The sequence below is a fragment of the Telopea speciosissima genome, chromosome 4 (genome assembly GCF_018873765.1).
Source record: "Telopea speciosissima isolate NSW1024214 ecotype Mountain lineage chromosome 4, Tspe_v1, whole genome shotgun sequence".
Lineage (NCBI taxonomy): Eukaryota > Viridiplantae > Streptophyta > Magnoliopsida > Proteales > Proteaceae > Telopea > Telopea speciosissima.
The window spans coordinates 67,440,712-67,512,800 of record NC_057919.1 but is presented as its reverse complement, the minus strand read 5'-3'; the positions used below and the strand labels follow the sequence as shown (position 1 = coordinate 67,512,800).

The 72,089-nt window shown below is 38.2% G+C and overlaps 1 protein-coding gene and 1 pseudogene across 1 annotated transcript; both read left to right on the top strand.

Moving 5' to 3' along the window:
* The first annotated feature begins 46,717 nt into the window (after positions 1 to 46,717).
* Positions 46,718 to 69,680, top strand: LOC122657735 (probable anion transporter 1, chloroplastic). The gene is made up of 5 exons (XM_043852528.1): positions 46,718 to 46,775; positions 49,621 to 49,686; positions 61,431 to 61,515; positions 61,612 to 61,807; positions 69,551 to 69,680. The coding sequence occupies exons 1-4, from the start codon at positions 46,761 to 46,763 to the stop codon at positions 61,707 to 61,709; spliced, it is 264 nt and encodes an 87-aa protein (XP_043708463.1). The 5' UTR covers positions 46,718 to 46,760; the 3' UTR covers positions 61,710 to 61,807; positions 69,551 to 69,680.
* A 1,014-nt stretch (positions 69,681 to 70,694) lies between these two features.
* On the top strand, positions 70,695 to 71,778 carry LOC122659573 (annotated as a pseudogene).
* The last annotated feature ends 311 nt before the right edge of the window (positions 71,779 to 72,089 follow it).

Genomic DNA, 72,089 nt, shown 5'->3' with positions numbered 1-72,089 from the left:
AAGGGGAAAAATGAGAGATCTAAGTCGGTTTAGTGAGGGCAACTGCAAAAGTCACCGAATGGGTCAGTCTTTCCCTACAGTTTATCCCATATTTAAAAAAAAAAAAAAGGGCCTGGCCTAAGTTGTTTTTAGCGAGGCTGGATAGAGTCTTCATTAATCATGAATGGGCTTTCTCATTTGGCAAACCAGATAATATTCACTTGAACAAAATGTTTTCGTAGCGCTCCCCTCTTTTGATTGAACATAATTCTGATCATTTTCATTTTTCAAGATTGTTCAAGTTTCAGAAAATGTGGCTGCTGGAGGAGTCTTTTCTTGACTGCATTCGCTCTTCTTGGGATGCTATGCAAGGCTCTCTTACTAAAATTTTCTATTGGAAGTGTTGAAGTGACACTTCAAACATTGGAAAGAATGAGATATGTAATCAAAATTAATGATAAGGATGCATTCCAGATCATAATGAGACACTCCTCCGGTTTCATTCAGAAAGGTAGAGGATAGGACCAAAAAGAAAAAAAATTGATCGTTCTTTGAAAGTCTATTTTTCACATGAGACAAATATTTTGCAACTCCAAGCTATATTAGGCAAGTTATAAGCAATTTAACGATAGGATGTTAGTCAGTGATGACATTTCTATTTTACAATGTTCAACCAAATTAGAAATTTTATTTAGAGTCTATTTTTTAAAATGATATCTTCATTTATTTGGAGAAGGTGTTAACCCTTATTGAGTTGTTAATGTAGCCTAGGTGGATTAAATCTCAATTAGGACCAGGTTCTGTATTAGGGTTGGCCGAATGGGGCAGATTAGGGTGATTAGGGCAAAATTAGGGTTAGAAGTTGGAGTTTGAAACTTTGAATTAGGGTTTTATGGGGTAATAGTATGCAAATTTTTAGAAGTCTATTGGTATAGGTTTTAATTAGGTTTGAATAAGAAATAAAATTTCAGAATTATTAGGGTTAAAACTAGGGTTTGGGTTTTCAATTTTAGAATCTAGGCTAAAACTAGGGTTTTAAGCTGGAAGTTTGGGATCAGGTTCTGGTCGAGTTTTCCAATGAGGGGGAAGAACATTCGATCAGCATATGGAGGGGAATTGAAGGGCAGAAGTGGTAGATCTAGGAATCCTAGGGTTTGGGGGTTTTAGAGGGATGAAGGGATTAGGGTTTAGAGTTGTAAGTTGGGGCTGAGATAGCAGTCGAGTGGAGGGACTGCTGTGATGGTTCTGTGGTTAGATTCTGAGTGTAAAATGATGAGGGAATAGGGCTGTAATGATTATGGAAGAAGCTAGGGTTTGGGGAAATCGATTGGGAATGTAGGGCTGGGTTAGGAGATAAAAAGAAAAAGGTTATTTGCAGAATTCTGTAATACTTACTTGTAATAGCAGAACTTCAATGGCAGCAACTGGAAGAGCTTAATTGAAGAAGAAGAAGGAAACTCTCGATCTGCGAGATGCAAGGAGTCGCCGGAGTCCACCAGCCCTAGCCCTTAATGTGACTCACAAGGAGTCTTGATATGACACACAAGACAGGGAAGCAGCAGTAGTCATGGCAACAGCAGCAAGGAGAAACTAAATTTTCAAACATAATAGGTGGAGCCTTCCCACGATTCTTATTTAAATAAAGAGGCCAAAGGCCTAATTCCTATGCCTATTACAATTTAAATTCTCCCACTTAAATCATAGAGAGAGGACCAAATTTAAAACAATTTAAAAACTTAAAAGAAAAAGACTCTTCTACCCCTAATGACTTAAAAACAACTTAAATTACTTAAATAAAAAAAGATTCCCTAATAGCCAATAAAAAAAGATCCTCTTAGCCAATAGGATCACTTCACTTAAATTAAACCAATTGAACCAATTGGATGCAACCAATTTAACCCGGTTCAATTAAAAAACACAAAATAAAACTAAGTATGGAAACAAACAAACTAAACTAAACTAAACTAAACTAAACTAAGGCTCCCACTAAAACCTTAGGTCTAGGGTGGCTTCTTCAATTCGAGGAGGCTTGGGTACGTCTGCATCAGTTGTAGAATTGGTTTTTTTTTTTTTTTTTTAATGAAGAATTTAAATAAAGGGACTTAAACATCAGAGAAATGAGACTTTGGAATTATATTTTGGATACTTGAAATTACAATTGAGTTTAGTTGAGTCAAGGCATAACCTATAGCTAAGTGCTAGTGTTTTGTGTATCCTCATTTCTACAATGGTTAAATATTGCTGCCATTTCTAATGCTGTTTACTCTCTATTCCAATCAACTCTTAGTGGGGTCTTTTCTTGACTGCATTCGCTCTTCTTGGGATGCTCCTATGCAAGGCTCTCTTACTAAAATTTTCTATTGGAAGTGTTGAAGTGGCACTTTAAAGATCGGAAAGAATAAAATATGTAATCAAAATTAAGGACAAGGATGCAATCTAGAACATAACGAAACACTTCTTTGGTTTCATTCAGAAAGGTAGAGGATAGGACCAAAAAGAAAAAAAGAATTGATTGTTCTTTGAAAGTCTATTTTTCACAAGAGACAAATATTTTGTAACTCCAAGCTATATTAGTCAAGTTATAAGCAATTTAACGATAGGATGTCAGTCAGTGATGACATTTCTATTTTACAATGTTCAACCAAATTAGAAATTTTATTTAGACTCTATTTCTTAAATTGATATCTTCATTTATTTGGAGAAGGGGTTTAACCCTTGTTGAGTTTAGAAGTGTTTTTTTTCTTTTTTTAACAAAGAACACTTAAGTAAAGGGACTTAAACATCGTAGAAATGAGACTTTGAAATTTTATTTTGGATACTTGAATTTACAATTGAGTTTAGTTGAGTCAAGGCATAACCTTTAGCTAAAGTGCTAGTGTTTAGCGTATCCTCATTTCTACAATGGTTATATATTGCTGCCATTTCAAATGCTGTTTACTCTCTATTCTAATCAACTCTTAGTGGCCGGGGGGTCTGTTATATCTGGGGTAATAGCATTATGCCCCCCTCCCCCAAAGAAAAAATAAGTCTGGCATTACAGAATTCATAAAATGATAGCATATTGAAATAAATATTTTAAGAATAAGAAAGGCAGGGTTACCATTTCGACATATCTGCACAAGATACCAAAATTACATACTACCCACACAAGTAATGAAAGTAAATCTGACCTCTAAAATTTCAAGCTCCTCAGAAGCTTGCTTTAGAGAATCCAGCACAACCTCAGGATCTTCAGAAACTGCACAACAAATAGAAAGAAGATAATATAAAAAAGCATGGGATGCATGGAGACAATAACTGAAGTTCTGAAAAATCTGTAAAAAACGTAAAACAAAATCACAATGATTCATCATCATCATCATCACCATCATCCAACACCATGTCCCCCCCCCCCCCCCCCCCCATCTATTAAGGGATAACAATAGGATACCTGTTCAAAGTTCCATTGCATCATGAAACATAAAATGCCAGTTTTTCAGTTTTATTCAAAATGAGAGATTTTTTAGGCTTCAAATATCCAATAAATCAAACTATACTTACTTTCTACCAAGTCATCTGATGCTAGAAACAATCACTCTTGCCCAGAAAAATGACTTGTAATTGCAAGAAACCTAAGAAAATATACCTATACCTACCAAAGTTGGGAGAGAGTGAGATTTCTCTCACAAAATATGATGTCTGAGAGAACTAAAGCTCTTTTTTTCTTTATTTTCCTTTCATGTTCTCAAGGGAAACAGTATATTTAACAAAAAGCAAGTGTGATACAATCATAGCTATCAAGGCGTTGCCTAAGCGTCCAGGTTCCTTGGTCGCCTTGATTTTGGACCCTCTCCAACGTCTTGGTTGCCTTGATAACTATGGATACAATCGGTTGTGTCTTAGTATTTAAATCAGCAATCTGAAAACAGAAACCAGACTAAACTTTTAGTAGAATCGAATGGCAACACCCAAACGAGGGTGGGGTTGTATTGGCTGACAAACTTTTCCTGACTTTTAGGATAATAAAACACAAGCTAATAAAAAGCAAGTGCAAGGGAAGAGAGAGGAGGTAACATGTTATAGTGGTTCAGGCCAACTGTCCTACGTCCAATAACTTGATCATGGATCAAGGAGTTCTCCACTATCCAATTCTTTTCCCAAGTAAGAATCAAGCCCTTATACAAACTTAACCACTCTTTCAGATTGAGCACCTGGGCCACCCTGGTCAAGGATTTCCACCCAGACAAGGATTTTCTTCAAGCTACACAGGCTTACCTTTATAGCAAAAATGGTTTCTTCTTAAGCCTGAAACTGTAAACCTTTAAAGCACGCTGTGATCAATACAAGATGATTTTTTTTCTTTGAACTATACATCAATGAATTCAAATATCGATCTTTCTATGAAATTTGAAATTAAGTCAAATTTTATCCAATAGAATGTAGTCCACATGTAAAACTAAGATATGTCTATATAAAAGAGAAAAATATATGTAATATGTTTACTTCCTTCTACTTTCTTTTACCTCTCTTATCTCTTTTACTATCTTAGCCTCTATCGGATCCATGTACAAAGGACAGAGAGAGAGAGAGGAGAGAGAGAGAGTTGGGGCGTTGTTCTTTGAAGATTGGTAGTGGTTGGTGGAGAGAGAGAGAGGGTTTGGTAGAAAAAGAGTTTATTCGTCAGGAGAGGAAGAGGGTTCGTGAGAAAGAGAGCCTATTTTAGAATTAAAAAATAGGTCAAAGAGTAAGGGTACCAAGATAAGGTTAAAATAAGAAAACAAGAGTTAAGAGATAATGAAGAATAGTGGTATTTGAATAAAAAGATATGGATAATCGAGTAAACAAGTAGCCATGAATTCATGCTCTATAGCTATTAAACTCACATGTGCAAATGCATGATGGGCCTAATTTTACAATTTTATATAAACATTTCCATAAATTTTTTGCGCAGAATCCAAATCGAAAAGGAGAGTTGAGAGCCATGGTGGAGATGTTGATTAAATTGTAGGAAGTTAATGATAATTCAATAAGCACCTGTTACCCCACTTGGAATGGAGTTTTAGAATCACACACTGCTCTACCAAACTAATGTTTCAATGCTTCATGTCTGGTTTCAAATAATTCAGCCATTTAAGTCTGTAAATTTTGCCAACTATTTCAATCCTATGAAGACGAAAGAGATAAAAATACACCTACCAAAAAGAGAGTAAAGACTTGGTCATTCATACAAAAGGAAAACTGTCGTTAGTATCCTCTTACTACCCTCACCCCCACCTAAAGATAAAAGGAAATTGGGAATAGGTAAATCTAAAACCAGAATTTGAGACTAATTTGGATAAAAAAAACATAGGTAAATCCAAATAGGTCCAAATCTTTGTTTGGATTATAGCTTCTTGTACAAAGTCAAATTCAAGATCAGTTATTAAATCAGGAATCCCGGGCATGGACAAATGAATTCCATAAAACCCAATAAAATTCAATTGGTTTTGGATCCGAATTGAAACAAAAAGAATCTACCATGACAAAATGGTTCTTGAGTCATTCCAGACATAGTTCTATAAGTCCAGTGAGTAATGTCTATGCCTTGAACAACCTAAATCCTAAAATCAAAATTGGATTCAATTAGAAGATTAATTGCAATATGATAATAATCAACCCAAGCAAATTATACCAGAATCAGAGTCGGATCTTGAATTAACCTGAATTTGATAAGGGTTTTATACATAATCATCTACAACAAACCTCATAACTAACTGATTGGCTGAACCTTGATCAAAGAACGCAGTTGCTGCCCAAACTCCAGTGTCTATATTACAATTAAAAAAACAAGAATACCACCATTCACACATCAAAATCCAAAACGGGGAAGAACGAAGGATCATAGCATCAAGCCCAGTTGAAACAATCGTAAAATCGCCTAGAACAACATAAATAATAAAATTCAACAAAAAAAATGAAAGGAATAACACCATTAACATATTAGAAGCCATAACAGGAAGCAAGGAGGATAATAGTATCAAGCCCAAATGAAACAGAGCGTCAAAAAATTAATACCTCAGAATCCAAAACAGGGAAGAACGGAGGATAATAGCATCAAGCCCAGATGAAACACAACATCAAAAATTAAATCAAGAAGAGATTTGAGAACTACCTGAGCGATATTAGGAGTTCCACATATTTGTCCTCCCTCTTGCTGTCTCTCCACAAAGTCAGCCCTGCGTGTAATTTCGATTACGTTAACGTGGTTTACAGAAAACAAAATCCTTCTATCTCCTACATAGTGGCATTCCGGATTGAGTAGGGCTTTGAGAATGTAACCGGAAGGCTAGGAAGGCTAGGAATAAGACCGACCCACCCATTGTAGTTTTGATTTCCTTGTAGGATGTCTCAAGTTGTATTCACAATTCTATAGGTAGGTCACACGTCATTTTAGTTCCACATCTTAAGAAAATCGACCACCAGTCCAAGTTTTCCTCCTTGTTTTCTCAACCTTTTATGTTCTTCAAATGGAATTTACTTTTTTCTGTTATTTTATATAAGTATAATTTTAGCACATGTAAGTATCAGGTTGAACTGTACACAAGAATGAAGAAATGAGATTTGAGTTGCAGATTAGGCATGATAGCGGTGTATGATAAAAGTAAAAGAAAATTGAACCGAAGGCCCAGATTCTGAATTTTATTAGAAAGAATTGAACTGAGTTTTATTAGGAATTGAAGTGTGCCAGAAGTGAATAATAAAGAGATATTAGAAAAACATATTGATGTGTAAGGAGCAAGGTTTCAAAAAGCAGTGAATCGGATCGGAATTGGCTGGGACCGATTCCGATTTCTGCCGTTACAAATCAAAATATTCTTGCCAAGATTCCCCCTGAATCAGTGAGTACAAAATATAGTTTTTTCTTCATTTTGCTCCCAAGATCATAATATCAGGAATGCATCTTAAGGATGGCTCTCCAACACCCCCTCATTTAATATAGATATAAGGGTGAACAGAGCAGGAGAAAATAGTGAAGAGCGTAAGAGACCTATCCTACTTAATGGTGACTTTGGAACTACTAAATGATCCATTTGGTTTTGTCACATAATACAGCCAGAAATAGATTCCAGTAGAATATCCTTTCCAATAGGTATAGCTATTCTGGTTTTGTGACCCACAAATTGTGAAGTGATGATCGATCCACAAAGAAGAAGAAAGCATGATTTTCTTCAGACAGAAGCATTAGATCTCTCAAATATGACAAAGCATTCGTTATAGCATTACATCTAATAGCTAAAAGCTAAATTTAAAGGGTACACAACAAACTGTAATTGAATTGATGCTTTAGATTACCCATGAGAGTTGAGGAGTTCAATTTGTTTGAAAATTAATTGAACACCTTTCTTGTGAACCCATTTTAGTCATGACAGCGTGGGCTAGGTTAGACCGTAATCTAAACTTAATTAGTTGATACCCTTCAAGCACCATTTTACGATCGGTTGGAAGTCACCTGCCACATGCGTGGAACCAAAACGACCAAAGATTAGTCAGGATTACAGAACCATCATCATCAACTCCCTCAATCATGAACGACGACGAGCAACTGCCCAACAACTGTGACCAACTTTGGTCTAACATATCCGATTTAAAGTAAACAATTGAAGAATTAAGTCTTGTTATTAGGAACCTAATACCACCAGCGGTTCCACATCAATCTTCGTCCTTGGTTTTTGGAAGATGTGAATCAACCATAAGAACCACCAACCATGAACTAGTCGTCAATTCAAGTCCTTCACCTAGTGTTGAAACTCTAGAAAAGTTCATTCGTGAGAAGGTTAACAAACTTGCGCAAACTCTCAGGAATGTCAAATAAGTAGATAAGCAAATTCTAGATGTAAAGAGATATGTTTCTTCCCTAATGTTCGTATTCCTTTCAAATTCAAATGGAAAAAAGAAATCCTAAGGCTCACCTTCCATCTTTCATACTATGATGACAAATATCATGGTGGGAAAATTCACACGTCTTCCACCTCATTTTTCTTTGGGGAAGAAAAAGAGGTGAAATGAATATAGCACAACCTAGGTTATTAAGGTCTAGCACCTTTAACGTAAATTTACACTTGCGCGATACCCATCGGGGACTGATCAGTCCATTGGTATGGATACAGCTCAAATTGCAGGAGGATTTCACCCAGTGCTGCCAGATGCTGCCGACACCTATATAAATATCTACAATATACTGGCAAATACTATCAAATCTGCCCATATGCCTAACTAACGATGTCAAACGCTGCCTAAACTAAAATTGAATTACCATTGTCATTGCCTAAGTTATCACAACACTCATACATAATCCGAACATCTCCACACAAGTTACCAACAGTGACAACTCTAGATTCAATTGCCCAACAAACGGCATAAATTTTTGTCTATAATTTAGTGTTAAAGAATATAACAGTAAATTAAAGATTGGTTATAAAGCAAAAAATGGTTTAGTCGAGGCACCCACACCCACAAAGGTTTGTAAGTTAAAACCATACGAATCAAATCTGATCTGATCAAGAAGCCCGTGTTGAAGGGGAAACATCTTTCCTTTTTGCACATCCTACTCCATAAGTTAATAGCAATAAAATCACAAAGTAGAAGCAATTTATATTCATTACATGGGCATATTGAGAAATTGAAAATGCCATCGGATCCCAAGCCTAAATCATATTTTTGCATATTTCGCAGAGACAAGGGGGAATCTGGCGTATTGATTCTTCCAAGTCTGCTAGAGACATATCCAATTTTTCATAATACAAGATATTGGATTTCTGTAGAAAAATAATTCCAATTGAAAATTGAGTCATTAAAAGGTCACCAAAAAATGGAAGGACATGAAAACCCAAACAAAAAGAATCAGTTTCCAGGTTGATGACCACCGACCTTATTGTCGCATTTTAGCATGTCTGATACTTTCTCCACCTCATCTACCCAAAATGGTCTGGAAATTGGCACCTTAACTAAAGATTCATCGCGTCTAAGACCAATTTTGGATGGATCATCCACGCCAAGTTCTTCAGCAACTTTTTTAACAACATCATCATATGTGTCATCATATGACCTACCAATTTCACAACGAGAAAAGGGAACGAATGAGATAATTTTTTATACTGAAACAGCAAGTTCTCTAACAGTTAAAAATAACAATAAAAGCAAAAGAAATATTCACTGATACTTACAGCAGCAGAAAAAAACCATCCTCATTTGGTTCAGCTATAGATAGGAAATGAACAACCTTTATATCATCAAATTATGTCAAGTCAAGACTTCAGATATTCAGAATGAAGTAACGAATTATAACAAGTAATACGCAATTAAATAGAAAAAACAAAGGATTATAGAGTAAACTTTGCCATAAATAAATAGCAAACGATTTTGATATTCTCTAAAGACCACCACACTTTCAAGCCTTTCCAACACCCCCCCCCCAAAAAAAAAGAAGGAATAACAGATTTTAAAGAGGTGAAAGAGGAAAGCTGTACAACCATAAAGTAAAACAACAAGAAAAAGAACGATGACCACTCCTCAAGAAGAGATTACAATCATGGGAACTCTTCAGAACACCATACAATTTTCCTGTGTTGGCTTACACATCTGCCAAAAGACGAAACATTCCCACCCATATTAGTCAGACTTAACTCTAAACTGAGATGCAATGATCTCCAAGGATCACTCTTATGCAGTTCAGCCATTTATGACTAGGCGAACTGCCATCAGGAAGAATAGAATCACACAGAAGTCTCTGAACCATCATTGCCACCTTCAGCTATGTTGTGATAGTAAATATTCCCATCTTGGTTAGTAGACCATGCCTTCCCCTGCCGGCCCAGGGTTGCCAAAGACGCACCATCTATGTTTAGGTCGAAAGCATTGGGAGGGGGAGAAACCCAACATCAGGATCAGAGCAAGAGCACCCATAGAGGTTGAAACAGATACTTATTAGCACAAGTAGTAATTGATGGGAATCCCATGAATGTCCTCCAGGAGAGACAAAATCTGGCTGTTCTCATAACAGTAGTAAGCTACATCCCAACAAGATCCGTTCCATCCTCTGAACATCCTTTTGTTCCTTCCTTCCTAAATAATCCAAATACCAACTAGGGACAGAGAGCCAAAGCAGCTTTCCTCTCATCCTAGAGAGGACTAATAGCCAAAATACCACATTTTACCCCAAAGAATTTTGTCATACACTAGATTCTTAAAGTTGATCCCATACACATACAGACACGACACAAAAGTGTAAGAGGTGCCGCAGACATGAGAAACTCAAATCCATCAAGTTATTTTTCAACACAATGATGTTATCTTGGCTACATAACGATGCGTTCGAAGAACCACCCAATAGTTCAAATTTGGCAACTACAAAACATAGTACAGGAAGTCATAATCATATAAAACCTGCTTGCACATAACAATTAACAACTTCCACTATTTAACCTCATGAACTGAAGAATGTTGACTAATGATAAAATATACTACAAAATTAGTTATTATTGTCTAATCTAATCTCACTGTAGAATGTCATTTATGATATAATTTACAATCAGAGTTCACCAATGCTTCTTCCTCTTACAAACAATAACAGCCAATGCTACTACTAACACAACTATTATTACCAATAGTACATAATTTTCTGCCAAATGTTGTTTTTTACCAATATGACAAGTAAATGCTTGTAAATAGTCCATACAGACTTGCACTTATTCAGATTGCAGAAAAGGCATACCTGCCGATCATGTACATATTTAAAAAATGATGGAACATCAGGATATTTGTATGGTCCATCACTATCAGAAGGAGAAGACTTCTGAAAACAAATAATGTTCCCATTTTGACTCTGTAAACAAAGGAAACAAATTATAGTAATCAGCACAGAAAATGCAAGCAACAAAAAACAAAAAAAAAATACAATCACTCCTACATAGTAAATACCTTTCTAGATTCAAAAGTGACTTCCTTGTCAATGCTTTCACAAATGACACTAGAGTTAACCTCAATTTCCTGATCAGCACAAAAGCATGGGCACGAAACTTATATAAATAAAAAAATCCTGATGTCTGGTATAATCAAAGTAGAGTTCGCAAAAACACACACACTCACAATAAATAAACAAAAAAAACAAAAAAGCCACAATTCCGTAACAGATTAGATAGAAATTTTTTTCCTTCCTGGTGCGACAGAAAAGAAAGAAAATTGCAGTGATGGACAAGAGATGAACCTCATAAAGATCTAAGTCTTCATTAGGGTTAAAGCCAGCCATTTGATTTAGTTCTGTTAGGATATCCACAGGCTTTTGAATACCCTTAACAAAAAGCCTTCCAACATACCTGACAAAAATAAAAACTAAATTATAAATTAAAATTAAAATCAATCATGTTATTTGATCTACCCAAAAAACTGTCTTGAGAAGAAACAGTAGGAGGAAAGAAACACTAAGCACCGGATCTCTTCTTTCTCCGGGTCATATAGCTTGAAAAAAAGCAAAATATCGTTTGTTGTCTTCTCCGGTGGAAGAATAGGATGCACACCCTATATGACATTAGGAAAAAGCATTAAGGGTGCAAGAATAAATGATTCAAGCAAGCTTGATCATGTATTAAATTAAATTAAAGAAAAGTTACCGGCCCAGACTTCACCACTTTCAAGAATAAATCAAGTTCTCCATAACCCTCTTTATTTGAAACCCTAGTTAGTCGTCCAATCTACAAGGAAGATTGCAAAAATTATACAATGCGTGTTTTCCATGTTCTAGGCAGCAACAACATTAGAGAACCAATCACCCTATCGATATAAACGCCTAAACAAGAACCAGGAGCATAAATCATAAAGAAAACTAATGGGGTTGCAAAGATACTTTTGGCGGGGAAATTGGGGTTTTGACAATAATTTCAACCCTTCAATAAAGTTTATTTATCATAACTACTGGCAGAGCCTAAGCAAACAGTTTGAATTCAAACTTAGAACAGAAAGAATTTAATTCAATGTCCATAATTTAGCACCCTTAAGTTCCACTACAGCCCAGATTGAATGGAATCCCAATATCCTACGTAGCTATACTTTCAAAAATAAGAAGATTGCATATCATCCTAATTAAGATATATATCTAATTATCCTACTAGACCCAAATTCCAATTCGGCCCCAGTTCTCGATCGGCGTGGTTCAACGAAGTGCTCCTACATCACCCCAACATTGAAAGGAAAAACATCCAAGAAAGCTTTGCATTGTCTAAGGACAATGCGTTCCAAAACAGAAGCGCAGCATCTAGATAAACAACAATTAAGTGCCTTTCTACTTAATGACATCACGAAGGGCATATTGACTATTGATTGTGGATTTTCATATTGCATACTTCAGCAGGCAAAACATTTTTACTCTGCTGAAGGGAATGGCTCCCTTCACCAAATGAAACAAGGGATTAAAATAATTACTATACCAGCTCAGAAGTTGGAACACGATAAGTGGAGAAAAACACTAGCTTTCTCATCAATGCTTTAGTCTATACTCAAAACCCTTTTCTGGAATTTGCATTCTCCTCTTCCAGTTGAGAGCACTAAGAAGTAAAGCAATGCATCTATAGACGGATTCATGATAACTTATTTTTGGAGGAAAAAAGCAGCAACGAATAAAGCAATACATGTAGTGCGAGATTCACGACAACTTCTGAATATATGTGCTGAAAACTAATAAAAACAAATAAGATATGACAGTGGAAGTACTTACAGGAAGCTGCTCTTCCAAAAAAGTCAATGGCCTTTCTGGACGATAGGTATTGTTAGGACGCTTGGCCCACAGCCAAAAGCGCTGGAGCTGCTCTGGAATGCCAAACTCTTGAGCACACCTTTCCTGTAAACCATTTCAATAGTTAGATAAACAGAACTCAAAAGGAAAAAATAAGAACTTGATTATTGCAAGATCTCTGCATGCATGAAACAGACCCCAGCACCACAGATCACAAAGGCTCTCTATGGTTGGATTTCTATTTCTATTTCTATTTCAGATTGGTTTATTACAATAAGTCCAAAAGTATGTTTTTGGTCTAGAAATTGAAACTGTATGGTTGCATCATTTGAAAATAATTGAAGAACAAGAATTGAACCGAAGATAGCCTTGTTAAAATGAACATTTTTCTTATGAACCAAGTCGACAAAAAAAGCAAAGAGGATCGACATAACAAGATAAATAAATAAATGAAACCACTAATTCCCTAACAGCAACAAAATAAATGATTCATATGAAGAGTGGACCCCTTTGCTAAAGTGTACAAGTAATACCAATTGCAAAGATTGACAGCGAAATTGCACCCAATGAAAACCAGTTCTCCACCCTCACATGCTAGGAACTCTAAATAATAAACCTTGAGGAAAAAATTCTACCGTAAGGCATTTTGGAGGGAAAAAATTCCTCCTCGGGAATTCTCTGTCACTTCAAAAATGTAAACCATGTTGAGAAAATTAAGGAATACGTTAATCCTTCAATCTAAAAGTAGAATGCAATTATGGAAAAGCATTTAACACCATTTTGTACCACGTGGAAAAATAGTGTGACAATTCAAGAACTTGCATATAAAACACATTGTAGGATACGCCACATGTCAAATTTCAGAATTTAATGTAATCAAACACTCTCCTTAATAATTCCGTGTTTGTACATGCACGCCTACGCTACTCTGATCACTAATATTAACTCTTCCATTGTACTAAATTTTAAAGCTCTATTTTGACACTTCACAAGCTCCAATTGGGCTGAAACATGACATGTGAGATGGGGCCCCAATGGTTTTCTTCCTCCAACAATATTGAGCTCCTTCTAATCTGCCACGTGGGAGATTTCTAGTGCCATTTTAATGAGGCTTCCAAAGTGAACTTTCTAGGACACCTTTACCCTATTAATATTTAGGGAAATCTTCTTGTACCCCCTCTGGTACTTGCGCGAATATCATGTCACCCCCATGATTTTTTAAAACTACAACTGCAACCCCACTTTCATGCAATAATATCATGGAGGTCCACTCCGTTAGTTAATTCCTGTTAAGTGATGATGTCATCAGGTAAGATTTTAATAAATGGCCAAACTACCCTTGAAGAAGGGCAAACTTACCATTTTACCTTTTATGCAAAAACCCCAAATCGCAACTGAGACAATTTAGGGTTAAGGTTTATTCTCAGCAAACCCTTTCCTCTCCGTCGAAGCAATCTTCCTGAGGCCATTAATCTCCGACAAAGTCATACCAGAAACGGAGGAGTCTCTCCGACAGTGGTCAAGATTTCTCCTCCAATACTGGCCTTATTGTTAGAAGTCATGTAGCAGGGATAGTTTAGGAACTAGTCTCATTACTAGTTGCCTTATTATGTAATTCTGCTTTTCTTCTTTATTTCTCTTGTACCTCCCTAGGGAGGTGGATGTAATTCTCTCCTTATTATGTTTGAATTAATATAGGTGTATGGAGAAGTCTCTCCAACACAATCGACTACAACCAAAACTATTCTCTTCTTTTCTTCTCTCTTCTCTTGCCGCCTCCTTCCTCTAACTTCTTCCTCCTCTTCTACTTACTTCCTTAACCTAAAATCTTACTTGGTATCAAAGCCTTAGGGTTTGAGAGTCTAATCCAGCTTCTTGTTTCCATTTTTTCCTTCTCTTTGAAATCCTAGGGCATAAAGGGTTTCAAGGAGAAACCTCCTATGTAAAGAATCTGTGAGAGCACTATGAAATAGGTTCAGAATAACCTATTCTAGTTATTACTGTTGCTGTTTGAGCCTTGATGCAGCTCATTTGATGATTTGAAGTTCTGCTAGCCTGTGCTAAACTTACCGCCAGCCTTCCATTACAGTCCCTGTATCTACTTCTCCTAGCATGGGTTTGAGGATTGGAATGGCTCACTAGAATCGCCCAAGAGTGATGTTTAAGGGCCTTGTGCTTCCTCTTGCTGCTTGAAGACTCAATCTGGGCACAACTCCTTTTCGTGGGAACAAGTTTCTGCCCAGATTTCTACTGTTGTAGGTTGCAGTCCTTGGTTCCTTCTTATTTCGGAATGGATTTGGCTGTTGGAGTGGCTCATTAGGATCGTAAAAGGATCCTCCCTCTACCGCTGGTGTCCTCTATTGATGGATGAACCTCTTTTTTTAGCACAACTCAGTTTTGTGGTGTTCCTTTTTCTGCCCAGGTAAACCTGATAATGTTGTCCTTGCATTTAGGGTACATTGGACCCCTTGTTTGGTTGAGGGATGATTATGCATATCTGTATTTGCAATCTTGAAGCTTGTTTAAGCTATTTTACTCCGGAGAGAGTGTTAGGGTGAAGCTACCTCCTTACTGGAATTTCTGTTTTGTATTGGGGGAATCTCTATTTGGGTTGAGTTTATACTCCCCACTTGCTGTTTTTTAAATTTGGTTTATGGTCAAGTACCATTTCCCCTACATGATGGTTGGTACAGAGTCTTCTGAGCTTGGTTCGGCTGGTTCACAGCCCCGTTCAACAGCTCCTCAGTTGGTTTATGAGAGTACTCACCAACAGATTTCCTTTGTGAAACTCGATGGTACTAATTACTTGGATTGGTCACATTCTGTGAGACTTTCCATTAAGAGTAGGGGAAAACTTGGATATATCACCGGTACTATCAAGGCTCCAGAAGCTGGTTCACCCACTTTTGATAAATGAGAGACTAAAAATTCCATAGTTATGAGTGATATTCTCCATGAAGCCTAAGATTGGGAGAAGGTTTATAAGGAAAGAAACTGCCAAAGCTATCTGGGATAGTGTCTCTGTAGCCTTTGACAAAGTAGGTGACACTGTCAAAGTCTATCAGCTCCATCAAAAAATTCACTCATTAAAGCAAGGTGACAGAACTATTTCTGAGTACTACAGTGTGTTCCTTAGTCTTGTGGAGAAGTACGACCACTACAAGGACCTTCATTTGACCAACCCAAAGGATGAAGCTAAGGTGTATCGGACTCTTGAAAAGGAGCGGGTCTTCTCTTTACTTGGTGGTCTGAATCCTGACTATGAGCCAATTAGACTCTAGCTGTTAGGCCGGTCTCCCCTTCCTTCTCTTAGTGAGGTTGGCAGTTACCTACAGAGTGAGGAGACTCGGCGGCTTACTATGGCACCACCACCAACATCATCTCATGAGAGGTCAACCCTTAATTCCAGTTCTTTTCGGGACACCCGTGGAGGTGGTAGAGGACAAGGGCCTAACCGTGAGGAAGCCAGTACTGTGGAGACAATTGGTGCCAGTGGAGTTGGGAGAAACAGATTTAAATGTGATCATTGTGGACGAACTGGACACACCAAGGATAGGTGTTAGTCTCTCCATGGTCATCCTGGTACACGTGGTCTTGGTGGCCGTAGAGGGGGAGCTCGAGCACATTCCGTGACGACTGAGGCTGATGCTCCATAGGATGACTCCACCGTTATGGATGCAGTGGTTCGCAGGGTCGTGTCACAGTTGAGCACATCTTCTACATCTAGTGTGGTTGGTTCCTCATCATCCTCAGCTTTACAGGTCTCCACCTCAGCTTCTTCTGCTGCCCAGTCTTGGGTCATTGATTCTGGTGCCACAGACCACATGAGTGGTACGTCTCATTATTATGATTCCTATACCATTTGCTCTGGTAAGGATAAGGTTAGGGTAGCTGATGGCTCTATTTCCTCCATTTATGGTAAGGGTAATATCCCTGTGACATCATCTATTTCCCTCACTTCTGTTCTTTATGTCCCTAACCTTACACTGAACCTTTTATCTGTGAGTCATCTGACTAAATCTCTCAACTGTTGTGTCACATTTTTTCCTTCTCATTGTCTTTTTCAGGATTTGGTGACGAAGAAGATTATTGGTAGTGGACGTGAAGAGCAAGGCCTTTATCTTTTTGACCCTTTTTTGCCCACAGCTCAATCCTATGTGTATGGCCGTAATGATAGTAGTTCTGTGGATTCTGTTATGTTATGGCATCGCCGTCTTGGCCATCCATCTTTTGTTGTAATGAGGAAACAATTGCCTTACTTATTTTCTTCTACTGCCTCTTCTCATGTTTTTCAATGTGAACCATGTATGTTTGCCAAACATTGTCGGTCTTCATATCCTTAACATGGTAATAGAACTGTTACTCCTTTTCATATTGTGCATACTGATGTTTAGGGTCCTTCCCCTACTACTTCTTTATTTGGCTATCGCTACTTTGTGTCATTTGTTGATGATTTTTCACGTGCCACATGGACTATTCTTCTGAAGCATAAGAGTGATGTTTGTGATGCCTTTCAGAATTTTTATCAAATAATTCTTACTCAATTTGAGACACGAATCAAAATTGTCCGATCTGACAAAGGGGGAGAGTACATGTTTGGTGGCCTTCAAACCCTCTTTACTACTCATGGCATTATCCATCAGCTAGCGTGTGTTGACACGCCCCAACAAAATGGGGTTGCTGAGAGAAAAAATCGCCATTTACTGGAGGTCACCCGTAGTCTCTTGTTTAGCATGCATGTCCCCAAGACCTTCTGGTACGCGGCTCTTCTCACTGCCTCCTTTCTCATCAATCGTATGCCTACCAAGCTTCTTAATTTCAAATCTCCCTTGGACATCTTATCTTCCAAGGTCTTTGCTTTTTCTCTTCCTCCTAGAGTCTTTGGTTGTGTTTGTTATGTGCATGTTAACAAATCTGCTCGCACTAAACTGGATCCCAAAGCTCTCAAGTGTCTCTTCCTTGGGTACTCTTCTACTACCAAGGGCTACAAGTGTTATCAGCCATCCTCCCGCCGCTGTCTCATTTGCAAGGATATTACCTTTCTTGAGTCTGTCCCTTTTTTTGTCCCTTCTCAGCATCCTCTTCAGGGGGAGAATTGTGGGAGTGAACAGGCTACTGATGATTTCTTCCTTTCTCCTCTACCTACATCTCCTTTTATGCTTGACATTGGAAAACACATGACTGTAGATGTGGTTGAGATTGATGATCAACCAGGGGGGAATACTAAATTGGTTGTTGAAAGTGGTTCTGGTAACGAAAAGGATTACCACATTACATACCAGAAGGGTGAAGGCTTGCATAATACAAGAAAGAAGACCTACCAAGAGTCCTCCTCAAATCCAGATCCACATCCTGAGATTCATTCTTCTCAATTAGGTGACACTCCTTCTCCTCAATCTGATTTGGACCTTTCTATTGCTGTTAGGAAAGGGAAAAGAACTTGTACTAATCCTATATCCCAGTTTGTTTCCTATGATGCATTTTCTCCTACAGGTCTTGCCTTTATTACTGCTCTCTCTACTGCTTCTATTCCCAAGAATGTCATTGATGCTATGTCTAACACAAAGTGGAGACAAGCCATGTCTGAGGAGATGATGGCACTTGAGAAGAATGGTACTTGGCAACTTGTGGATCTTCCTAAAGGATGTGTCCCAATTGGATGCAGATGGGTCTACACAATCAAATATAAATCTGATGGCAGTATTGAGAGATACAAAGCAAGGTTGGTGGCCAAGGGGTACAGTCAAGTCTATGGAATTGACTACCAGGAGACATTTGCCCTTGTGGCCAAGCATAACTCAATAAGAGTTCTTTTATCTTAGCTGCCAATAAAGATTGACCTTTATATCAGTTGGATGTGAAGAATGCCTTCCTTCATGGCGACTTGGAAGAGGAAGTCTACATGCAAATCCCTCCAGGCTTCAAGATGCCTTCAGCTGAAGGGAAAGTGTGCCTCCTTAAGAAGGCCCTATATGGTCTCAAATAGTCACCAAAGGCATGTTTTGAGCGCTTCCGACAGGCTATTCTGAAGAATGAATATTCCCAAAGCCAAGCTGATCACACTCTCTTTACCAAACGGAGTAATGGTACTATCACAGCTAATGCATCAAAGACATCTTCTACACTGAAAACTCCCTTCGTGAAGTCAACGCCAATGCATTGAAGGACGATTGCCATGTTACCCTCGATGGAATTCCTTTTAGCATCGACCATAAATCCGTCAATCTCTTCTTCTATAACTGCACAAGATCGATTTCCTTCGTGTATTCTTTCCCGGCTACTTGTTCGAGTGAGGACACTGGGATCACTCGTTTGCAATATTCGAGCACCATTTGGATTTGTTGTACAATAAATATTCTCCCATTCAGATATGCAACTCGGCAGTGAGTGCACCCATAGACATGAATGGTACGAGTTTTGTGGATTTTTTACAAGTGAAGAACTACTCACAATTGTCAAGGAGAGGCTTTCTGTTGAAATGTACTGAAAGTGAAAAGTGTAGCGAATGCAAAGCAAGCGGTGGCAACTGCAGATTAGAGAACTAAGAGTTCTGTTACTTTTTCCCCTATGGACCCAGACTCAAAAACTGCCCTACTGTTGCAGTTGCAGGTGAGTCTATCGTCTCAGGAGTCTCAACTGCGATTTTTAATTACTCTTTCCATCAACTTTCTTTTTCTAAATTTTCTTTCAGGATTTTTGTTGATGATCAATGGATAGGCACCATAGTTGTTAAGGCGCCTAAGGCGACACCAACAAGGCGACAAGGCACTGCCTAGGAGACACCAAAAACCAAGGCGAGAGAAAGGCGCCTTGACAACAATTTAGGCATCGTTGAAACTTGAGAGTTCATAAAGCCTGAGGTGCATGGGTGGTGGTGTTCTAAGGAGGAGGAGGAGGAAGAGGAAGAAGAAGAAGAAGAAGAGGAGAATACGGATATAACAGGGTTAAAAGGTTTTTTTTTTTTTTTAAGTTTTAAGTTAACACCTTTCTTGCTTCGCAAAACTTCAATACCAAGGCCATATGATACCATGTAACAGATTGCACAACTAGAAAACCAAAACAAAGAGAAGAAGAGATGAAAGCTGTTAAGAACTATCGAGCTTAATAGTCTCCCTCACATTGCCTTTATTTATATGAACTAGATTACAATCAAAGGGAAGATTCCTAACCATATTAGGAATCCTAGTAACAATAGGAAAACTAGAATCCAAAACAGAAAATAGAAACTAGGACTAGGAGACTAGGTAATCCTAATTATAAACCACAAAACAAGAGCCACACAGGAGGTAATCACGATCAGACTATTAGAATATTCTGATTGATTTCCTGATTGAGACGATCAGAAATACGTTACCCAACATGGAGCAAGGTTCGAAAACTCAGGTCTCGGTGCCAACTCGGACCCTTGAAAAACCAAGTCGAGTCGAGTCGAGTCGAGATCTCACCGAGTTGGTGCACTTTTTCTTTTCTCAACTCGAAGCCTCATCTCGGTGGGTTTTAGACCTAGTTTGGGTCTGAAACTTGGTATTCAGCCTATTTTAGCCCATTTAAACACTATGGCACTATCAAATTTTGAAAAAACAAAGTCCAAATAGGAGTTTCAGTTAGTGGGAAAGCAGGACAGGCACTTACTTATGCTAGAAACCAGGACAAACATACTTATGTATGCCTAATATCATTTAAGTAAATGCTTTTGTATTTGACATTGCTAAAAATCAAAAGTGCGGTAAAATATTCATTTGTTTTGATGTCAAAAAATATATTTTCATTCAGAGCGATTTTGATAGCATTCGTGCACACCGACTTAAGTTTGACCGGTACATAACTCCTTCAATATAAATCAGATTTAAGCAATCTCCGTGACCACTTCCAACAAGTTTTTAACACAGCAAAGATGTCTCAGTGGGAAATCTGACGCATCACTAAAGACGAGGGTATCATATGCTAACTATATTTGAAAATACTATCTTACATTCTTACCAAAAAAAATAAAAAATGGAAATACTAAGTCCACAAAAAATGGGTGTTTCTATATTGGTTATTGACAAAGAAAATTGCATGTTTATACCTAGAATTGCTAAACATTTGCTTACTTTTCCGATGTTCTTGAAGGCAAGGTTTAAGGATCAACTGCTCCTTGTCTTGATTACCCGATCCTGGTCAAGGACTCAGGATCAGGGTCAATCAAGTTTGATCACTGATCCAGACCCCTTGTGCCTTGGAAATAAATCTGATTTATATTGAAGGAGTTATGTACCGGTCAAACTTAAGTCGGTGTGCACGAATGCTGTCAAAATCGCTCTGAATGAAAATATATTTTTGGACATCAAAACAAATGAATATTTTACCGCACTTTTGATTTTTAGCAATGTTTTACCATACTAAGATTTATGGAATTTTTAGATTTGAGAAAAACCCCAGCATTAGAAAGTTGAAAATTGCACCTACCGCCAAAAATCCAATTTTTGTTCTTGAATTGGGGGGTTGACTTTTTTCCCTTTTGGAATTTGACTTTTTAACTATTTTTATTGGATTCAAATAGGGGGTATTTGCTTATTTATGAATAATATCATTTAAGTAAATGAATTGTATTTGTGTTTCATTTACTTTGTATTTGTATTTCATTTACTTGAGATATTATTCATAAATAAGTGTCTGTCTTGTCTATTTGGGTTTTTGGCATAGATAAGTGTCTGTATACCAAGAATTTCCAGCAAGATCTCGAGATCTGGCACTCATATAAAGGACCTAGATAAGCATTTTCCTATGTCAAACCGAGATCTCGACCATCTCGGTTGAGATCTCAGCGAGATCTCGCTGATAAAATGCACTTTTATAATGCGTATGTGATCTCGACTCGATTTTTTGAAAAACCGAGAAAATCGGCGAGATGTCACGGAGATCGCGCGAGTTCTCGAACCTTGCCATGGAGAATGTCATTGAAGCAGGATCTTTCGAGAACTCAAGGGGAGCGCAAAAACTAAACAAGACTATTCTTTACACCAATAATTCTATTTATTTGTACAACGAAAGCACTAAGCATGATGATGAATACTGCAGTAGGAAAATGGGCCAATTCTTTAAAAGCTTCTCAGTTTCTAAACTTGAAACCGTTTGCAAATGACTTTTTATTATAGCAAATATAAAGTACTTCGGGTTACATATTAACTTATTTAAAAGTGAGCTGATTCCTGTTGGGAGATGATGTCACTGTTATGAAAATAAGGGTATTGGGACTAGCGCCAGCGCTAGTCAGTGCTAATCCCGATATGCCTTGGGCACTAGGTTATTTCTTTTATTTTTGTTTTTTCAGTTTTGCCCTTAAGTGATTATTATATAATGAATGGAAGTAGGGAGTCCCAACACGGTTGTGACCCCCTAGAATTCCAGCAACACTTTTCTTCTCTTTCTCTTCTTCTTCTCCCTCTTTTATTCTTTACATGGTATCAGAGCAAGATCCTTACTGCTACAGATTCACGAAGGACTTATTGTTCATCTCTTTTCTTTAATCTCAATCAATATTGATTGAATCAATATATTCAGGTCTGCGCTTCTCAAGGTTCTCAGTTTGAAGGGGTGCAGCACCCGATGCTGCTATTTGGTTGCTTAAGTTCATGATCAAATGAAAGAACTAGGTCTCTCTTTTGGAGGTTGTGGATTTTGCATCGGTTCAGATCTCTTTAAGTGCAGTTTTCAGAATCAAGTGTATCGATTTTTGGTGGTTGTGGCATTTTCTTCCTGAATCGATTTGGTAAAGTGATTAATTATCACTTTCCCAACCCGAGGTGCTCTCTCTTCTCCCTTTGACGCCCTCATTGCCAGATTACGAACTGGCACTGTGACCAGTGCTAGAAGAGCTGGATAGCCAACAGATCTGCTCTGATCTGCTTCGGCTGTCCCTGTTAGACTCTGCTCTTTTCCACAGTTGAACTCCTGCGACTCTCAGATCTGGCTGGAGGTGCTCACCCACCCCATCACTCACTCATTACCTGGTGCTCTCCTACTCCCCATCAGTGACGTCAGTGTAAGAACTCTTTATCCCCATACCTGATTACCTGGAGATGCTCTCAACGATTCTAAAACACCATTGACAGGAGCTTGGAGACCTCGGTCTAGTAAGGGACATTTATTACACTTTCCTTTTTTTGTTCTACCCTACCCACCAACAAACCCTCAACCCTCTGCCCACGATTTAACCTATACCCACCATCAACCCTCTTCCCACGATTTACCTATACCCACCATCAAACCCCCTGTCCACGATATGTGTATACAACCCCAACAACGACTTTATCTATACCCACCCGTGACCAATTCGTGGCACACACGTACTAGGGCGAAAAGCTAGAACCTGTTATCCCAGTCCCTGCCGTTACCTTCTTTCCATTCCTACCACTGTCGGTCAACTTTGCGGCAATAGGGCCCAGGACCAGAACCTGCTTTCCAGCATTCATCGGAGGAACTAGTGTATAGTCTTCTAGCATTCATCAACGACCGTGGTTGGGGATCGATGATCTCCATTCTGTAAGGGATTTTTCTATCCTTTTCCTATGTAACCTGTGCCCTGTTCTTGATTTTGTTTGCTATACTTTGCTTATTTTTTGCTGGTCAGTTTGATTCAGCTACAGTAATCAATGTTGAAGTTCATATATGCTTTGAAACACTGTTTAGTTTACAGATATCATTTATTGTCCTACTGTTTTACTTTGTTGCTTGTTATTACTAATTTAGTTTGTTGCTTATTGCTACTTTATTTATTTATTCTATTTTATTGCAGCAACTCAGCAAGATAGTGGACCTAAGCCTAGTTTCTCCTCTTGCCTTCACTTTTGCTACTGTGTTCAACTTGAAATTCATATATAGCCGTTTACCTAGTGATACTTGTCTTTTGAACTTTGGACTGCATACGTTGCGAGATACTGTCACTTGATGGAATTGTTTAGACTGCTTTTCGTATATTGGCTTGTATCTATTGTGTTGTGATTTCTATTCCTAGGTGTTGAGGTTGACTGAATCACATGTTTATTCTTGGGTCTGAATCACATGTTTACGCTTTCCAACATTATTTGTTTACTTCTATGCTCTGTCATACGATCCCGATATTTTGCTTTGTTTGTCATTGCACCTTTTTCCGGCGATGTAAGTGTTTTTTAATACATTAAGTACCCTTTTGTATATTCTTATCTACTATATATTTGTTGTCTTATAGTGATGTGTCAGGTTGGCACTTTATTTATTCAGCGAATCATCTCTTTACATGGACCCTCTTGTTTTCAGATTTCTTGTTCTTTTCTTCGCATCTTGTCTTTTTGTCCTTCCTGGCAAGGGCGCCCCCGTATGCGACGCGCTGCATTGACGCCCAAATGCGGTGAGAAGTAGCCACGGGCAAGTGAGAGAATTTGTGCTAGCCCAGAAACGTAGGATTACACTGGCTTCATGGAACATTGGATCGTTAATGGGTAAGAGCTTGGAGTCGATAGATGTTATGAGCAAGGTTCAAGAACTCGGTCTCGGTACAAGTTTCGACCTGGCCAAAAACTGAGTTGGGCCGAGATCTCGGCGAGTTGGGGTGATTTTTTTTTTCAGCTCAACAGTGGTTTCGGAGGATTTTAGACCTATTTTGGGGCTGAAACTAGGTACTTAGCCCCTTTTATCAAACTATGATAGATTCCATTGTTGAGGCTGGCCCAGGGTATAAGGGGCCCATCCCATATGAGATTATGAATGTTTATTTGCCCCAACAAAAGAGAGAGCTTGAAGATTATATTGCTGAAACGAGGGGGATGTGAGAGAGCTATGGGGTGACTACCATGTGTGATGGTTGAATTGGTCCTACAAGAAAGTCCAACAACAACTTTATGGTGTACTTGATGGGAGGACAGTATTCCTCAAAACTGTGGATGCATCCAAGGAGAAAAAGTTATGGGAAAGATAAAATTGGTACAGCATGTTGTGGAAAAGGCAAGACAAATGACCAATTTTGTATACATGGGTTTGCATTAAACCTCTTGAGGGAGAAGTTTGGGGGTGACGTGGTGAGGCCGGGCATAACTAGATTTGCCACCAACTACATTGTACTCAAGAGTATTGAGACCAAGAAGTCCGGACTTAGAACTATGTTTGCTTCTGAAGAGTGGTTTGACTAGAATGAATCCAATACCCAAGGTGGTAGGGAGGCATAGGTTACATTTAATCAAATGACTATTGCTCAAAGTTGCATAAAGTGGTACAAATTTTGGACCCAATGGTCACGGTTTTGGATATAGTTGATTCTGCTCTCAAGGGACCAACCATACCACATTTATATGCTGCCATAGACTTGATGAATGAAAGTGTGTACAATGTGTATCCACGCGGTAGCAAACACTTTCTCAAAATTATCAAGGATCGCTGGGAAAATCAACTTATGCATCCACTGCATAAGACTAGTGAGTATTTTTTTTTTTTTTATGCAATTACATTTTTTAAAGTTAATTTGAAAGATATATTACTAACTAATAAACCATTGAAATTATATAATGTGAATTTTCAACATACTATTTGAACCCCTAGTACCAATACAGGCATAGGCTTGGGTTGAATAGTAGTATTATTGAAGCAGTGAAGAAAGTAGTTGCCAAGTTGGAGCAAGATAGTAAATTACAAGCTATTTGCAAAACTGAAGTGAGTTGTATAATTCACTTGGAATTACCTCAGTAAAGAGTAATTCAAATAGAGATGATAATGATGATGGAGGTGATGATGATGGTGGTGATGGTGATGCTTATGAGGGAATTCGAGAGCAATATGTGGTAGAAAAGCAGTAAGAGCCTATCCACTTCACCAAACAAACACAATTTGATCATGCCACACAAGATACAGACCACGCTATATGTGCCCCCACATCAGCCACACGTAATTCTTACTCAAGAGGGAATCATGGCCAACTCCGTCCTCCAAGTACTAGTAGACAAACTGATCTTATAGACATCGATACCTTATCTGGCTCTGTTGGTGGATTGAGTATTGGCGACAGGGACAGCAGATCGAGTGGGCATTTTCGTGCCCTATCTTTTCACGTAGAGAGCAATCCATCTCCAGTACCATCAAAGTACAGTTCATCTCATTCACATCCATATGGCCATGGGCAGTTGACTTGGGGGGGAGTATATATCTTCTCCATCCATTCCCGATTTTGACTACGACTCCCACTCATAGGGACATAGTGGATCGTCTTTTGTGGATGACATCTTCTCCTACCCAACCCACCAGCCGTACCCGTACATGCTCCCAGAGCCGTCATATCACAATGGATCAGTGGGTAGTCGTGGTTCTTCATAATTTGGTGACCCATATCCTAGGATAAGTTACCTTCAATTTGTTGATGAAATTTACATGGCAACTGGGGATGACTACACTCGTTTCTTCTCCTAAACTATGACGTGGCATTCATGTCCTACAATCGGAGAACAATGCACGTCGGCTCATCGAACTATGAGTGAGGTCGATCCTGGACGGCGGAGAAATTATTATTAGTAGACATTTGAGTCACTTGATGACTACTTGACTTGTATTAGGATATTAATGTCATCCTGTTATTGATTTATTATACTTAATATTATGACTTATGGGTCATAAACAATATGTTTCAAAGTGAATTTACTTGTTTAAATTGCGTACTAATTATTATGTCCTCTAGTGCTTAACGTCTTAAACAATGTGTATGTGTAATTAACTAAGTTATACATTAGGTTTCGATCGTATACTGCCAATCAAAGGTGCAAATCCAAAACACCACTTTGGGTGACTATTTTTGCAATTTGAACATTTACATGTGTTTATATAGTCTAAAATAGGGTTTCCATGAAGTTTCAAGCCTCAACTTTGCCTAAAACCCACCGAAATTACCTACCGAAATCTTGCAGGAAAAATACAATATTTCGGTTAAAATATCCGAAATTTCGGTCAGACCGAAACACCATTTGATATATTGAGCTGGTTTTTTATTGGGGGCTAATGTAAGGTTTGGGCCTTTGGGCATCATCATAGTGCGAGGGGAAGCCCCTCTTAAATCATGATAGCCTTAGTTATTCTCACTCAATTAGCTGGGATAAGGACCATTTGTTTAGTTGTATTACCTTGGGTTATTCTAAATTTCTCATTACAAGGAGACATTGACGGGAATTTTATGTATGGAGGAAGGAGGTAGAAGGTTGGCTACATGGATCTTTGACAAAAATAAATAAATAAAATCTTATACAAACTAACTGGAGTCAGCTACACGGATCATTGTCCTCCAATCAGCTCTATTCCACGTCATACTAGAAACAAGACCTAAGCTATGCATGTATTTCCTCACCACTTCTTCTATGGTTATTTTAGTCTTGCCCCTAGCTTTTTTAATAACACCAATCTGAATCAAGCCACTCCAAACAGGAGCATCCGAGGCTCTCACTTCTAGAGGAGATGGTTTTGAGGATACCAGGCGGTTTAAGTCGCCTACTATTGGCTACAGTACATGGAGACACCCCCTTTTGGGTTGGATGTTACTGGTTCACTCAAAACCAGAATCGTGGGGGACAGTAGTTGTTTTATTGTCTTTTATTGTCTTTTATTCACTTTCTATTTTGGTTCATAGCTAAAGATCTTTGTTAGCTTTTTGTAAAAGTCCTAGTATTGCTTTGTAAGTAGCTTCTAGAGACGCTCTAATTTGGTTTTTTTTAATTGCAGAGTAGCAGCAGTAGCTATATGTAATCGAGACCTTAAAGTCTACCCCTCATGATTTATGAATGAAAATTGAGTTTAGCTTTTGCTAATGGCTGTGTGAAACAGTGAGGTGGGAGACCTTGTAGGTGAGATTGAGAGACTCGATCCACCCATCTATCCTTTCTATCTTCTTCACCTATCTTCCACTCGATACTCTGTTGCTGTTCTGATATTTGTTGCAACTCTGAGATCCAATCGTAGGAGTTTTATTGCTGCTGGACCCCTTATTGGTTCCTTCGAAGAGTACCCTGCTGTTGTTGTGTTAGTTGGCCTGAGAAGAACAGAAGACACCCTGCGGCTCAGTTTTCCTATGGTGTTTTGGAGAAACTTTCAAGCCCTTCGAACTCCAGATCCACCCATCAACTGTTGCTGAAACCCCGGGGGGTTCAATCAACACTTCAACCCCTTCCTTCGATGGTAGCTTGATGAACATCTGATGATTAGGTCTGCCTATATCAGTTGGTTACTATTTCTGAAACTTAGTTTCTAATTCCATGATCTGATGATATCTCACCATCTATCCATTAGTGTTTGCTGAGAATTTGAGGATTGTTTTACCCCTATATTACCTACCTTCGACCAGGTTATCATCCACATCTGAGAAGTCTAGTTTCTATTAAGGTTAATGAATAATTTCTGGTAGAAGTTCACCCTATAGTGTAAGGCTGTAAGCCGACAGTGAAGTCTGGTCTGAGTTTTGTAACCTGTGATTATATATACCAATTCTTATAGTGTTGGGGAATTAATAGAGTCCATACTCTGTTATCTATTTACATTCACTGTTGGTGCAGTTGGGCTTCTTTCCACAGAGAAATTTGGCAACCATAGTTGTTAAGTGATTGCGTATCCCCATGTACATCCCTTTGATTCAGCAATGAGAGAAAAACGAAGACCAGGAAAGGGAGTGGGGAATCATTGGGGGTTGGAAAATGGAAGCAAGACCTATCAAGCAAGAATCTAACCCACAGGACAAGCTTTGAGGGGATGAGATGAGAAATGTTCATCAATCATACATGAAAAAGGTTAAAGGACACCAAGGTTTGAATTTTTGACAGGATAGGTCATTTTGAACCATGTTGAAATCAAATATTCCATGAAAATGGTGAGAATCTGGGTCAAAATGTTGGAAATTTTGTAAAATAAAAAATGGAAAATGTGAGAAAATAAGCCCCCGTTTGTTTGCAGGATATAAAAGGGTGGGAAACTTGTGAGGATGGGTCCCACATGTTGTGGGTTGGGTTGACAAGGAAAGGAAAGGAAAGGAAACAATGGAATGTGCATTTTGTAGTGGGATGGGATTTAGTGGGAGTGAGAAGAAATAGACATGGGGTCGGATACGAGTTTGAGAACTCGCGAGATCTCACCGAGTTTCTCGGTATTTCAAAAACTCGAGTCGAGATGGCATACGCATTATAAAATTACAATTTCTCGTTCAGATCTCTTGGCCAGATCTCGGTATCGTCTCGACCCTTGCATTTTGAGTCCTATTTTGAAGATATTTTTCACGTTATAAAATTACAATTTCTTGCTGACATCTCGGTATCGGGTCTGGATATATGGGTTTTGACCCATTTTTTCATCCCATTTAACCCATCTACCCCTTTTAATAAAAGAAGCTACATGGACAGAACTCGCAAATCTCGCCAAGTTCTGTCCATAGCCTCTAAAGAAAGGGAAAATAGCCATCTACCTCCATTTTCTTCCTCTGTCCTTCAAATCTTAGGTGGATTGCATGGTTTCAAGTGAGATTCAAGTGCTAAATTGAAGATTCAACTCCAACCGTCCAAGAATCATCACCTATTTAAAGAATTTTCAAAGGTATTTTCTAGTTTTCCCCAAATCTAAATCTTTCAACAAAATTTGTGTAATCCTTGACAGATTCATGTGGTTTTGATATACAGTAAACATCTTTGGCCGATCTATCACTTGATGGTCGGATTTATTTTTCAGTTATTAAATTTTTTATTATAATTTCTGTAAAAATAAGTGATTTATTTGAAAAAAAAATAGGATGAATAGTGACTGTTTGCAAATGATTTTCATATATGTTGAACTTGGGATGCTCTACAGCCTCATGGATCAGTTTTTTATTTTCACCCATTAAAAAATTTATTTTACTCTTCAGATTTAATAAAAATATTATAAAAATTATATTTATATATATAATATTAGGGAAAAATACTTGTTGTTTATGGAAAATTATGCATAATATATGTACATAATGTTCAACTTCAAATGGTGTCAAATATATCATTACGTTATATTTTTCTTATATTTTAAGGAATAAATATTTTTAATAAAAATTCTAAATATTATTTTTAATTAAGAAATAAATACTAGGGTCAGGGGATAAATAAGAGATAGTTATTTCATAGTTTTAGTAGCTTGACATTATGTTTAACAATTATGAATAACATACTTTAAGTCTTGAATACCTTACTATAAGTGAACCATGGTTATTAACACATGCTTTTTTATGTAACAGTGTAAAATATAAGACATTTTGTACACAATGTCTGGTATAGCATGGCAACATGGAGTCCCGATGTCCGCAGACAAAAAGAAGTCCAAATGCAATTATTGTGGAAAGTTGTTATCTGGAGAAGCCACCAGGTTAAAGCAACATTTGTCTGGTACAGGCAAGGATGTTGCCTCATGCCTAAATGTTCCTACCCAAGTGAGAGTGGCAATAGCACAACACTTGAAAGGAAGAAGAATAAAGAAAGCCGAGAGGGAAAGAATGCAACAACAGTTTGCTGAGGCAGTACTAGAGAGGCCTGGTGTAGAGATCCGTGGAGGAGATGATACAGAATTTAGCCCTCCACCTGGTGAGTTTCAATCAGAGGCTAAATGGAGAATTTACCAGCAGACTTTGGCTGAGAGTAGACAAAGTTTTCATTTTGAGAATATAAGAGCATATGAGCAGGCAACAGGAGCTGGTGGATCTGGCTCAGCTGCACCAGTGGAAGAAGATGAGAAGAGGAAAAACACTAGGACAAGAAATATATCACGACCCCAACCCGACCATAAGCACCATCACGCAAATGTTTGGTGGTAAACAAGAGGAAGCACGAAAAGTCTTCAGCAAGTTCATGCTTTACCATGGCATTTCAACCAATGTAGCACAAGGAACATACTATAATACATTCCTTGATGCTGCAGGGAGGGCTGGCCCAGGATGGAAGGGGCCTTCACCACATGAATTATACAATGTATATTTGCCTCAGGAGATACAGGAGCTGAAAGATTACATTGATGGTTTGAAGCCAATGTGGGAAACATATGGGATTACTCTTATGGCTGATGGTTGGACTGAACCTACTAGACTATCCATCATAAATTTCATGGTGAGATGCAATGGGAAGACCGTATTCTTGAAGTCTATTGATGCATCATACTTGTATAAGGAGTTGAAGCAAGTGATGGAGGAGGTAGGACCAAAGAACGTTATCAAAATTGTGACGGATAATTGTTCCAACTTTAAAAAGGTTGGAGAGAAGTTGATGAATAAGAAGAGTAAGAGGATCCGGTTCTTTTGGACTCCATGTGCAACCCATTCTATTGATTTAATGCTGACATGGGGAAAAAGACTATGGTGGCTGGTGTGATAAATAGGGCAAGACAAGTGACATTTTATGTATAATCATGGTTATGCTTTAACCTTGTTGAGGGACAAATGCAATGGACATTTAGTGAGGCCTGGTGTCACTCGATTTGCCACCAATTACATTGCATTAAAGAGCTTTTAGACGAATGTGATAGATCTGAGATTTATGTTTGCAAGTAAACAATGGTTTGGTTGGCAAGGTTCTAGGTCAGAAAAAGGGAAGGCAGCACAACAGACCATTGCAAGTGATGGATTTTGGAAGGACTTGAATAAAGTGTTTGCCATATTAGAGACAATAGGGGCAGTACTGAGGATGGTTGATACAGAGAATAAGCCTACCTTGGCCCACATTTATGATGTCATTCAAAAAATGAAGGAAATGGTTAAAGTTGCAATACCTCGAAATGCAAAATCCTACATTAACATCATTGATGAGCAATGGGAGAAACACTTGAGTCATCCATTGCATAAAGCTGGTGAGTTCAACATACTTTACACTTTAAATGTTAAAACTTTTTTACATTTACATATTCAAAACCCAAAGGCATTAAGTCACTAACAAATTATATTTGTGGTGTCTACTTTACCAACATACTATTTGAATCCAAAGTATCAGTACTCCCATGATCTTTGGCTAGACACAGATTTGTTAGAGGCAGTTCAAGCTGCTATTGAGAAGTTGGAGTCCAATCCAAAGATACAAGCTACCTGCAATGATGAGGTGCGAGCATGGGACCTTGGTACTCCATTTGCTAGTTTATAAAAGTAATTACTAAATAGCAAATACTAATATCTCTAACAATGTTTGAAAATTAAAATGAAAATAGATTAAATACTTTAGAGAGGCGTCAGCAAGTTCCGGTCGACAAGCTGCAATAGAGGGTAGACAAAAGTCAGACCCTGGTAGGTAGCATGATATTACATTTATGAATTATAATTTTATCCCTTTAGAATGTACATATTCTTAATATTCTATATTTGTAGTACAGCCGACTGGTGGGTACTTTATGGTACAAGTTCACCAACATAAGAAAGGTAGCAGTGAGAGTGCTCTCACAAACTTGTTCATCCTCCGGATGTGAGCACAACTGGAGTACATTCTCATTGATACATTCAAAGAGGCGGAACAGGTTGGGTAGCAAACGACTGGAGCAGCTTGTGTATGTGCATTACAATATGAGATTAAGGATGAGGCACATACGTGAAGGAATTGAAGCCAATGATAAAGAACCCATTGAACTGTCCAACATTTTCCAGGAGGACTCTGATGAGGATGAGGATCCCCTATTCCAGTGGGTTCGGGATCGTAGTACACCCGATATGGATCAGCCTGGGGGGAGGCCCGACCCCACCATTGCGTCTGTAACCGGTACCGATGTTGAAGAATATATGTCGCAGGAAGGGCGTGCACATTCAGACTCACCAAGACCTTTTGAGCCTGCTGCAGGAAGTCCTGCTGATGATGATGATGGTGATGATGATGACAGTGGTGATGGTGATGGTGGTGGTGGTGGTGATGGTGATGGTGATGGTGATGGTGGTGGTGGTAGTGGTGATAGTGGTAGTGGTGGCATGCAGAGTAGTGGTTATTATGATGATCGTCACAAGGGGATGCACGAGCAGTAACAGCATGAAGTGGGGACGCAGAAAGACCCTGTGCATTTCACAGGTGAGTCTCAATTTACGCATGCCACTCAAGATCAAGATCATGGGCATGGTGGCCACACTAAAACATACAACAAAAAGAAGGGTCGCAAACACTCACACGCTCAGGATGACGACAGCAGTATGAACACCATGCTTGCAAGTTTCGGAAGCATGAGTATAGATACTACTAGTGAGCATCAGTCATGGCATTCATCTCAACATCATCATGGCTATGACTATGGCCAGGATAGCACCGGTTCTAAATATAGTGGCTATAGTCAGTATGGGCAGTCAGCAGTTGAGTTTGACAATCAAAGCATTGGGTCAGGTTTTGAGTACATATTCTCAATCCCAAACCAACCATACATGCCTCAAACTCAATATGACAATGGCAGTGGATCTCACACCTCATACCAACAGCCTCCCACGTACCCTAGGATAGGGAGTTTGCTATATGTTAATAACGCACTTATATGGAGGTTGTGTCACACTATGCGCAACACTTCAGCAATTCTATACATGGGAATTCTTTATGGATCAATATGGGGAAGAATTTATTACTCGATCACATTTTATGTAACAAATTCAGAAACATTGATGTAATGTACTTTTTATTTGAATGTTTTGATTGATATGTACTAAATTGAATGTTTTGATTGCTAATTTGCTATGTATTATGAGTAGAGTAGGTTGTTTTAGTATGACTCGTCACCGACTCGCCTACCAACCTATGGTCCAAAGTGAAACCCATATTTGGACTTGTTTTTTGGGAAATCTGGGCATGGCATTGTGTTTAAATGACCTGAAATAGGCTGAATACCAAGTTTCAGACCCAAAATATGTGTAAAACCCACCAAGTTGGGGGTCCGAGTAAAAAAAAAATGCAATAACTCGCCAACATCTCGACTTGTCTCGGTTTTTGGCTGGGCCGAGACGCCACCGAGACCCAAGTTTCAGAGGACTTGGCTATTGTGCAGTTGTGGTGGGAGCGGCACTGTGCAGCTCGAAAACCCACCCCAAAAACAAGGGGGAGGTGGTCATTTCACATGTGGGGCCCAGGTGGGACCCACTTGTGAAATGACTACCTTAACCCCGTTTTTGTTTTCGTTTAGCGGTGCTGCACAGGTGCAGCTCCCACCACGGCTGGATAAGATCTTTTTCCAGTTTTAGAACCTTGGGTGGGATTCCATGGGAAAGAAAGGAAATAGGAAGAGGAGAGAGATAGATCAAAAAGTAACTTTTTCATGAATAGTGCCAAAGTCCTACCAAACTTTGAAAGTGGATGTAATGTAGTCCTAGATAGGTAGGAGACCTACTAAGAGCCAGTACAACCAGGATCTAATCTGAACAGGTCATCCGGATGGGTGAAACTTGAGTTTTAGGTGAAAATTAGGGTTAAAGTTAGGTTTAGGTTAGGGTTGTCTTATATAGTAATGATGGGCAGATGTAGGGCAATCTAATGGAATAGGTTTTATAATGTTCGAGTGAATGGAAGTAGGTTAGGTGAGTTGGGCAGCAAGATAAAGTTATTTGAGACAATTCCTAATGGAATAGTAGAAGGGAATTCTAGGGTTTAGGGTGGTGGGGGTCTGATGAAACTTGGATCGAGTGTCAATAATGATGTAAGGGATGTATGCTGAAAGTTTGGTTTGAAACTGATGGATTTGAAGTTATGGAGGAATCCTAGTTAGGGTAGGAGTGAGGGTATTATGGTAAATAGGGTATTGGAACTAGGTTTAAGAGATATGATTAGGTTACTAATTTCAAAATTAACATGTCATGAAATCAACTACTTATTCTGAGCATGAAATCAGAATCAAGTATGGTTGAAGGTCTGAAAATGTGCTTTAATGGAGATAGGGGTAGAATGGGAAATATGAGAATATATTCAAATTAGGCCACAGGAATTAGGTCAAATTTGAATCACTTCCCAAATTAGGGTTAATAGAGGTATGGTGAAAATCTGAGTTCAATCAGATGGCTGCTTTGGTAGATCTCAAAAATCATCTTGTATGTGACCTTCTCGAAGGAAGAAGAATACTTGCAGAACTTCTTACATGTTGCAGGTTTACTGGAGGGTGATTGATTGGGTTAAAGAGTAAGAAATAGAAGATATAAACAGAAACTTTGAATCAAACTTACTGGTTTGAAAAACTCAAAGGTAGCAGTTTGAAAATTGAAGAAACCTCCCGATCTTCTCGATGCAAGGAGTCACAGGAGTCCACCCACCCTATCCAACTTGAGATCCACAAGGATACACACTCACAAAAGGCAGCAGCAATGGCAGCAAGCATAAAGCTAATTTTTATTAATCAAATTCGTATTCAATGCTGACCTCCCTTATAAACTTACATAGAAGACTCAAAAATACACTTGGACACTAAAAAGGAAAGGCCTAACCTAATCCTTAACCTATTAACTAACTTAAACTGACTAGGATACTAAAATAGACTCAAAATAGAGTAGCCCAACCAAACAACTAAAAGAAAAACTAATAAAATAACTTAATTTAAACCATTAGTTGAACCAGTTAAATTTAAACACCAAATAAAAAGCTAAGGAAGGAAATAAAACAAAATATGGGAGCTACCGTATGCAACCTATTTACCCATATTTTAGACCCATAAAAGTGGCCTATTACATTAGAAACCCATGGGATCAAAGGCCAACATGTATGTAACCCAACCCTAGACTTATTCCTAATAAAAGAAGCCCAACTTGGTGATAAATCAGAATCAGGATGGGGTGGGAAAAAGTGGGGTTCCACCTTACCAGACAAGAATAATTGCATTTAATGAATTTTTTTTTTTTTGTGAATAAGAATTTCATTACCAAAGTGGGCAAAAGGAAACAAGGGGCTCCGGGGGGAAGAAAAAAAAAAAAAAAGGGGCCCTAAGGGAAATTCTTGTTTGGAAGTTTCCCACCCCATGTATCCAAACACACACATCCTTCGTATTTTGTGGGGAAATAGTACACTTTTTCCACCCCTTTTTAACTATCCCACTTTTAGCCGGCAAACAAACGGGCCCTAAGGGAAATATTAAGAATTCTTCAATGAGAATTTAGAGGACACCTATTCAAGCATAAATACAAGTATAACTGATTAGATGTTTTGCAACCAAAAAAAAAACCCAAACAGGTAGTTTGGTTTCACACCCTACTTCGTCAATGGAAGCATACAAACATTGCTCCAATCTAGTAAATAAAATTTGAGCAAAGATGATAAGCTTTAGGGACTTGCCTCTTTCTTGAAGTTGAGATAATGTTCATAACCCAATATCAAAAAAAAGTTGTTCTTGATTCCACTTGGAAAAAAAAACACAACAAAAAACTCAGAAAACAAGCATAATTAGGTTAAATCTCATTTCCTAGTATGTGTAATCATTGTCATATTTTAGTCTTCAACTTGAATATTCGCATTTGGATGAAAGTATATGTTTTCCATCTAATAGTGATTCAGATATAAATATATGGGATCAAACCTTCTCCCCATCTCTAGGAGGGCCTACACTTCTTTCCTTGCCGATTAGGCACACTAAGCCTTGGATGTTGATCCCTTAGAACGGAGAGTCATAGAGTAGGTGTACTAGGCTGCAGGGTAGGAGGTACAGAATTACGAAACGGAGTTCCGAGAGAGCTAGGCTGCCGCTTCATATTATCGAACCCCAACACCGTCTTTCCCTCCACGGACCACTAACCCAATCTCTTATTTGTCTTTTTACCCTCATAAGCAACATGTTAGGCCAAGTACCTAGAAAAGCTAATTTTGCGGTTCGACCCATCTAACAACATGATACAAATTGATGTAAATTTATCACCAAACTGGGATTCTTTGCCTAGAAATAAGTCTAGGGTTGAGTTATATACATATTGGGCCTTTGATCCCGTGGGTTTTCAATGTAATAGGCCACTTTTATGGGCTTGAACTATGGGTAATAGGGTTACATACGGGATTAGTCAGTAGATTTCATTTTATTTGGTTAGTGGTCATGTGATCACTTAAGTGATCATGTGACTTGGTTAAGTGGTCAAGTGACTATTTAATTGTTGTGTAAGTTGGGCTGGATTAGGAGTATAAATCCAGCCATGTTTTGAGTTTATTTCCTTTATTATTTCAGTTCCCTAGTCAGTTTAAGTTACCTAATAGGTTAACGATTGGGTTAGGCCTTTCCTTTTTAGTGTAGGAGTCTATTTTAGAGTCTTTTATATAAGGTTCTAAGGGGGACAAACATGGAACACGAATTTTGATATTATTGAAAAGTTTTTTGTTGCTCTTCTTCTCCATTGAAGATTTTTTTTCTTGAGTTTGATCAAGGCTAGTGGGATTGATGTTTGATCCAATCAACACCATGCGGTGTGAAGCCCGGGTGGATCATTTGAAGGAATCGGTGTTTGATCCGATTGACACCTTGCAGTGGGAAGCCCCGATGCAGTATCACTTGCCTGGTTGGACCAGCATGAAAGGATTTGGAGACCCAAACCCAAACAAAACCAGTCCAATGGTTTTTGATCCAACAAGGGTTGGAATTTGTTTAGTTATTTAATAGTTTATATACTTTAGTCCTTTATTTTGAGTTGAGTAAGTAGGGGTTAGAGTTTATTTCAGTTTCATAGTTTAAGTAGGAATCATGTTATTCTCTTCTTTAAATACTTGCATGTAACCCAACAATGGGCATAGTGAATTGAATAGAATTTTGAGTTTTACTATTTGAGAGTGTATGATTGTGCGATCTCCATCTCCTTCCCCTTAACCTACAACTATTCTTTCCTACCCTACCAGCCCTCCACCAATTTGGTATCAGAGCCGAAGGGTCCAACTCCTTCCTGTTAATCTCTCCCATCCCATTCTTAGTCTTCTTCTCTATACCCTCTCTTCTGTTACTATTCTGCTACACTACCAGCAGCAGTGAAACAAAAAAAAACCTCAACTAACCCTTCGATTCCAGACAACCACACCACCTTCCCTTTGTTTCCACCCTCTTAGCAAAACCCAACCCCCTTCCCTTTCTTCTTTCGCTGTTTCAAAAAAAAAAAAACTACCACAGCCCCTCCTTCCCTTCCACCACCCCAAAACCCCCTTCGCTTCCACAAAAACCCTCGCTCGTGTTCAACCAGAAACCAAGAATAAAAAGAAGAGAAAGAGAGAGAAGAGAACAGAAGAGTCAGAATCAAAAAGAGAGAGAGAGAAGAAGAAGAAGCTACATATCTAGTTTGCAGCTTTCCATCGAGAGTTGTTCCCTTCCATCAAAGTCGCAGTCTTTTGCTGAGTCCAATTCGAACTCTCCAACCAACGATCGGCTTTCTCTCCTTGTAGAAGGAGAACTACTCTGGATCTAGCGCCTTTCTCACCCTCTAGAGGTCGAAGGCGACTAACTCTCCAAGTGCACGATAAGTTATTTTTGAATTCCCATTCTTCCCATATTACCCCCATACTTTACTTTTTGTTTTTCCAAAATTGCCCCTCTATCCACATTCTATTTTCTCCTTTTTTTATTATCACTTTCCAATGTATACGTTAAATCCTTGTTGTGTTTCCATTTGAATTCCCATATTATCATATTGGCATCCTCTTATAGAGTTCAACTTCATTACAGAATTGCCATTACTCTTATAACCTTGGGTTTTAATTATTATTTTGCCATTCAACCTATGTCTTTGAGTGTTTCTTCTTTAGCATATCCATGGTAACCAACAGTGAACTTCACCAACAATTCAATTATTATAAGGCTGAAACCGATGCAAAATTTGATAATCTCACTGTCGCTGTCAATTCCATTTAAGACAATGATGGAATCTATGCAAGCTTCTATTGATCAACTGAAAGCTTCAGATAAAGGAAAGAGTCCTATTCTAGTTAGGGATTCTTCCAACTCTGTCGCACAGGACCCATTTCATGGTACGCAACCACCACCCCCACCTTATGGAGTTGCTCGTTATGATGATTATGGAGCTGAAAGAGCAGCAAAGTAGGATGTTCTTTATTTTTATGGGGATAATAATCCAGAACAGTACCTTGACTGGATTCACAGTTTGGAGACCTTTTTCAAATGGTACGGTTTGACTGAGACCATGAAAAGTTTTATTTGTAGAGGCTAAACTTAAAGGAACAGCATGAGTTTGGTGTATCAAGCAACAACAACAAAATCGGACTCATGGCATGGTTTTGTTACTACTTGGGCTGAAATGCATGAAGTCATGAACAAAAGACTCTTGCCTACTGACTACAAGCAGCGCATGCACCTCAGGTTTGCACAGTTGAATTAGGAGAACCTAACAATTGAGGAGTTTGTTGCCAGATTCTATTATTACGTCACTCGATCTGATATTGAGTGGGATGAAGAAGTATTAGTGGCACAATTCCGCAATGGTTTGCACCCTCAGATCAGTGTTGCACTCGCATCCAGTTGCTTGCCTACAATGGAAGATGTTGTACAGGTTGCATATCAGGTGGAGGAAAATCTGAAACGACCATACAATCGAAGGAATTTTCCAGAAACTTTTCCTAGGGGTAACAATTACAATCAACAGCAGTCTTTCCCCCAAGAAAAGTCATTTAGCAAACCACAGGCTACTGGTTCATCTATGGCATCTTCACGGCCTAATCGGCCTTATTCTCCACCTCGGCGTGATTCTGACAAGGCATCTTCATGCCCTACCCAACCATATTCTCCGTCTTGGCTTGTTTCGACAACTCTTCTCTAATGCCAAAGGCTGCCATTAAGGGTTTTACATGCAAAGGATACGAACATTTCACTGCTCAATGTCCCAACCGTTTGGTGGCTTATATTGATAAGGATCATTTTATCCCTAATGTTACAGAAAAGAACCTTGGTGCTGAAACAGTTGATTTATCGCTAGAACTTGGACCAGGTGAAGTTAACACCAATAACAATGATGAGGAGCGATATCCTTGTTATGTTCTTCGTCCTGTTTTGATCACTCATAAAGTTACTGAGGATGAAGATTGGCACCGCAGTAGTATCTTTCAAACCCGTGTGAAGTGCAACGACCAGTTATGTAGTTTGGTGATTGATGGAGGTACTTGCACTAATGTCGTCTTGAAGAAGTTGTTCGTAAACTAGGATTGCAGACAACCACACCCAACACCTACAAAATTGCATGGGTGAACAACACTAATCTCAAGGTTACAAATAAGTGCTTACTCACCTACTCTATTGGTGAATTTTTGGATACAGTACAATGTGACGTCCTCCCCTTTAAGGTATGTCATATTCTTAATGGTCGGCCGTGGTTGTTTGATAAGAAGGCACAACATTGCGGGTATGCGAATACTAACTCCTTCAAGCACGGCAACAAAACCATGAAGCCTCTTCCTGCTAAGGATCTCCCTAAAATTAAACTCAAAAAAGAAGAGAGACCATTCCTCCTCCAGCGTATTCCTTCGGATGGCCACCTTGGTCCTTTTCCAAACTCGACGGAGTCGAGCACGTTTCAAAGGAGGAAAATTGATGCAGTATCACTTGGCTGGTTGGACCAACATGAAAGGATTTGGAGACCCAAACTCAAACAGAACCGGTCCAACAAGGGTTGTAATTAGTTTAGTTATTTAGTAGTTTATTTACTTCAGTCTTTTATTTTGAGTTGAGAATGTAGGAGTTAGAGTTTATTTTAGTTTCGTAGTTTAAGTAGGAGTAATGTTATTTTCTTCTTTAAATACTTGCATGTAACCCAACAATAGGCACAGTGAATTGAATAGAATTTTGAGTTTTACTCTGAGCATGTGTGATTGTGCAAAATCTCCTTCCCCTTCCCCTACAACTATTCTCTTCCCTACCGACCCTCCACCAAGCTCGGGTGTTTGAAACGGTTATTTGTTTTCTCTATTGCTGTTACGGTCAAGTTCTACATTCAAGTTCTGATTCCAAGAGTGATTCTACATCATCAAGCATTGTTCAAATCTATAACATCACCCCAAATCTGATCCAATCTGTTCTTCATCCACAAGTCTAGAACTGAAAACCTGCAACTATTCTTCTTCCCTTCTAGAAGGTCATATGCAAGGTGCTTTTTTGAGAATTCTGCCCAGCCAAATCTAATCGTTAGAACCTGCTAAAATTCTGATCGAATCTTCCTCAAACCCTAAGAGAGACTCGATCCATGTTTCATTACCATCCACCCAGTTGAATGTCTAAAATTACACTTTTACCCCCTCTCTCCTATCTCTACTAGGAAACCTCCATAACTACAAATTTAACCATCTGATTCAGCCACAACTTTCAGCAAATATTCCCCTCCGCGCTACCCACACTCAACCTAAATATTAAGCCCATTCAACCACCTGAATTCCTGTTATCATAAACCCTAGATCTTCAATCTCCACTTTCCAAAAACCTGTAAACCTAACCTTGCGGCCAATTAAGTTTACACACTTCCGCCCATCAAAACATCTCAGGACTTTCACTGTTAGACTCCCCTAAACCTGCCTAGCATAACCAACACCTCAAACCCTAACCCTAACCCAAATTTTGACCTAAAACCCTATTTTGACCTATTCAGACTACCTATTCAGATCAGATCCTGATTGAACAGGCTCCTAGTTGGTCTCCTACCAATCTAGGACTACATTAAGATACAACCCCAACAGTCCAACTCTACAACCCAAACCATTGATAATTGGCATTAGATCATAAAATATATAAGCAAAAACTGTATATGGCTTAAGAATGCATGAAAGAATGGATTTCTAAAACATAGTTGTCAAGGCGACGCCTAGGCGTCCAGGCAACCTTTGTTGGAAGGGCGCCATCGTCCCCTAGGTGATCCCTTGTCGATTGATGGTGTTGCCTTCATTTATTCCTTCCTCCAACGTTTACGTTCGCCTTGACACCGTGACAACTACTACCACACTAAGATTGAAAGAACCACCAAAAATCTAAAAATCCCATCCATGAAGGAAAGATAAAGAAACTATACTATATTTAAAGCGTAGGGACACGTACACTCCCCTCCCCTTCCCTCCCCTCCCCTGCATATTAACTAATGACCCCCCCTCCCCTAAAATGGAAAGATTCTATCAACCATTCCCAATCCGTGACAGGAACATTGTTAAGTGATGACATCGGCCTTTAAATATTCATTTAAATCCCAAAATACCTTTATATAGTGTGATATTCCAAGATTGCCCTCCCTAATAATAAGAGAACTAAGTGAGTGATGCAGACCCTAGCCTCCTCGAATTGAAGAAGCCACCCTAAGCCTAGGGTTTTAGTAGGAGCCTTAGTTTAGTTATTTCAGCTCTATACTTAGTTTTTATTTGGTGTTTTTAATTGAACCGGTCTAAATTGGTTGCATCCAATTGGTTCAATTGGTCTAATTTAAGTGAATTGCTCCTATTGGCTAATAGGTTCTTATATCCTAATGGCTAGTAGGGAATTTTCTTTTATTTAAGTTGTTTTAAGTTGTCTTAAGTCATTAGGGGTAGATGAGTCTTTTCCTTTTAAGTTTAAGTTGTTTTAATCTAACTACTCCCATCCACGATTGAGGAAGGAGAGTTAGAGTTGTATTATGTTTTGGCCTATGGCCTTATTATTAATAAGAAATCGTGGGAAGGCTCCCCCACCTATTCATGTTTTAAAAAAATCGAGCTTTTGGTTGTTGGCCTTCGCTGCTGCTGCTGCTTCTCTCTTCAAAGACTATCTTGTGAGTCATATCAAGGGTGATGGCTGGTGGATTCCAGCGACTCCTTGCATCTTGCAGATCGGGAGGTCCTTCTTCTTCAACCAAGTTTCTCCAAGCTACTATTGTTGCAGATCTGCAAATCCAGTAAGTGTTTTCAGTTTCTGCAAGTTTCCTTCTTCTTCTTCTCCATCCAACCTAACCCTGATCGATCCCCCTTAGACCTTAATTATTTTAAACCCTAGTTATCCTGTCCAGCCCCTTCCCACCATCAGATCTGTTCCAATTTTAAACCATAGTTCCAGCAGGCCATCTCCTTCACTCGATCCCCATTCTGCCCCCATTCCCACAGCTAAACCCTAATCCCCCTCTTCCCCATTAAACCCTAAAACCTCTAAAATCTGTCTAGATCTAACCTACCATCCAAACCACACCAAATTTCAACCGAACCACCCTCTCCATACCAGTGACACTCGACCAAAACCCCTTGACCTAATTCCACCTAAAAACCCTAAATCTCATCATCCCCTTCATTCCCAAAACCCGAAACCCTTAACCCTGGAATTTCAGAATTTTAATTTTTTTTGTTTAAACCGATTTAAAACCTATACCATTAGCTTCTTTTTGACCTGCACACCATTACTAAATAGAACTCTAGCTCATATCCCTAATCCTAACCCTAATTAGCCTAAGCTGTCCCAATCGGCCAGCCTTGTTAGGTGATCCTATTACCCTGGATCCTAGTGGGACTGTTCCTACCTAGGACTACATCAGTGAGATAAGGAAGAAGTCCTCATCTTCTCCGTTCTCTAATCTGAAAACCCAGCGCAAACCTTAATACTCCATGGCTGCCGTCAACCGAACCCTCTTCTTCCCCTCTGTTTCTTTTCTTTTTCTTCTTCTTTAATACCCTAAACCTGTAAACCCATCTTTATCCATACGAAACTGAGCCCTCATCTCCATCTCCAATCTTCTTTAACCAATCCAAAATTCATTACTCCTCTGATTTTTTTTATACCCTAAACACTACAACCCAGTTCCAAATTCCTATACAGGCATTACTGGTGAAGCAACTTTACCCATTCCTACCATTCTCTCTCTCTTCTCCGGCGGTGACCTCCTGCTGCTCCTCCAACAAAAATATCAAGTTGGTTCACTTTTTATCTTTTTTCCTGCCGCTCATGTTGGAGGGTCTCTCGCATTATCTCATCCCGAAACCACGACACAAAGACTGTTGATCTCCTTTTGGAAATAAAGTTCTTGATGAAGTCTTCGATGATCAGTGTCTAGTTGGATTCCTCGCTCGTATATAAATCTAGTGATTAAACTCAAATTCAATGTAAGCAACAAGAGCAGCAAATGCCTCCGTGAGAACACCAAAGAAACTCGCTTAACTTTATCCATTCTTGGATCACACCGTATCTATGTTTCTCTACTAGCAGCTCCAGAGATTTTCTCTTCACTGAGTTCTAACTAAACACATTAATGGAGTTTTTTTTTTTTTCCAAAACCAGATTTGAACAATAGTTCCACTTTCACCATCTGTAAATCCTCTCTCTATTCTGAAATTTTGATTTCCTGTTTCTGCTTCCAGAAAGCGATCAATTAATGAAAAAAAAAAAGAAATCTTGGGCTATTTTCAAAGACCTGGTGAAGCAGGAAGTGATTTTGGGAATCAACTGATACTCGTTTTCCAAATCATCTCTATTATTCTTTCTTCCTTTCCTTCAATATCTTTGTTCCTCAACATATCGTTGTTTCTCAGAAAATCCAGCTGCTCATTGTGATTACGAGCTTCCGAAGATCATTCATCACGCCACAAAAAAATACTCATCATCCTCAAGAGACTAAAAATTGAATTTTTTTCAGGAGCTGTGGTTAATTCCAAGGGGGGAGTTCTCCTTCTAGAGGTGAGAGAATACGAGTTGCAGGTCCTTGCCAAAGAGTCGCAATGGCAGTTTCAGGAGGAAGAAGAAAGAAAGAAGGGTATGAGCTTAGAGATGAGGGTAATATTGTCCTTTTTATTGCAATTCTAACACTATCAGCCAATATGGGTATCGTTGATAGAATTTGTGCATTTTAGGGGAGGGGAGTGCCATTAGTCAATATGCAAGGGGGAGGGGAGTGCCTTTCAAGCAAAGTACAGGAGAGGGGAGTGTAATTTTCCCTAATGCATATAATATTGCATTTTGAAATGCAAGATAGCATATTTGCTCATCCACACCCCTTCCACATGAGGAAAGAAAAACTATATATATTACATCGGCAATTTGCCTCTTTTTACATCAACTCACTTAAGTAATATGTCAACTGCACACGTCGAGAACCACTTTATGTGGAAATAGAAAATAAGTCCCCAAAAATTATTTCAACAAGAACCAGTATATCAACTTACCTCAACAAAGCCTTGTCCCTAGAGGCTAAACTTAATGAGATGCAATGCAAAAACTTATTGTGTACCTTGAAAAAGATAAAAGGTTTATCTTGGTCAACGCGGAAGTACATGACTTTATCATGATCCACAAGATCAAAATAAATATTCCTCCCAATCTGCTCAATGAGATCCTCATCAAGTGCAACCTAATGGTACGAAACAACTACTTTAGTAAGAGAAGCAAGTGGTTCACCAATCTACCTCTGGTTAGAAAATCAATGATTCAAAAAGCCATGGTGCATATATTTACCCTTATCTGTGTAAGACGATGATTTCCTGGATATAACTCAAAGATTGTGGAGGTTGGCTTCTCAACCATACTGGCAGTCCCCGCTTGCGCAACTACTAATAGGTAGCAAAGTAATAAGAAAAGAGAAAACATTGAAACCGTCACTGTGCCTAAGGAGGCAACTGTAACTCCCAAATCATTATAAAAAAAAACAAATTTGGTCAATGTCCAACGAATCAAGCTAACCAAATCCAAGAGACCTACAAATAATATGTCACAAAATTCACAACTCAAGCTCAAACAAAAAAAAAAAAAAAAAAAAAACTAAAAGTATCACCTTCCATTGGCTGGGGACCATCTGCAGAAGCCGAATGAGGGACCAACATAACGTTATCTTCGTGCTGCAAAATGAAGCATGAATCAGAGCTTGTATCCAGTAAAATCAAACCCTGTCAATTGAGTGAAAACCCTAAATATCAAATTAAACTGAAATGGAATTAGCGAAGACTGAGTTGGATTCAGAAGCAAAACCCTAGGACGGTAAATCGATGAAACTAAACAACAATACAGAGAGAACTAACGATAGATTGATTGATCATAAAAGCAAAATACGACAGAGCCACACCAAGTTAGGGTTTTAAATATTGAAATTATAATAATTAATGCTTTGGAACAGAAAAATAAGGAGATGAAAAAGGCGTGAACCAAATGTGAGTTAAGACAATATTTGCCCTAATTGTTAACGAATGACAGATAGCGAAAATCACCGCTGAAGCGAGCGGAACACATCTCTTGTCTGTTCTCTGACTTTCTGTAGCTAGACCATCGTCTTCCTCATTGGAAGTCTGTCTTCTTTTGATGCCCTTCAATTTGTGTTGAAGGAGGGGGCAGGATGAATGTCTTTCAATAAAAAACCACAGTTCGCAAGGTAAGCTCTCTGCTGAATATTGACCAAGGAGCACATAACTGGAAAAATTATGTAAAAACCTAAATTTTATTCCCCATCAAGCAGATGTTCCAGTGATTCACTGTGCCTACATTTCATTGTTGCAGAATTTAAAAGCTTATGGTTCATGGGAATGTAAAAATTTAATTGTGACAATATCACTGCATTAAAGACAAGCAATAACAGAAAAGAATAAGAAGAGAGATTGACAGAGAAGAAGGAAGAGAGAATAACCAAATCTGCCCACGATTTGCGTTGTGAACAGAATAACCAAATCATGGGCCCAACAGCTTATATATATATATATTTTATAACGTAGAGGTGGTAACATAATAACCGACGAAACAAGAAAGAAGAGGTAAATACAATAGTGCCCCTCACTAAACCTTGGGCTTGTGGGCCTAACATAAAGACTAGCTAATACTTGACATTAACGCTCTTGCCTTGTGTTAGCTCAGGCATGCTTCCTCTTGCTTAATAGCATCTCTTGTTGCTTGTTTGCTTTCCTTTTTGAACTAGAAAGAAGAGTGGTTGACAAAGAGAAGTAAGGAAGAGGAAATCTGTCCACGATTTATGTTGTGACCAGAATAACCAAATCATGGGCAGCAGCTTATATTTATAATGTGAGGTAACAGAATAACCGACACAAGAAAGAAAAGGAAATTAAATACATTAGTGCCCCTCAACCTTGAGCCTGTGGGCCTAACATAAAGACTAATACTAACATTAAGAATTTAATCAATTGGATTCCTGGGCCCAGCCTTCTTTCTCACTCCAGCCTTAGCAGTGCTATGCATGGCATGCAGTCAGGTTTGATCCCATTTATTAGCAAATGGATGTGGGGGCGGCTGATTTTATTTAAACATTTTTAGAAATTATATGTTGACTTGCTTTGAGTTGGTAATTCCATTTGCCCTTTACTAGAATTATTTTATGCCAATTTAATTATTGGTATCAGAATTTATAAAGAGAATGATAGTAATTGTATAGACTAGTATTCCCCTTGATAAAAGGGTATGAGTAAAGAACAAGTCATGATACACTCAGAACTATTTGTCACTGGACATAGTGAGCATACTGATGCTTGGGTAGCTAGTCACATGGGATTGAATATGATTTTGGGTCAAGTTGTATGATTGTTTGTGAGGCATAAACAGTTTGCACAGTAGCTACGAATCATTTAAAAGAAGTAGTAGAACATAAATCAAACTGAAGAATCAGAGAAATAAATATTAATAAACTAAATTCTAGTTAATCTTGTAATTTTCATATTAGTCACCAAAGTGTGACGATAATCCTGTTTTTCTTCATGCCAATACATACAGATTTGTTTTTACATTAGAAAATCTCTCCTTAGGAAACCATAGTTGGGGGACAGAAGACTGTAAACTGACATGTATTACTGAGCAATGAGACCTTAAACAGGGTATTTATACAGGTTAGAGGACCAAAAAAAAATTAAAGAGAAGGAAACCAACCTCCAGTCCCCAATTACCTAACCCTACTACCTAATTTAAATAACAATCTAGACCATTACTATCTCTAAGATTGCAAATACTCATGTGTGCGTGCGTTTCTCTTCTCTTTTTTGGAGAATAAGTGTAGCAGGTGTGTGTTGCTATATCAACATGCATATCCATGTTGAAGCGGTGATAGATGTTGGTATGGCCAGAAAATGTTAAAATGGCTATTCCTTGTTATGTATATTGTTTGAGTTAAAATAAAGCCGCAAGCGTACGGGTGAATCGTAGCTACGGGTTGAACACGAGGAGATATATGCCACTCTATTTAACTAATTTAAAAGTAATGCAAAGTGAACCGAGTTAATTTAAAGTACTAAATTAATGCCAATTAAACTAACGGATCCTAACTTACAAGCAGTTAACGAAATTTAAGGGATTAAGTTGGCGTCCTAACACATGAACATCTAAACTATCAAACTAATGCAAATTGAAAGTACTGAAAGTGCATCCACACATCCAAAACCACGTAAACAAAATAACCACATAAAAAAATGAAATAAAAGAATTAGAGGGAGAAGAAGAAGAAGAAAGAAAGAATGAGATAGAGGAGAGGGAGAATGAGATTGAGAGTTTAGAGAATGCAAACCTAGATGTGCTTGAACTGGATTAATTGAAGAATCTTGAATGAATACTTGCATGAACTTACCATGGCCTCCTCTTCTAAATCTCCTAGTCTTGTCATCAACATAGGAGCTTAGACTAGGAAGCTTTAAAATAAAACTATTACAACCATATTGAAGACATTAAAGCATAAACTAATCCTATTACAACCATTAACTAATCTTATGAAAGCAAAATTAAGAACTTGAAAAAACTAATCTTATGAAATCAAACTAAGAACTAAAGCCAAAAATAGGAGAAGAAGATAAAATTTCACTAAGTGAATGAACAATTTTTACAAGAGAGGTAGGGGGTATTTATAGGGGGAGAGGGGAGAAGAGAGAAAAGGGAAGTGGTAGGAGAAAGATTCCCTAGAAAAAGAGAATATTCTCTTCTCCTTCCTCCTTTACATTGCTTGACTCCCCAAGAAAAAAATAAAAAATAGAAAGAGGGAGAGAAGAGAATATTGTTTACATATACCTTTTATTTCTAGAAAAGCAAATTTTTAATTCTAATTTGTGCTTTCTTTTCTTTGTAGATATCTTCTCCAAGCAATAAAATCAAAGCATCTTTGATTTTTCAACCTTCCATAGATGAGAAAATATCTTGTAAAATAAATCTATCCCAAGTAGAATTTCAGAAGTGCCCTTGAGAAGTTGGAGGAGAGAGAGAATAAGGGTGATGACTAGGATTCCTTTAAGAATAAATAAAATACTCATTCTGTCTTTCAAAAAACGTGGAGCATGGGATGCTTATATAGGCCTCACCATAGTGTTCCTTGCGAAAAATCACCTAAAATAGACCCAAATTTCGTCCAATTCGGAGTTGGGGAGCCCAAGATATCTCAAGTTGAAGTTGGACTATCCAGAGCCCTCCAAATGGAATCTCTCGGCTAACAGAAAAACTTCTCAGAATTGTGCTAAAGCCCCTCGAATCCGAACTTCTGCTTTACTTTGTCCTCGGCCGACTATCAATAATTATAAATCAACCCCTGCAAACCATTTTCGTGCATCGTTACGAAAACGGCTGTAACTTCTTCGTTTCAACTCGGAATCAAGTACCGTTTGAACCGTTGCGAAGCTGAATCGATGGGCTACGCATCCACACTATTAACACCTTTAAAGAGCTTAAAACATTTTTTTAGCATCATCTCCTTCATTTTCACAAGAATTCACCTAAACCCTAAAAAGCACAAGAAAGCACCAAGTAACTCTGTCCAATGTGGTAAAATATATGTTTTATGCCCTAAGATTTCACTCATAAATGTGCTCATCATATATGTTAGTGGGGTCTTGCGAGTGAAGCAAAAATGCAAATTCATTACTAGAGCAGAACCGAGCTCAACTTCTTCTTTTTATGATTCCTAGTATCTCACATTCAGCATTGACTGTTATTAGAAGCAAACTGTTCAATTGACATTTCTGTATACCTTTTGTTGTTACTCTTGATTTCACTCCATTTACTATCCTATTTCCTCCAGTCAACAATTTTAATGTAATTGAACTTGATTGTACATATGTTACTTCTTATAGGGATCGGATGTTTTTTCACAGTCTGGTCTCTATTCTAATCACCAAGACATTGGGCCACGTTATGCTGTAAGTTTCCCCTTGATATCTTGCCTACTTTGTATGAGATATTTTTTAATGTTTTTTTGGTTTGAGCTGCAGAAAAGGTTTCTCTCCATGTAAGTTGATTACCTCCATGGTATTTATAGATTTATTTTGTTCAGAAAACAAAAGGTAACATTGCATGCAAACAACAAAACAACAGTGAGGGATAGCTGAATAGTTCATACACATTGAATATCCATAAGCACCAATAAATCCCTTAGTTGATCAAAGTGGAGCTCCATGAAAAATTCATCTATGTTGCAATCTTTGGGATCTTAAGTTTGTGTTCTCAAGTATTATTACATCTGCAATCTTTGGGGCCCTTAGTTTGTCCCTTTTCTTCTGTTTTGAGTTTTCCAGTGAGTAGAGGACATTGCTTTGTGTGATGGTAAAAATCTTGGGCTGCTGTACTAGTGTGAAGACATAGCTTAAAATACCAAAGGTTAGGCTTGTCCAAATCCACTCCTTCCAGGACACTGCAAAAACAGGACTTTCTGAGGGGTCAGGTGGGGTTTTGGTTAGGACATTTTCTATAATTCTTGCTAATTTTATCCAAGGCTTGGGACATAAAAGATTTATATATTTGAGAAGTGCTAGGAAGAGATGTATTTCTACCAAACACCACAATTGCCACCTTGTGCACTGGCGCAAAAGAAATAGGTCGACTAGAATCATAAAGTTTTCAGTACGCAACCTGGTTTTGGGTTGGAGTAGATTGGTCAGGCAAGGTTGTTTTGACATGTCAAGGGACCTTGACTGTTGGCACAATCACACAAATCTGCAATATATTCCTTTCATTAGTTGGCTACAGACTCCAATGGGAAGAGTGATGCTGCAGATCATGTTGGAATTGTGTGGCCCAACACAAGTTTATTTTGTGTAATTTTTGCACATTATTGGACATTTCTATATTCTCATGGCACACGTCATGTGGCATTTATATGTTGTGGCTTGTAATTGGTACCATGGTTTTTGGTCTACCTGGCTAATGGACTGGTGTTTTGGATGATCATCCTGATGAGCCACTTTATAGTCCTCAATTTGACCGCACCTATCATGATGTATTATATGTTTATGTATGCATTGTTGGACTGTGATAGGTTTGAGGGGTGCAAGTCAAAATTGCTCAGACTATGGGAGACGTGAGGACTAGTCTCTTGATGGTTAGTACACATAAGGTCTGTGGAGTCCATCCATGGAAAGACCTCGTGTACGTTGAGTGTTGATCTTAGTGACTAATATTCCATTGCCAGTGACTTGACAATTACAGGAGTGTACGCGTACCTACAAACTGCCATTTTAAAAGGTTATCGTTAATGTGGTTTTGTGAAAATATTTTTATTTATTGATATAAAAATATTATTTATTTTCTATCTTTGCAAAACCACTTTTTTGATTTGATTTTAGTGAGGGCAGTTTTATAATTTTGTTTCCTTTTTTGTTTGGGGGCATTTTTGGTAATTGTTAAGGTAAGCCCAAAAGGCATTCTGGATATGGCTATTAGGTGGCTAGCATCTCACTTAGGGTTGGACTTTATGGCTGGTCTTCTCCACCCTAGAGATATAAATATCTTAAGGTCACACAGGCAAGGGGATTTTGGAAGCTCGAAATACCGAGTTGTGGTATACCTGTCCAGCTGGGGTGAGCACCCTGATTGCTTGTGAGATCCTTGAAAATTTTAGTGACTTCATCAAAGTATGATCATCTACAATCTTTTCTAAAATCTACTAAGAAAGGTTCAAGTTTTCTTCTTCAATTCATTCATCGAAGTATTTAGATTCACATATTTAAAAAGGTATGTCTTTTTCCCTTTTCTTCTATTGAAAAATCCATAGATAAATTGTTCCTTATAGAATGGAACTATACATTTTCTTATTTGAGATGCTACTAGGGCTCTCATTCTAACAGCACAAGCAATGATGGCTCTGCTAATCTAGTGTCCTAGATCATTTCTTTTGTTTTCGATGTTTTATGGATTATTTATTTTTCAAAAAGAATTTGTATACGTTCTTCTTTGAATTTGATAATTGTTCTTGGATACTTTTTGGTTTGATCTTCAAAGAGATAATGTTTCTTTCAACATTTTGTTTGTGAAGTTGAATAGTTATCTACGTATACATAAAGTAGAAAAGAGAATTATTCTTTATGTAAAGCATTTATTGAATGAGTGTGACATTTGAAGAGATTTTGCAAAAATCAATAAAGTCATTGAAAGTTATCTTAGAAGTTAAAGAAAGCAATAATGACTTTTGAAAAGGTGTCATTGAAACTTAATTATTCTTCTTGGAATTTGAAAAGTTTTTTTAATATATACAAAAGGACATTGGTACTTGAAAAATTGTGTTGGAGGATGAAAAATGGTTCTTGTTTCTATATGTTACGTTGTACCAAGCCATCTAAATGCTTTTGGTTCATTACAAGCCATATAATGTATTTTGGTTCATCTCAAGCCACCTACTATTATTGGCTTATCAAGCCATATTATTGATATATATTCATTGACTCAAGCCGTTTTGTTTTGTGAAGCTAATTTTGTCCTTTGTGGCTTCCTTATTATATTATGAAATAAATTTAGGCTTTATATTAGGCTTGACTTGTTTCATTCGGATAATGTTATGGACTAAATTAAATTAAATAAAATAATTTTGTTTCATATGTACCCATCTCAAATTTTATAAGAGTATGGGTTATGATATATTCAAGTGCTGCATATACCCAATCCTATTGGTTTCAGTGGGAGGATGGGTTTGGGCATTTGATGTTTTTTTTATGCATATTTTGTTCACTATTCCGATGCTCACACATGATGACACCCATCGGTTAATCATATGGATGAGATAGGATTGTGAATAAGCATAAGAATGTTTGTGTCGACGCCCATCGGATGCGGGAAGGGTTTAATTTATTAGTGGATTGATAATTGATTTATGCTTTGTGGTTCTTGATTGATCAAGTTCTTACCTACACCCATCGGATACGGGGAGGATTTGAGAGATCATAGGACTGGTTGATTTTGCCACATGATGTCCAATAATTTAATTTTGTGCAAAATGGTAATGGGCCTTAGTCTCCAATCTTATCATATATGTTGTATAGTTATGACAGATGTGTCACACCTGCAAACCACCCCCTGGGAGGATTTGGCTGGTGACCCGAATACCCGAAGTATTCGAAGACCTCCAGGACCTCGATGCAGTATATACACATCACAAGCACAACACCAAATCAAGAACAAAAGTTTTTCATTGATCAGAGTGCGCAAAAAGTACAATTCACAAGTTTATATTTATATATTAATTACATTCAGATCCTCTTTTTCCCTGACAACCCTGATTTACATAGTTTGGTCCATCGGATAAAAAACAAGCTATACTAAAATATTTACACTAGAAATACATCTACCAAAAAGTGTGGAGTTTTAACAAAAGAAAACAAATGAAAAGACTTCGTCATTAGTCCTTGTTCTTTAGGTAATCCCCTATGCCACCATCATATCCTCCTACAAAAACATCTAAAAGAAAATATTCCACAGGGGTGAGTTCCACCGAGCCCAGCAAGTAAAGGATAGATCACACACAAGTATTCACACATACAAAGCAAAAATCCTAAATGCATGGATTCAATTTTAAACCTAATTTCCACCTAACAAATAATGCCTAAGTCTCTAGGTTGTACTACACCAACAACTCGGGAAAACAGACTTGGGTCCGTCAACTCAACCCAAGCTGTAACCTCAATTGTTGCATAGAGCCAACACCGGTAGTAATCCCCAGATCCCCCCGTGGGTAGACTCCGATGATCATAGCCTGGACCCCACCCCGGTATTCTACACACTTCTCAGCGACAGGGAGCTATGATCACCCAGCACCTGAACCCCTGCTGATAAGGGTTGTAGTACCAAGGAATGACGTCCCTAGCCATATGCAGACTAAGGCATAGTACGAGGTGTACTGCCCCGCATCCTATACTACGGCACACCATACCTCTCATTTCCAAGCCATCTACGGCATCTATTCTAACACACAAAGTTCACATTCCATCACATGCCACATCGCATTGAAATTCCATAATTTCATAATCATAAGATGTAAATGAAATAATTAATAAAACAGGTTCTAAAAAGAATAAATTCATACTTATGCATGATTCCTAACAATTAATCTTAAAATGATAAACATTCTAAAATAAAATTAAGGTCTATCCCCACTCACCTTGCTATGGTTGAGTTTGTGAAGTCGGATTGATTCTCGAGTCGATTGTCGGTATGCTCGATGACCCAAGAGTCATGTCCTATTATTTATCAATCAAACATATATGTTAGGTGGTGCTCTAATGTTATTGGAGTCTTAGGATAGGTTATGGTCGATTTGGAATAGGTCTGGAGTTAAGAAACAACTCTCAGTAACTCTGGTCTATGTCTCTGGTTGACCAATGACTTCCACTAGAGGCAACCAGAAACAAAAATTAAAAGAAAAATGGTCTTCCTCAATTGACATCAGGGATGGTGTCTAGGTTATAAATTATTCAATTTGAACCCAAGTATAGGTTTTGAAAAATGGGTAATTTGTTAAATTGAGTTAAGGTTGGGTGTATGCAATGGTTTTTGGTTCCAACCAAAAGGATTTAGTCATGTATGCCTGAGTTTGGCTTTTAAGAATAGATCCTTACCATGTAGATCAAAGAATAATTGGGAAAAATTCCAAAATGGTGTCAAGCATAAGTTAGAAGCTTTGGATCAAGATTTCTAAGCTATTATCAAGGATTACTACTGGGTAGTAGTTCATATGAATTTTGCATCTTGAAAACAGTTAAGTCTTAAGCTTTAGAGAGAATTGATTAGTTGAATTTCAATTAGGAACTTAGGGAAAGGGAGGACTGATTTCAAGCTTGATCCTATTAAGCTTACACAAGATAATTAAGTGAAGGAATATGTACAGCAATTCAGCTATAGGCTATACATCAAGATGGAAGAGAGAGATAGAAACTCTTACCTTTAAATCTAAAAAGAGAATCCCAAGTTCTTCCCCCTCTTCTTCTCCTCTTCTTCCTCTTCTTCGTTTCTCTTTTCTTTCTCTTCTCTTTTTGTTTTAGTTTCAATCGGTTGAAACAGTGTAGATGAATAGATTAGATAGGTTTTTTAATTTTTTTAAATTAATTCTAACATGGGTCGGTTTGGGTTTAGAGAGGATTTAGTTTATTTAAACTTTTATATCCCAAAATAGTCGACTTTAACATTAATCACTAAGTTTGTCTCTTAGTGATAGTTTGCATATCTTTTATTAAATAGTATATTATTTAATTGGGTAATAGATTAGATAAGAATTGAGTTTAGTTTTATCTAATGTTTATTTAGATAAGTAATACTTATTCAACCGGTTTGGTTAGAAAGGATTAGATTAGTTTAATTTAGTTTTTCCTTTTCTCTTAAACAATCAATTAATACTAATTACAATGTTTGTTTTTAGTGGTTTGTTTGTAATAATTTATATTTAAAGCCGATTCCTACACGGATATTTGGATTTTGTAGATCCCATGGGTCCTAGAATGTTGGGAAAAACATTCCAAGTCATTAATCGGGATGCGACGGCGAGATCCCCGACTTGAGGTACCGGGTCCCGCACTCCCGAGACAGGGAATCTACAGTAACGGCACTCTGGTTGATATGTGTGGTTGACCAGAAGATCCACCAAAGTGTTTTTAAGTACTGTCCAAGTGTCGGAACACCTCGAGCTTTAGTGGTTTCGCGCAATAACACATTTCCCACGATGTTTTCATGTCCCAAATACCCAAAACATGGTCGGGGTCGCTTTCCATTATCTATACATTAGATTGTAAATTTTAAAATTTGTATAGGGGAGGTACGCGTCATTTACCGGTAGACAATACCCGTTCAAACATCAAAACAATACTCCAAAACATATACAAGGCTGCTACTTCAGATTCTGGACCTACCATCGGATTCGGGTTGAAAAAGCCAAGCTGTAACAAGATGGTTGGTTCTTCAAACTCTCTGAACATGTCTAACATTATGAAAAATTGCATCCTTACTGGACCCAATTATGCTGAAAGGAAGCGTAGAATTGACTTGTACATTGGGTTCCATAACTATTCTGTTTGTATTAAAAAGAGTTGTCCTCCTATGCCGGGAGCGCATTCTACCAAATCTGCTAAGACTGCTTATAAGAAATGGACAGATGCTGATAATAAGGTGAAATACTTAATGTTGGATTACATGACTGATTCTCTCATGGTTGGCTCTATGAATAATCCATCTGCAAAAGCTATTCTAGATAGTCTTGAACTGAAATTTGGGAAGAAATCAAGCCAACATATTGAAGGTTTGTGGGAAAAGTTCATTAGAACTAAACTATCTGAAGGAGGAGATGCTAGAGAGCATGTGAACAACATGATTGCCATAGCTGAAGAATTAAGTCTTCAAGGAAGACCCGTTGATGAGAAAACAAAGATATCCACTATTTTATCCTCTGTGCTTGATTCTTATGAAACTGTAAGGGAGATATATTTTGTTTCTGGTTTGGATTGGTCTGTGGATGACTTCTTATCCAAGGTCACTGGTCATGAAGATGCTAAGATAAGAAAAAGGGATTTTGCAGTTAATGCTGTAGAACAGAAATCAGATAGACCCACTAATGGAAAGAAATATCAGAAGAAGAAAAAATTCAACAATAGAAAGCAAGATTGGGGGAAGAAAAAGAGAACCAATGTGAAACAAGATATTGAGTTTAAATCAAGACAGATTGTTTGTTATTTCTGCAAGAAGCCTAGACATAAGAAGTCTCAATGCTACTCTTTTTTAAGGACTGCTGGAAAACAACCCCAAGGTATGTTTGCTACCTTAATGCTAGATGAGATTAATACTACGATTATTAAATCTGGATTATGGTGGGTTGATTCTAGAGCAACTGTACATGTCTCCAATACCTTGCAGGGGTTCAAGCAACTAAGGAGAATAAGTGACAATACCAGCTTCATCTACATGGGAAATGATGACAAGGCGGAGATTGAAGGAGTTGGAGTTTTTGAATTAAAGTTGAATGATGGAACAGTTTTTGATCTAGTTGAATGTTTGTATGCTCTTAGTCTTAGGAGAAATTTGTTATCTGTTTAAATGCTCGAAAAACTTAGATATGAGTTTTATTTTGGAAATGAAAGATTTTTAATGAGTAAAGATAGTAAAGTTGTTTTGCATGGTTTTAGAAACAATAATATGTATCAAGTGCAATTGTGTGGTAATATTGTGTGTGATGTGGATGTTGTTGTGAAAGATAATGCTACTTATCTTTGGCATTTGAGACTGGGGCACATCAATATAGATAGAATTGACAAATTGATTAAGTCTGGCATATTAACTGGAGTAACTCTAAAAAAGTTTTCAACATGTGAAAGTTGCATTTCTAGGAAAATGACTAAAAAGTCTTATCCAAAAGGTGAAAGATGTTCTTGTGTTTTGAAAAAGGTACACACTGATGTATGTGGACCTATGAACATCACTGCCAGAGGTGGTTTTCGTTATTTTATTACTTTCACTGATGGCTTTTTTAGATTTGGTTTTGTGTGTCTGATGAGACATAAATCTGAAGCCCTATAATTTTTAAAAACATTTCGACTTGAAGTTGAGAAGTCGACTGGGCAAGTGATTATGTCTCTAAACTCAGATCGAGGTGGAGAATATTTATCTGATGATTTTGAGATGTATTGTCTTGAAAATGGCATTAAACATTTTCACACTCCACCTCACACTCCAGAAACTAATGGGATTGCAGAAAGACGGAATCGAACTTTGCTTGATATGGTTCGAGCAATGATGGCTACAACAAATTTGCCAACTACTTTTTTGGGTGAAGCTTTATATACAGCTATGCATATACTTAACAGAGTTCCCACCAAAGCTGTGGATTCAATCCCTTATGAGATGTTTTATGGTAAGCAAGCCAGTATTGCTCATATTCGAGTATGGGGGTGTATTGCTCATGTTTTGATTCCTGATCCAGATAGAAATAAATTGTTATCTAAAACTAGAAGGTGTGTTATAGTTGGGTATCCTCACAATTCAAAAGGATGTAGGTTGTATGATCCTGAGTATAAAGTGATAATTGAGAACAGGAATGTGACATTCTTGGAGGATCGTTTTGATAGTGGGAGTACAGATGATATTGATAAAAGAGTTTTGAAGGAATTGGCTAAAATTGATGAAAATCATCCAAACCCTATGGATGAGGGATCCTCAGATCCTATTATATCTTCAAGCCAAAAGAAGCGTAAGGAACCTCCTCAGCCAATAAGAAGAAGTGACAGGATATCAAAAGCTCCAGCCATATTAGATTATTATGTTTATTTGAGAGAAACATATGAAAGAGTGTCTACTAATGAAGTTGTTGAGGATCCTATCACATATTCTCAAGCTATGTCAAATGTTGATTCTCAATAGTGGGTTGTTGCCATGCAAGATGAAATCAACTCTATGCATAAGAATGGTGTGTGGAGATTAGTTGATAGACCTGTGAACAATAAAGTTGTTGGTTGTAAATGGATCTTTAAAAGAAAGAAGGATGTGTATGGAAATGTTGAAAAGTTCAAAGCAAGGCTTGTTGCCAAAGGCTACACTCAAGAATATGGTGTTGATTATGATGAAACTTTTTTACCAATAGTAAGGATATAATCTGTTCGTGCAATTTTGGCCTTGGTTGCATATTTTGATTTTGAACTTTATCATATGGATGTAAAAACTGCATTCTTAAATGAGAATCTTGATGAAGATGTTTTTATGGATCAACCTCTGCAAGTTAGAGAAATCTATATATAGGTTAAAATAAGCTTTATAACAATGGAATTTACAGTTTCATGAATCCATTGTTGGGATTGGATTCACACAAAATACTTCTGAAGCTTGCATCTATGTGAAGAAAGAAGGTCACAATGTTGCATTTCTTACATTATATGTGGATGATATTCTACTTGCAGGGAATGATGTTAGTATGTTGATAGAAATAAAATAATGGTTATTCAATACTTTTGAGATGAAAGATTTGGGTGAGGCTTCATACATTTTCGGTATCAAAATTGAGCGAGACCGTGACAAAAGAAGTTAAGTTTGTCTCAAGAGAAATATATCGATACATTATTCAGGAGATTTCTCATGACTGATTGTTAAGATTCCTTATAATCATCTCAGACCGCTCTCCAAGGATGATAGTCCTGAGTCTAAGAAGGAAAATTTGGATGAAGCCTTATATCCTTATGCCTCTGCTGTTGGCAGCCTGATGTATGCAATGATTTGTACCCGGCCTGATATAGCTTTTGCAGTTGGCATGATCAGTCGATTTCAAAGTAACCCTGGTAGAATGCATTGGATTGTTATGCAATGGATAATGAGATATCTAAAATGAACAAAAGGCTTTAGATTGCCTTATCATTCTAATGAGGCTAATGTCATTGGGTATTATGATTCTGATTATCAAGGATGCGTTGATAGCAGAAAATCTACCTCTGATTATATATTTACTTTATGTGGTGGTGCACTTTTTTGGAAAAGTAAGAAACATGAATGTGTTGCTCAATCCACTATAGAAGCTGAATATATTGCTTTGAATGCCGCAGCTAAAGAAGCGGTGTATCTTCAAAAGTTCTTATCAGAACTCGTGATAGTGGATTGTGTGGAAAAGCCTATTTCCTTATTATGTGACAACACTTCAGCAATTGCCATCACTAAAGACCCAAAGTGCCACTCTCGTGCTAAGCATATAGAGGGTCGATATCACTATATTCGTGATGTGATTAAGAAAAAAGAGGTAGATGTTCAGAGAGTGCCATCTAAGTCTAACTTGGCTGATCCCTTTACAAAAGGCTTGCCTTTTGGTGTATTTGAGAAACATGTAATGGATATGGGATTGTGTTAGGCCAAGTGGGAGACTGTTGGAATTGTGTGGCCTAACACAAATTTATTTTGTGTAATTTTTGCACATTATTGGATATATCTATATTCTCATTTTGTGGCACACGTCATGTGGCATTTATATGTTGTGGCTTGTAATTGGTACCAGGGTTTTTGGTCTACTTGGCTAGTGGACTGGTGTTTTGGATGATCATCCTGATGAGCCACTTTGTAATCCTCGACTTGACCGCATCTATCATGATGTATTACATGTTTATGTATGCATTGTTGGACTGTGATAGGTTTAAGGGGTGCAAGTCAAAATTGTTTAGACTATGGGAGATGTGAGGACTAGTCTCTTGATGGTCAGTACATATAAGGTCTATGGAGTCCATCCTTGGAATGACCTCGTGTACGTTGAGTATTGATCTTAGTGACTAATATTCCATTGCCAGTGACTTGACAATTATAGGAGTGTACGCGTATCTACAAACTGCCATTTTAAAAGGTTTTATCGTTAATGTGGTTTTGTGAAAACATTTTTATTTATTGATATACAAATATTATTTATTTTCTATCTTTGCAAAACCACTTTTTGATTTGCTTTTAGTAGGGGCAGTTTTGTAATTTTATTCCCTTTTTTGTTTGGGGGCATTTTTGGTAATTGTCAAGGTAAGCCCAAAAGGCATTCTGGATATGGATATTAGGTGGCTAGCATCTCACTTAGGGTTGGACTTTATGGCTGGTCTTCTCCACTCTAGAGATATAAATGTCTCAAGGTCACACAAGCAAGGGGATTTTGGAAGCTCGAAATATTGGGTTGTGGTATACTTGTCCAGCTGGGGTGAGCACCCTGATTGCTTGTGAGATCCTCGAAAATTTTAGTGGCTTCAACAAAGTATGATCATCTACAATCTTTTCTAAAATCTACTAAGAGAGGTTTAAGTTTTTTTCTTCAATTCATTCATCGAAATATTTAGATTCACATCTTTAAAAAGGTATATCTTTTTCCATTTTCTTCTATTGAAAAATCCATAGATAAATTGTTCCTCATAGAATGGAACTATACATTTTCTTATTTGAGATGCTACTAGGATTCGAGATGCTACTAGGGCTCTCTTTCTAACAGACCACTCCAGCAAAGAGGCACTGGTGAGTGGAGATAGGATGATAGAGTTTTTTTTTCTTTTAATATGAGCTGGATAGCTATATATAAACGGAAGGTTTCTTTTATCCTTGGCATGAAAGGATATAAAAAACTATAGAAAATAAGGATGACACAAACACTTGTAAAGTGATCTGGGTGCTGACTTATGTTGGATCCAAAATTCTAAACCTTCCTGGTACTCATTTAAATCAAAGGAGTTCATGGGGAAGACCTTATAAGGCCAAAATATAATTTGAGGAAACGAGTAGAAATAGCAATAACAATCAAAATCTTATATTTTCATACTTTATTATTAATTTTTTTTTGCTAACGAACGTATCCAGGCCTTCAGCCTAACTATTCCCTTGGGTCCATCGAGCACCACAATCACAGAACCGGGTCATTCAAGGGTTTAAGTGGAAAGCCAATTAAATCCAAGGTGAGTGGCCCCAGGCATGTAAGAAGAGTAAAACACAGGTCGCCTGTCGATTTAGACCAGCGCCCATGCCAACTCCGCTACCCCCTTGGGGTTTCTTTTCATACTTTATAAAATTATGAAATATTAACAAATATTTGTAGACTTGCCCCTTTTGTTTGCACATATCTCCGTCATATGTTCATCGAAACAAGGAATCTTTCAACTTTGGCTGTCTGTCAACACAATTTGTTATGTAAATTTTGGAAACATAGGGAGTATTGCTGGGACTATCAAACACTGTTGGAGTGCTTGTTGTTGTCTTTGGCATGGCTGCCACTGGATACATTCTCCAACAAGGTACAACCATGAAACCAACACTGTTTACTTAATTGCTGTGAGGTGTCACCTTTGGTTAAACTTAATTACTTGAATCTTTGAATTTAACTCTTGCAGGTTCATGGGATGATGTCTTTAAAGTTTCTGTCACCTTGTATATCATCGGCATATTGGTCTGGAACTTCTTCTCAACTAGTGAGAAAATTCTCGAATAGGGGAAATATTAAATGATAGAAAGAAGGGAAAGAAAAAGATGAAGCTTATAATGAAGGGACAGAATTCGTAAAGGTCAAAAGAAGAGAAACATAACTATGTTAGAAAAGGAAACTTGGTGGGTGAATATTGGATATTCAACCCAATATTTGATTCCTTTAGCTATGCATATCTTTCCTATTGGAGAAAGATTGGATGGGAGATAATTGAGTCACTTTTGGTAACTCAATATATGACACCCATGTGAGCTAGCATATTTGGGGATTTTGTGAGACAAATATATATTATTTGTGGAATCACAAAATCACACAAGAGATACACAAGAACCCAAACGTGGAGCTCTCTCTTCTCCTCCCAAAATTCATTTTCTCCTTCTCTTCTTCTCTTGGTGTTTGATTCTAGAAGAAATCAAGGTGTGTGTTCCTTGGTGGCTTAGTGAACCTGTGGGAACGCAAAGCTTGCGTGGTGCGTGGAACGATTGCGAAAGGGCTATCATCGGTTGGAGGTCTTGTACTTGTGAGGCTTAGATAATAATCGATCCCTACTTCGTTCTTTATTTTGAATGACTTCTTCATCGATATTGTGATCCTATTTACGCTTTTGTTGCGATCGCACTTGCGATGCCTTTAGTGGCATCAGAGCCTCTTTATCGATGGGATTGTTTTCAAATTTTTTTGTTCATTATTATGTGATGCTTATGAAATTTTATCCCATTTTATTAAAAAAAAAAATTTGAGATGAGATGCATGCGCACATAGGGGCCGCTGGCTTGCTGCCTACGTACGCCCCTAGCTGCATGCACCCCACCCCAAACCGTGCCCATACCCCCCATGGCCATGTGTACCTGGCCTTTTTTTCTTGATTTTCCCTTTTGATTTGGCTATTTTATGTAGCAATTTTTCAAAAAATAAAAAATTTCTGGTTTGTTTTATTGGGAAGATCTCTTGGAGAAGATGGGTGGAAAGATCCATTCATTCACCCACCTTCCCCATATCCATAATGGCTTAAGATATTTTTATGGATTAATATTTTTTTTGTAAGCATGTATGTAATGACATTGTAGGGGCATGTGTCATGACCATTATGACATAAGTTGTCATGGTAATGGTTATGTGTTGTACATGATCATAGTGACATTGGATTGTCATGGTAATAGTCATGTAATGCACATAACCATTATGGCATAAGTTGTCATGGTAATGGTTGCATGATGGATGCATTGGATGCATATGATCATAATGACTTGGATTGTCATGGAATGATGTTTTATATGTTTTTGGGCATTTTTCACATAAATATTGGAATATTATTTTTGAGCATCATATATATAATGAGGACCATGGTTATGGGATTTAAGAAATTAAATGCATTAGACGTATGTGTGTGCTAGACATGGCATGGTTGTGATTTTATATGTAATTTTCTTTATTATCCTCCAGGCGGTCTAATTTTGGTGGACTAGTTTCCTGTTATGTAATTTTATTTATTTGGAAAGGGTTGTAATATTTTTTGCATAGTTTAAAAATATTCATTGTAACCACTTGGAGACTTTCGTGGATCATGGATTATGGATCGTGGATCATGGATTAGGGATCATGTCGGTTCATTGAAGAGAATATTGAAGGAAGGACATGCTCTCTTGGAGTGTCCTAATTTATTACAATTTTTTATTTTCCCTGTAATAGTTATTGCATATGTATTATCACACTATAATTGCCATGAGTGGGAGCGACATATGGGGCTATGATTGCTCCCATCCATTTTTAGTCAAAGTGAGTTTGTCTTTGTCATGAACTCATGTTGATTAAAAATGCTATCCCATAACCATTGGTGTATATATATGTGTTCATAGTTTTCCATTGGATGAATGTGCTTTTATACATTGGATATATGTTTATAGTTTATATGCGTTTCCGTTTTCCCTCATTATAATACAAGTGTGATATGAAAAACCCTGGTTGGTGGGATTCTCATGGCCTCCCTTAGTTGGTGAATGCAGAAATGCCATTGATTCACCCTTGTAGATGCCGATAGGATGATATTTGGGTGAATTGGTGAAATTGTCTGCATTCATCTCACATATGATAGGTAGAGAATATGGTCAGTGGAATGTGTTTTATGATAATAGGCATTTGCCCACAAACACCATAGTTCCTTCTAAAATTAAGGGTAAATACTTGACTTGAGTGTGTGTCAGTCGATAGGAATAGACATGACACTTAGGTGGCCAAATACATTGAAAGTCTAAGTGACGGACAGAATAGTCCACCCAACCAAGATGCGAATGATGAACTCCAATAGACTAAGTCAGGAGCATGAGGGTTGGTCGTTTCCAATTCATGCCCTACAAGCTAGAGGAAAGCTTGGGGTGTGATTGACCATTGATTGTTCTTACCCTAGTTATTTTACTGGTTGTAGATCATGTTAATTAGTAATTTTTGTACATCATGTAGATTTTAAAAATGTCAACCCAAATGAACTATGCCATCCTTATCAAAGACCATGTTTTGACTGGCCTTAACTATGTTGACTGGAGGAGGAACATCAAGTTACTCCTATTTACGAAAGGTCTAATGTCTGTCCTAGACGAAGATGAGCCTGAATTCCCTAATGAGGATAACCCTGATTCTAAGCCTGCCTATGAGTTGTTTCGATAGAAAAACTCTAAGGCAAAACTCCTTGTGTTGAGTTCTCTGGAGAAGACCATTGCTAATTCGGTCAAGGATCTGTACTTGACCAAGGACATGATGGAGGAGTTGAAGGAGAAGTACGAGAGGGAAGAACACCATGCCCATCATCAACTGGTGACACTCCTCCATAGCACGAAGATGGCTCAAGGTACTCCAGTTATTGACCATGTTATGAAGATGAGGAACTTGTTCTTGGATCTGGAGAACCTTGGGACATCATTCAAGTTGAATTATAAGACGGATGTCATCTTCCACTCATTGCCTCAAGATAACTATGGATCGTTTATTGTTAATTACAACATGAATAAACTTTCCGTGGAACTCCCTGAGCTGGGTAACATGTTGTAAGAAGTGGAAGCTGCATTCAAGAAACAAAAAGTGGAGGTCTTGGCTACAGAGGACAAGTCTTCTTCCTTAAAGCCCAAGGGCAAGAAGAAGAAGAAGAAGGCTAACAAGGGCAAAAACCCTAAGGTTGGCGATAAGGGAATTCAGAAGAATAAGAGCAAAGGGACTTGTTTCTGTTGTAAGAAGGACGGACATTGGAAAAAGGAATGTCGTGCTTTCCTGGCTGCTCAGAAAAAAAAGCAGAAGAAACAAGAAAAAGGTATTTATGAAACCTTAGTTCTTTATGAGTTTAATTTGTCAGAGGAACCTACTAACACATGGTTGGTGGACTCGGGGTCTACCTCCCATATTTACAACTTGCTGCAGGGGTTCAAGCTAACAAGAAGACTGAGTAAGGATGAAGTTCGGTTACGAATGGTACGGGTGCTGAGGCCGTTGGAGATGTTTCTTTAGTTTTTTTATAATAGTACTTTAGTTTTAAGAGATTGTTTTTATGTTCCTCATTTTAACAGGAACATTATTTCTGTTAGTAGGCTTGTTTTGGATGGTTATACTTTTCTTTTTGGTAATAAGTTAACTATTCATTTGAACAATTCTTTTATTGATTCTGGCCTACTAGATAACGGATTATATCTCTTAAAACCGGTACTAGAGGTTAATAAGATCTCCAATAATTCTTTAAAAAAAAAATCAGCCCAAGATAATTCAACATATCTTTGGCACTTGAGGTTAGGTCATATTGGAGTAGAAAGGATAAACAGGTTGGTGAAGGATGGACCTTTGGAATCATTGAAGGTAGAACCTTACCCAACCTGTGAGTCGTGTCAGCAAGGAAAAATGACCAAGAAACCCTTCTCTAATAAGGGAAGAAGAGCCGAAGCAGTGTTAGAATTGATACACTCAGATGTATGTGGATGCATCAACGTTCAGGCGAGATATGGTTATGAATACTTCGTGACCTTTTACTGATGACTACTCTCGTTATGGTTATATTTACTTGATGTACCGCAAGTTAGAAACCTTTGATAAATTCAAGGAATTTTGAGCGGAGGTTAAAAAATAGTTGGGTAATTGCATCAAGTGCCTTCGATCTGATCGAGGAGGAGAGTACTTATTAGATGAGTTCAGAGACTATTTGAAAGAAGTTGGGATTATAACCCAGTTGACTACCCCAAGAACACCTTAATAGAACGGAGTTTCAGAAAGGAGGAACCCGAACCTTGTTGGACATGGTTCGGTCTATGTTGAGTTATTCGGAACTGCCATTGAGTTTTTGGGGTTTTACGCTGGAAACTGCCATCTATATACTAAACAGTGTACCAACGAAGTCTGAGACCAGAACACCTTTTGAGTTGTGGTATCAGCATAAGCCTAGTCTTCAACATCTTAAGGTGTGGGGTTGCATAGCACATGTGAGGAATTAACAGACAGATAAGTTAGAATCCCGAACAGATAGATGCTATTTCTTGGGATACCCTAAGACTATAATAGGCTCCTACTTCTATGGTCCTGTTAATCAAAAAGTCAAAGTTAGTAAGCATGCGACTTTTCTTGAGAATGACATGATCTCACCGAGATCAGATCCAATGATCATTAAAGAAATAACTGATGACCAAGTACCCTCTGCACCGATAGAGGTTCCAGTTGACGTACCCACAGTTGAGCAATTGCCTCAAGAGCCTAGGAGGAGTGGGAGGTCTATCAGACCACCAACTCGTTTGAACCTTCTCATTGAGGAGCATCAAAAGGTGGAAGAATTCCACATGGTGTCTGATTGTTCAGACACAGATCCTTATACTCACGTTGAGGCTCTTAAGGACGTTGACTCGGTGAAATGGCAGGAAGCTATGCGCGGTGAAATAGATTCCATGGATTCTAACCATGTCTGGACTCTTGAAGATCTGCCAGTTGGGGTAAAACCCATAGGGTGAAAATGGATCTACAAGAGGAAGAGAGGTGTGGATGGAAAGGTGGAACGTTTCAAGGCAAGACTGGTAGTGAAGGGATACACCCAGAAAGAGGGTGTTGATTATGATGAAACCTTCTCACCTGTAGTGATGATTAAATTCATTCGAATTCTATTATCGATTGCTGCATACCATGACTATGAGATCTGGCAGATGGATGTACAGAGCTTTCCTTAATGGTTATCTTGATGAGGTCATATACATGAATCTGCCAGAGGGTTTTGTCTCTTTAGGAGAGGAAAATAAGGTATGCAGCTTATTGAGGTCTATTTATGGACTAAAATAAGCTTTCAGATCATGGAACATCCATTTTGATCAAATAATCAAGGATTTTGAGTTTGAACAAAACATTGATGAGCCATGTGTGTATAAGAAAGTCTGTGGGAGTGCCATATGTTTCCTAGTCCTATATGTGGATGATATATTGTTTATTGGGAATGATGTGGAGTTACTTTCATCTGTAAGGATGTGGTTATCTAAAACATTCTCAATGAAGGATCTGGGTGGAGCCAGCTACATCCTAGGTATTAAGTTTGTGAGAGATCGCAAGAAGAGGATGTTGGATTATCACAATCCACCTACATTAACAAAGTGCTTGAGAGGTTCAACATGCAGGATTCGAAGAGAGGTAGTGTGCCCCTCAGACATGGAATCGGTTTATCCAAGTCACAAAGTCCTTAAACTCTTGAGGAAATTGAGACTATGAAGAGAGTTCCTTATGCTTCGGCAGTAGGAAGTCTAATGTATGTCATATTGTGTACCAGGCTAGATATTTGTCATGCCGTAGGGATTGTGAGTCGATATCAATCCAATCCAGGAAAGGAAGATTGGACAGCTGTCAAGGGGATCCTCAAGTATCTAAGGAGGACCAAAGATTACTTCTTTGTGATCAGTTGTCAGTAGTTGGATATACGGATTCGAATTTCCAAACTGATAAGGATGACAGAAAGTCCACCTCTGAGATGGTTTTTGTAATTGGTGGGGGTGCAGGAATTTGGAGGAGTGTCAAACAGAAGTCAACAGCTGATTCCACAACAGAAGCTGAATACTTGGCAGCTAGTGAAGCAGCCAAGGAAGGGGTCTGGCTCAAGAAATTCTTGACAGACTTAGGGGTGGTCAATGAGCTAGTGGAGCGACCCACACAACTTTTATGTGACAACAGGGGAGCTATAGCACAAGTAAAGGAACCAAGAGCTCATCAGAGGAACAAGCATGTGGAGCCAAAATATCATTTGATGTGTGAGATTATTTAGTGTGGTGATGTAGCCATAGCTAAGGTAACATTTCTGACCCCATGACTAAGACATTGCCTCCTAGTGTTTTTGAGAAACATGTTGGGAATATGGGGGTGAAGTCCATGGGTGACTGGCACTGATGTACAAAATTCCTTCTATTTGAATTAATAAATTCTTATTTTGATTAGCATGATCAGTTGTTGAACTCAGTTTTAGTCCTTAGGCATTTATACCTAAAACTGTTCACCACTAGGGATGGGACTGGACATCCCATCCGATATGGTGGTCACATTGTGTGTGCTTAGGGAGGATCTTTTTCCAAGACACAAATGTGAGTGTACATTTGGTGTGTACATTGGACTGGATCATTGAGAATTTCACATGTGATGTACTGTTAGTCCATTAAGAAAATGAGATTCTCTTAAGTAGTTCACGATTGGTCCCTTGACCTGAGGGGTCCTTATCGGCACATTCATATGTTGAGAGTTTTGGTGTACCAATGGTTGATGTCTCTCTCTGACTATATATCGGTGCGCTGGATTCTCAATGTCTGACTGTATTCGAAAGAGATGCCCAACATGGAACCCATAGCCCATACGTTGGGATTATGTTGAGGAGAGTATTTTATACAGGATTGGACCCAAATCCGGATCCGGTAGCATCTTCAAAATGTTTTTGAAAGGTTTTTAGTTATATATATATGAAACATTACCTATTTTTATGAACATTTTGCTTGAAATGTTTTCTCTCGGTCCAATTAAGGTAATTGAATCTCTCGATCGGTGTAACGGTTCATTGAGGATTAACAGTCTCGTACACATGCCTTATATTGAACCATGCAGCATTGTTTTGTGGGGGACTGATGCTTGTTTTAACTACTGTCTTGGGCGTAGGTTATTACATCTACTTAGCATCTTCGATGTCATATTTCTTAGAAGATAAGTGGTATCCCATTGCGATCCTACCCCTTTTCTTTCAGTTCCATTCATCTACGCGGTAACGGTTGATCCTGATTCCCTTTTCATGATCCTCTTGTAAGATTGGATCTTACAGTAGGATGGAGGAGATTGTTAGAAAAGAAAACTTGGTCGGTGAATATTGGATATTCAACCCAATATTTGATTCCTCTAGCAATGCATATCTTTCCTTCTATAGAAAGATTGGATGGGAGATAATTGAGTCACTTTTGGTAACTTAATATATGACACCCATGTGAGCTAGCATATTTGGGGATTTTGTGAGACAAATATATATTATTTATGGAATCACAAAATCACACAAGAGACACACAAGAACCCAAACGTGGAGCTCTCTCTTCTCCTCCCAGAATTCATTTTCTCCTTCTCTTCTTCTCTTGGTATTTGATCCTAGAAGAAATCAAGGTGTGTGTTCCTTGGTGGCTTGGAGGAGACATAAATCTTGACTGTGTGGGAATGCAAAGCTTGCGTGGTGCGTAGAACGATTGCGAAAGGGCCATCATCGGTTGGAAGTCTTGCACTTGTGAGGCTTAGGTAATAATCGATCCCTACTTCGTTCTTTATTTTGAATGACTTCTCCATCGATATTGTGATCCTTTGCGATCGCACTTGCGATGCCTACAAACTAGAATATCAGGTTTCAGGTGAATGGAGCTAAACGTGGCCAAAACCAGAATGCCACCATTTTGGAATTATCTCTCCTTCCGGTTGACTCATTTGAAGCTGTGCCCCCACAAATATGTGGGTGTCGCTTGGCTTGAAAACCATCTTTGCACAGGTTTCTAAAATTCCTTTAATTCTTATATAAATGTTTTAGTTTAGAAAATTTCAAGTAGTTCTTCTTGGACCTTTTCCCCTCTATAGGCAGTATGCAGTAATTAAGCGATAACCTCATGGGTACTTGAATCTCTAGTAATTTTTTTTTGGCGAAAAGAAAATCCATTAGAAACTTAACAAAGATTATAGAATTTAGAAGCTGTACCAGATATTACCTGAAAAAATCCTCTGCAGTGGCTTAATCTTGTGGTGCCTTGCAGTTCGGGCCTGAGAGCTCGACATGTGAAAGATGCGATATCCAATGGTGCTGAGCTCGAGAAAAAAGAAAAAAAAAACTGGGTTAATTGAGCTCGCACCGTTGGATGAAGCATCTTTCATGTGCCGAGCTCTCAGGTCCTAATTGCAAGGTACCTCAAGATGAAGGAATTGCAAAGGATTTTAATCCATATTACCCCCACAGACTTGGTAGTTCTAGATCTATTAGCTAATACATGAGCTGGCCTAACTGCCTACCATGTCACTTTATTAATATATACATCCTCAAAGCGATCAAAGTATGATATGATATTAAGTAAGAGATGGAATAGCTTCCAAGGCTATGTATGAAAATTCTCCTTTTTTAGCCAGAGCACCATTTGCCATTTGAGTAGAATCGGTCTATACTTCTATTTACTTGATGCCTTGTTCTTTTGCTTCTTGTTATCCTTGTTGAATGACTTGTCCTTTAACTTCATCTGCAGATTTTACACATCCATAATCTATTTAAAAAAAACATAATTCTTAGGGAAATTTATGTTTATCATCCCTGTAATTTTAAACTATTACATATATCACCTTTGAAATTTCATCTATTTCAAAAACTTCTTGTGTATTTAAAATATTCTTACAATCGTACCCCTATCGTTAGATTAGAACAGTTAAGCTTCATCCAAATTTAATCTAAATGCTCATAATACTCTTAATAGCACTTCGTCCCATATTTACCCTCATTTTAAAATGAAGTGCTATTACATTTTTACCCCCATTAGGGATGAAGCATCATCTTCTCAAAATTGAAAAAACTAATACAATGATGAAAACGAAAACCCATCGCTGCTGAACAACCAACAACCTCCATCGCCATTACCGATTAGTCTTTCCTCTTCAATTCTATCACAGAAATGGCATCGTCCATCGAGATCTCAAGCCCCAAAATTTTCTCCTTGACGATCAGGGCAACCTTAAGGTGTTTGATTTCGGTCTCTCTTCTCTCCCAGAGCAATTGAAAGATGGGCTTCTCCGCACGGCTTGCGGAATGCACGCTGCATATATAGGCCCTAAAGTGGTTGGACGCAAAGGCTACGACGGAACCAAAGCAGATGTTTGGTCCTATGGTGTTATCCTCTTCGTCTTCCTCGCTGGATTCCTCCTTTTCGACGATTCAAATCTTGCCATCATGTACCAGAAGATTCATCATTTGTATTTTTAGTTTCTGTCATAGTTTTCAAAACCGATGAGGTGGGTGGTCGCTGGGCTTCTTGACTCAAATCTTGAGACCCGCATCAGTATCGAAGCTCTAATGGAAGTGGGTTGGTTCAAGAAATCCTTGCAATCGAAGGATCAGAATCAGAACCATCAGATACAAACCCTTTTCGATTTGCAGCTAACAATGTCGCTATAAAAAGGTTCAATGAGCGCTTTTGATATAATATTGATGTTGTTAGGATTCGATTTATCGGGGTTGTTTGAAGGGAGGAGGAAGTGGGCAAAGAGATTACATCAATGATAGAATCAGCAGAGAGGATTGTGGAGACTGGAGAAAGTGAGGGAAGTTGAGAAGAAATTAGGATATACAATAGAGAGAAGGAAGAAAAGTGTGATTGGGTTGGGGAAGGAGAGGATAGGATTGTTGATAGAGGTGTTGGAAGTAGCACCTTCGTTGTTTATGGTACAAGTGAGAGTGGGGAGTGGGGAAGGAGGAGTACAGTTGGTGGAGTTGCAACGGAGAGAGCTAAAAGTGGAGCCTGAAGACATGGTGGATCCAGATCTTCGGCGCGGGCTGCCCATCTTGCCGTCCGTAGACACAAGGTGGCACGCTTGATCGCCTTACCCCTACCTAAGCGCTTTGCCTGAGCAAGGGTAAGGCGGTCATTACGCACGGCCATGTGTCTGCATAGCATAGGCAGGACAGGGTAGCTCGCCAAAGAACATCTGTGTTGACACAAGGATGCTGTCTAAGAGCTTTCCACTTACCTATCCTTAATTTGGTGGGGTCTGGCTTTTCTTAAAAAAGATATAGATTAATAGTACTATCGCTCTTATTGATATTTAAACTACTAATGTTGTATATGTTGGATGGTACTCTTGAACCAACTAAGGCCTATAAGTCTCTGTGATGTGGTGTTTAAGGTC

What these genes read in the sequence shown, in the direction of transcription:
- LOC122657735 (XM_043852528.1), top strand. An exon ending in ACATTGGGCCACGTTATGCT is followed by an intron (nt 49,687 to 61,430) that starts GTAAGTTTCCCC and finishes TTGGAAACATAG; the next exon opens with GGAGTATTGCTGGGACTATC. An exon ending in TGGATACATTCTCCAACAAG is followed by an intron (nt 61,516 to 61,611) that starts GTACAACCATGA and finishes TAACTCTTGCAG; the next exon opens with GTTCATGGGATGATGTCTTT.